This window comes from Nelumbo nucifera, chromosome 1 (genome assembly GCF_055504915.1).
Source record: "Nelumbo nucifera cultivar China Antique chromosome 1, China Antique-T2T, whole genome shotgun sequence".
NCBI lineage: Eukaryota > Viridiplantae > Streptophyta > Magnoliopsida > Proteales > Nelumbonaceae > Nelumbo > Nelumbo nucifera.
The window spans coordinates 88303187-88375275 of NC_142649.1; the positions used below are offsets into that span (position 1 = coordinate 88303187).

The following is a 72089-nucleotide window of genomic DNA, read 5'->3' on the forward strand; positions in this document are numbered from 1 at the left end:
TCATATAAAATAAAATTTTAAGATCTTTTTAATTTTTTATCTATTTTTAATTTATAAAAACAATGCTTAGCTCGGTTCGTGGCTTGATAATAATTATATAATATATCAATATATTTATAATTTTATTTGCAACTGTATACATCAAAATTCATATAAAACAAAAATTTAAGATATTTTTAAAATTTTTGTCTATTTATTTTAATTTATGTTAAATTTTCATTATTTTTTTTTCAAAATTTTTAAAAAACATGGCTTAACCCTTCGTGGCTTAGCCTGGCCTAAGGCTTGGTCCATGGCACAACACTAGCCCATGTGTAGGGCTTTCAAATGGACTGAATTTGGTCCAATCCAATATTGGTCCATTTATAAATGGACTGGACCAAATCTAGTCCAAATCCATACAAACCAAGTCCAATCCGGTCCAAACAAAATGCAAATGAACCAGATTGGGTCCAATCCAATCCAAATTGAATCAAATACCAAAATATCATGAAAAATCTAGAAAAATATATAAAAAACTACAACACCTTGTAGCCCGACCTAGCCAAAGACTTGGCCCACAGATCAGCCCCGCCCATGGCATTGCATGGGCCCGTGCGGACTCAGACTAAAATAAAATTTTAAGATCTTTCACTTTTGTCTATTTTTTAATTTATTTTAAAATTTTCATTATTTTTTTTTCAAAATTTTAAAAAACATGGCTTAGCCCAGTTCGTGGCCCGACCTAGCCTAAGACTTGGCTCGTGGACCAGCTTGGCCTGTGGCACGGCATGGGCCTGTGCGGGCTCGGGCCGTATATTATATACAATAATTATATAATATATTAATATATAATTTTATTTTCAATTTTATAATATTTTTATTGCATATATAAACAATTGTACACATCAAAATTCATATAAAATAAAATTTTAAGATCTTTTTAATTTTTTATCTATGTTTTTAATTTATAAAAACAATGCTTAGCTCGGTTCGTGGCTCGATAATAATTATATAATATATTAATATATTTATAATTTTATTTGCAACTGTATACTTCAAAATTCATATAAAACAAAATTTTAAGATATTTTTAAAATTTTTGTCTATTTATTTTAATTTATGTTAAAAATTTCATTATTTTTTTTTCAAAATTTTTAAAAAACATGGCTTAACCCGGTTCATGGCTTAGCCTAGCCTAAGGCTTGGCCCATGGCACAGCACGGGCCCATGCATAGGGTTGTCAATTGGACTGGATTTGGTCCAATATGGTCCAATCCAATATTGGTCCATTTATAAATGGATTGGATCAAATCTAGTCCAAATCCATACAAACCAAGTCCAATCCGGTCCAAATAAAATGCAAATGGACCAGATTGGGTCCAATCCAATCCAAATTGAATCAAATACCAAAATAACATGAAAAATCTAGAAAAAATATAAAATACTACAACACCTATTGCAATCCAATCTGGTCTAAATAAAATGCAAATGAACCGGATTGGGTCCAATCCAATCCAAATTGAATCCAATACCAAAATAACATGAGAGTCCAGAAAAATATATAAAGAAAACTACAACATCTACTGCAATCCAATTAAAATGCAAATGGACCAGATTGGGTCCAATCCAATCCAAATTGAATCAAACTCCAAATAACATGAGAAATCCAGAAAAATATATAAAAAAACTACAACACCTATTGCAATCTAATACAATCCAATTAAAATGCAAATGGGTCGGATTGGGTCCAATCCAATCCAAATTGAATCAAACACCAAAATAACATGAGAAATCCAAAAATATATATAGAAAAATTACAACACCTATTGCAATTCAATCCAATCCAATTAAAATGCAAATGGACTAGATTGGGTCCAATCCTATCCAAATTGAACTAAACACCAAAGTAACATGAGAAATCCACAAAAAAAACATATAAAAAAACTACAACACCTGCTGCAATCTAATCCAATCCAATTAAAATGCAAATGCATCGGATTGGGTCCAATCCAATCCAAATTGAATCAAACACCAAAATAACATGGGAAATCCAGAAAAATATATAACAAATACAACACTTGTTGCAATTCAATCTAGTCCAATTAAAATGCAAACGAACCAAATTGGGTCCAGTCCAATCCAAATTGAATTAAATACCAAAATAACATGAGAAATCCAGAAAATATATAAAAAACTACAACACCTTTTGGAATCCAATCCAATCCAATTAAATGCAAATGGACCAAACTGGGTCCAATCCAATCCAAATTGAATAAAACACCAAAATAACATGCAGAATCCAGAAAATATATAAAAAACTACAACACCAGTTGCAATCCAATCCAATCCAATTAAATGCAAATGGACCGGATTGGGTCCAATCCAATCCAAATTGAATCAAACACCAAAATAACATGAGAAATCCAGAAAATATATAAAAAACTACAACACCTGTTGCAATCCCATTAAATGCAAATGGATCGGATTTGGTCCAATTCAGTCAAATTGAATGAAACATAAACAAAATTATATAAAATTTTAAAAAATATAAAAAATTATAGAAATATATTAAAACCATGGTTTTCAAACTGTTGCTGACCCAGATGGTTGGACAAGGAAACTTGTACCATGGTTTTCAAACCGTCGTTGACCTGAACAGTCGGATCGTTTGGCCCGGGAACCGTTCATGCAACTAGTTCCGTTTACCCCAAACCTGGTCCTTGGCCAAAAACTGTTGAATCAGTCAACGGCTCGCTGACTGGGTAGTTGAACCATCGACCCGTTCAACGATTTTTGGTCATATTTTTATTTTTAATTTATTTTTAATTTTTGTTGTTAGAACGGGCCATCCGTTCAAATTGGATGGTCAAACCGTTAACCCAGAAACCAGTGGCCAGAATGGTTTCGTTTCTGGGTTGTTTTTTAAAACCATGAGTGGTACTATTTCACCCTTAATTCGTCTTGGCAAAAAATTGTTGACTTGGTCAACAACCCATTGACCCAGGCGGTTGAACTGTCAACCCGTTTAACCTGAACAATGCTTTTTGGTAATTTTTATTTACATTATTTTTTACATTGGAATGGACCATCCAATCAAACCAAATGGTCGAACCGCTGACCCAAAAATTGGTGGCCAAATGATTCCGGTTCTGGTGAGTTTTTAAAACATTGATTAAAATTTTCACAAAATATAAAAATTTATCAAAATAAAAAATAAAAAGATTAAAAGAAAATAAATTTTCGCAAATCACAATAAACCATACTGAAATTCAAAACTTCTACAATAAATTCCTCCTCATAAAACCAGATGCATTGAGGTGGGATTCAATTTTTGTTTCAGTTGAAAAAATTAACAAAAAAAAAGAGAAAAAAGGGAATAATAATTAGTCTTACCAATTTGTTGGATTTCTCTGTAATATGTCGTTCGTGGTTAAAGATGAGATCGTCTAAAAAGACCTCAGACTGGAATCATTGCCAGAGATAAATCCTATGTAACATAGAAAGAGAGATCGTTTCTTTTGAAAACGCTCTCTGAAATACTGTTGGACAGAGAGAAAGAGAGTTTGTAATATGTCATCGGTTAAAGAAGTCTGAAAACGTTGTATATGCCATCGGTTAAAGAAGTCAGAGAACGCTCTCTGAAATACCAACGGAGAGATAGAGAGAAGACACCTCAAACTAAAGGAATCATTGCTAGAGATAACCCTCTCTCTTATGCTTCGACAGAAACAGAGGGAGATAGTGAACAATTGAACGGACCATTGGGTATTTGGACTAATTTGTTTCAGTCCACTAATTTACTGGACAATCAAATTTTGGACTAGTCTAGTCCGATGTAACACTTCGGACCGTCCAAATTGATCCAAATGGTTATGGTTCGGATGGGGTCCAATCCAAACTTAGTCCATTGACACCATTGCCGCCATGCAGGGTCGTACCGTATATTATATACAATAATTATATAATATATAATTTTATTTTTAATTTATTATACTATTTCTTTTTCTTATTGTATATATAAATAACTGTATACATCAAAATTCATATAAAATAAAAATTTAAGATTTTTTTTAATTTTTTATCTATTTTAATTTATATTAACTTTTCATTATTTTTGTCAAAATTTTAAAAAAACATAGATTAGTCTAGTTTGTGGCCTGACCTGGCCTGTGGACCAGCTCGACCTGCGAAACGACATAAGCCTGTGCGGGCTCGGGTCGAGGGTTGTGCTAGGCCGACCCCCTAAAGTATCCTAGGGGAGGGAAGCACAACCCAAATGTAAATAAAATGAGAGATAAAGACAAACTTTAACAAATATGAAAAGGTAAAAATTTAGTGGCATCATTGTAAAAAGTTAGTAATGGTACCATTTTAAATAATTACGTGTTTAGTATCAAATATGAAAGAGGAAAAACAGAAAGAACAAGTTATGATTGGTTTTTTGTTTTATTTAATGGAATCATTGTAAATAATTAAATTTATAATGGTAATGGTTAAAAGCACGAAAAGGGAAGGATTATAAGATTATAAAATTTCATTTAGTTTATATACAAAAAGATTCTATTTGGAAATGCACAACAATTTGCTTCTAGGTTTACATACATGCATACATATATATATATATATATATATATATATATATATATGTGTGTGATTTATGTAGCTATGCATGTTACTTGTACTATGTTATTTGATTAATCTTAATAAAATGCCCCAAACAAAACAGGATTAGACAGTTTGATTTAAGTATGGTTTTTATACTAAAATGGTTTGTTCTGATTTGAGCATTTCTCAAATTATAATTTTTTTTATTTGATCTAATATTTTCTCCCAACCAAACCACACTAGATTGTGGGTAGTTCGATTTTAAAAACCTTGGCTCAACCTCTATTCGATAAAGGTGGCTTTTTTTTGTTGCAAAATTTGGAAAAAAACATAAAAAAACTAGCAATGGTTGAGCCAAGGTTTTTAAAATTGAACCGGACAGGGAAGCATTCTAGGACTGGTTCCTGGATCGAACGGTCCAACCATCTAGTTTGAACGGACGACCCGTTCTGACTGAAAAAAATAAAAAACAGCCAAAAACCGTTGTCCGGGTTGATGGTTCAACTGTTTGACTACTCAGGTCAAAGGCTCGTTGACCAAATCAATGGTTTTTGGCCAAAAAGCGTTTTAGGGTGAAATGGAACTAGTCAAGTGACTGTTCCCAATTTTTCCAATCCTATCCAGTTTTGAAAACCATGGATTAAGCTCATGATATTGGTTCTTGTTGAATTAACAAGAAAGAAGAAAGAAAAAACAAGAAATTGATCAATTTTGGGTTATATGATTTCTTTTTTTTTTTTTTTCAAGTGACAAAGAAAAGAATGACAATGGATTTATGGCTTCTTTTCTACTATACACTTGCACTTAAAAGGAAGGAAAATGAATCATTCTTGAAAATTGTTAATTTCTTTTTCAATGAGCCACTATTTGAGATGGATGAATCATGCATGCAGCCCCTCTATTTAGGAGGCTTAGGATTAAAGCCATGAATGGGCAAACTCTCCATGTATTTTCCAATGGGCCTCAAGTGCACTCTGATCTGCCCCATCTCCAATTCAGTTTGGATCAGGTAAGCGCAACATTATAAACATGTTCAATGAGCACTAAGAAAATTTTTTGACACCTGTCCCTTAAAATACCCCCAGTTTACTCTTGAAAAACATTAAAAACCACTTTGAACATGCTTACTATATTGTGCATACTAGATCTGGTCCCTAGTTGTGGTGATCTCGATTTCAAGCACGTTAGGAGAGGGGAAAATGTCATAGCCTACCATCTGGCTTCTTTGGCTAAGGATAGCCTCTTGGACTTGGTTTTTCCGGCCTTTTCAGTCCATGGCTCAGCTATTTTGCTTGGTTGTGTTTGTCTTGTTGTTTAGTGTTCTTTATGTAGCTATTGTTGTAAAAAATATAGCCCAAGCTTGGGTATAGAGGAGGAATTGGAGATGGGGCAGATCAGGGTGCCCTTGAGGCCCATTGGTCAATACATGGAGAGCTTTCCTATTCACGGCTTTAATCTTGTGCCTCCTAAATAGAGGGGGTGCATGCATGATTCAACCATCTCAACTAGTAGCTCAATAAAAAGGAAATTAACAATTTTCAAGAATGATTCATTTTCCTTTGTTTTAAGTGCAAGTGTACAACAAAAAAGGAGCTATAAATCCATATTCATTCTTTGTTTTGTCACTTGAAAAAAAAGAGAAGTCATTTAGTCCAAAATTGATCAATTTCTTGTTTTTTCTTTTTTTTTTTCCTGTTAATTCAACGAGAACTGATATCAATAGCTCAACCCATGGTTTTCGAAACTGGGTCAGATTAGAAAAAACTGAGAAAGATCACTTGATCGGTTCCATTTCACCCTAAAACCCCTTTTTGACCAAAGGCCAGATCTAGTAGGCACAATATAGTAAGGACGTTCAATGTGCACTTGATAAATATTTTGACAATTGTCAAAAGTGGTAGTGACAAGCAAGGGAGCTGAAAACTATGTCAAATTTTTTATTGTGCCTCTATAATAACTTGTTGGGCATCCAATTTAATAATGTAGTTGCCTCTTCCAATAGCTAACACCATGGAGCAATCTAATTGGACAGCCAAAGTCCACCTCCAAAACGAAGTGGCAATTTATAAGCCTATTTGTGAGGGCTTCATTTTTGACTTTGAGCCACATTGAAGAACCTATTGAAATTAGTTTTACCAAAAAGTCAATTTATTATGGGCCCCCCTTGCAAAGCTAAAAGCCTAGGAATGATCGTTTTCAACCCTACATGACCCAAGCCTGCAAGTTTTAGGGCTAGACAAGGGCATGGGCCTAACACTTTAGGCCTGACATGGGCTTGAAACATAGATTCTTCTAGGCTTACCAATAGGGCCCACCTTGCAAAGCTAGAAACTTAGGCCCTTTTGGCAATGTTCCCATATGTTTCTGTTCCTTTAGAAATTCCTGTTCTAGAACAAGAATTTTATTTTCTTACTCTTCATGAGTAATAGCTATGTTTGGCAAATTGTTCTTCGGGAATGAAGTTTTGTTCTATAGGAACAAAAATAGCGTTTGGATAATGAAACTATTTCTTAATATCAATTTTGCAATGGTTTATAACACATAACAAAGGACAATCTTCATTATATTCAACACATACCAAACGACATAAAAAAACACAACGATGGGATTAGAGAAGAATCCCCACCCATTTGGCATAACATATAATCATCGATGGTATTAGAGAAGAAACTACACCCATTCTACATAACATATAACAAATGTAAACGAAATAATATAAGAAAAACGATTTTAGATTGCATCGGTTATAGATTGTTTAAAACTCATCTTTGCGATGGGAGCAAAAACGAATTTAGGTGAATTTGGCCAGAGAAAGGGTGAGTTTAAAATAGAGCACACAATAGAAAACCAGGTACGATGATGAGACAACATACTTATTGATGCGTTTCTGGCAAAAAATGTCGTCAATGCTTTCTACTATTTGCTCGTTGTCTGGTTGAAGCCAAGGGAGTCCTTTCTACTTCTGAGATTTGTAGTGGCAAGTTGGAGGAGTTCACTGTCGAACGAAAAATGTTTGGTAGGGCTTCTTTCTATCATTTAGTGCAAAATACCCAAAGTACCCCTTCTCTCATGTGGGAGTTGTCAACATGTGTTCGTTAATAGTGGTTAACGTTGTGGGAACCGTGTGTTCCCTGGGAATGTGTTCTTTGTGTTAATTTAAAATGTCTTCAGCCATTGGATAGACTTGGGGAGTTTATCTTGACAAGACTTACACTGATGTGCTATCGAATTGGTGAAGCAGCTTGTCTCAGTTGCTTAGGTTAGAACCCAAACACGACTAGTGGGTGTTTGGAAGAAACATTGAACCTGAACCAATTTCTACTTATGCCCTAGACATTGGAGATAGATGGGCAAAATTGGAATGTTGCATTTAACCCCAAACTTGATTATCATACTACACTATTTTGGACTAAATTGTCTTTGATGTTCTAACTAGTGAGATCCATTAAGGGTCAAATCAATGTTCAAAGTATCAGTACATTTTCTAGGTTTTATTTATTTTTTTTCGAGCTGGTTTAGAGGGGTCAATTTAAGGCCTGACCACCCTCTGAATCAGTGTATGACCCAATACAACCCCTAGAGGGGTGTATCAGGAAGCCATTGGCACGATACATATTGGTCGATATGGGTCGATACATATCGATACTTTGAACCTTGGGTCAAATATCTAGAAATGTGGGGGTAGTTCAGGAAATCTCCCCAATAGGTCATCATAGTGACAAAATCGGACCCTTTGTCAAACAAAGTGAATATTAGGGTTTACATTCTCTCTAATAGAAACCTAAATTATTGATTGTAGATTTCATTTGTATTTGAAATCTAATTTGCAGAAATGTATTTATATGTTATATTACTATTTTATGAAAAATGTTTGAAAAAGGTTTTAATCCTAAGATCCATCCAAGTAGAGAGTGTAACGTTGCATTTTGCGGTCAGGGAAGAGGTCCTTCCCTAGGAGTAGTGTTTTTTATGATTATGGGCTGAGAGATTAGGTGTAAGAGATCATAATGAAGTTGATTATCTAATGGGAATTATCTTACATAAGTCCATTGTCCTTGGGCCTTCATATGGTGGCTAAATCCAATGATCATTTATATGTAAATGTTGGCCCCAACTGAGCCTTAGCCGATTGGGTTAGGGGTTCACTACCCTTGGGTAGTGAATTCGGCCAAACTTCTTCCAAAGGTGGGACCAAATTTTTGTGGACTTGTGTGTGACCTTTGTGGGTCCCACTACATGGCCTTGCAATGCATAGGAAAGTGAGCCATTAAAGAAAATGGACCTAAGGCCTATTACTAATACGATTAGTTAAGTAGGCATGCACATGTTACATGTGACTAGGGAAAATTTGGGTAAAGCATATGGGTATGGAGCACCCATTCTTTTAATAAGATAGAGTTTCTCTTAGGGTTGTCAATGGGTCAGCTCAGACCCAATAGACCTAAACCGATTGGGTCGGTTCTGGTTCCAGGAACTAGAACCGACGGGTCAGTTCTAGGTCCTAATATATTATACTGATTATTATCGCTTCGGAACTAGTTCCACCTAGACCCAAACTGATTCAAACCTGACTCGAGCTATATTCATATAATACATACATACATACATATTAAAAAATTATATATAATGTATAATATTTAATATTTAATATATATTAAACATTTATTTATTTATTATAATCGGGTCCATTGGGTTAGACCCAGTTATCCTAAGAACCGATTGGGTCTAGTTCGGTTCCAGGTCCTCAGCATTTCCTATCAGGTCAGTTCTTGTTCTAGTTGGTCCTGACCCAGATCCGACCTGTTGACAACACTAGTTTATTTGATAAGGATAAACCCTAATTCAAATCTGATTTGAATTCAACTCCTAGTAGGACTAGGAGAGTGCTCTATATAAGGGAAGAGAGGGATGGGTGAACCAAGTTGTTCTAAACTCTCTCTATCACCTCCACTGCTTCCATAAACCCTAGTTCATTCCAGCCCTAGTAGGGATTGATTTCCTTTAGTTCCTAATTGAGTTTTTAGAGAAAAAACAACATTCCTAAGAAGGTTCACACAGCTACATCAATCCCAAGGAACTTGGAGGTTCATTCAGTAAAAGGTTGTATTGATGAATCAACTTCACTTCATTGTTGCACCATCTTCAATGCGAGGCCAATTCGGGTATGACATTGGGCATGAACTACCACTTTGGGAGTTGTGTTTGTGGATTTCGTATCAGGTATAATCAGAAATTAGTTTGAGTTTCAAATTTATTCTGGTTTAGTGCAAAAGATCTTGAAATTTCAGATTTCAAAATTACTGAAAAATCAGTTCTCAAGTTGGGTTAGAAAAAATTTAAAAATTCGGCCAGTCACTAGATCTAGACTATACCCCAATCTTAAAATTTTAAAAATTTTAAACATTTCTGATTCCTAACCCTTCCAACAAATTCAAGTTAGACTATACCCCAATCTTGTTGGACTCTGATTATAAAAAATAATGGAAACCAAGGCCTTTTAGATTTAAATAGGCATGGTGTTCCCACTCAAACAATGGAAATCTAGGCTTTTTATAATGTACAATTTGGTAAGAAAAATAAAAAACTTTGGCCTGGCCATGAAAAAATGAAATAAGGATGCTTTTGGGAATATCATCCAAAATATTCATAAAGTGTAGGATGCCTTAATGGGAGCTCAAAATGATCCCCAAATGAGAGATGATGATTTAAAAATTAGAGCCCTAGAGAAGTGCCTTGATGAAGAATTAGTAAGGAAGAATATCACATAAAATGTTGCAAAGAGAATTCAAGGATGGAATAACCAAACTCTTTTCCTACTAGAATAATATATCTAAGCTGCAAAGAAGGTTCTATTGAGGAGAATTCAAATCAAAGAAAGAAAATTCATTGGATTAATTGGAATACCATGTGTAAGAATAAAATTGCTGGTAGGTTGCAGTTCAGGGATCCATGTGCCTTTAATAAAGCTCTCCTTGCTAGGCAAGCTTAGAAAATCATCAAGAACCAACACTCTCTTCTTAGTAGAGTGCTTAAAGCAAATTACTTTCCTAGAAACTCCTTTTCCACTGCAAAAATCCCTAAGGTTGCATTTGGAAATGATGCAAATGGAGTGTAAATCCCGATTTTTGGTAAATTTGCACTTTGGTTCACTTTTGCTTGTGTTTGGCAACATCGCATTTATGCATTGACAAATGAAAGAAAACACATTTTCCAATGCATATTTACATTGATAATGAGATGTAAAAGTACATCTATAAAAAAGAAGTAAATTTGCACTCAAGTGGGCTTTTGGTAAAAAGAGGCACATGCTTTATTGGAATTTGTGTTTGCATCCATTACAACTAAAAGTTTGTTTGGTAAGAAGGTAAAATTTTCAGTGCAAAACTAACCCAACATCTATGCTAGAAGAGAAGCCCTTAAAAAAGGTTGTGTGGAGAATTGGTGATGGAAAGAGTGTAGATGTGAAGTCTGATCCTTGGGTTCCCTCTATAAGAAATTTTAGAACCCCATGTGAAAGGCTTGAAGGTTGTCAAATCTCTAAAGTTAGTGAACTTATTGACTCTAAGTCTAAATCATGGAAGGTTCAGATGATTAGAAGTCTTTCCTATGCATGTTTCATCTAAAATTCTCAAAATTTATATTTCCTCTCTTAGGGGATGTTTGGAACCGTGGCTGTTTTTCAAAAAAATGGTGCCATGTCGGATCCACATAGACGTTTCAACAAACGACCATGTATCTCATTGTTTGGTTCAGCCGATTATTGAAAAATCGGGCATGCCTCGAAAATCAGGACCCCACCGATGCATGAGATGCCAAATTTGGCGTTTCATGCATTGGTGAACCGTTTCTCCCAATGGTTGACTGATGTGTATGCTATGTGGTGCTTACCTGTCATTACATACATGAAAAACGGTGATGAAAATCACCTTATCAAACAGCATAGTGTTGCTCACTGCCTACGTGGCAGAAGCGTTTTTTTTTTTTTGAAAAATGGGTCTTTTTTCTTGAAAATCGGTCTCAAAAAGCACCCACGCTTTCAAACACCATCTTAGTTGTTAGGATAAACTAAGCTGGTCTCTCATCAATTCAGGTGAGTTCACAATCAACAGTACTTTTTGGAAAGCAAAGTCCTTAACTGAATTGAAGTGGGGAATCAAATTCTCATGACTCAAATCTTTAGAAGCCTGTTTATAAGGCCAAAGTGAACCCAAAAAGTCATTTAGTTGGAAATTAATCAATAATATTATTCTTGTCAAAAGCCCTATTGCTCAAAGAGTTCAAAACTTTGATGATAAGTGCTTATTTTGTCATTCTAATCTTAAATTTATCATTCATATATACTCTCTTGTTTTGCACAACCATTAGTTCCATTTGGTATGCTTCTAGTTTTGGTCTTCAGGTTGAACAAAATTCAGAAATTTCCTTTAAAGATTGGTTGCTATCTTGGGTTTAGAGTAGTCTCTTATCCAAGGATGATTTGCGTTTCTTCTTTTCTAAATTTGTTGTTATCTGTTGGTGTAATTGGTTGAGAAGAAACAATTTGGATTTTGAAAATCAGTTGGAAGATCCTATAATAACCTTATCTCATCTCAACAGGATTGTTCAAAGCTCTAATCATTTACAAGTTTAGCCCCATGCTCAATCATTTATGAGGAAAAGTAGTAGTAAAGCTGTCTAAGGTCCCTGAGCTGCCCACACAAGTTTGCTTATATTTGGACAGATGAAATTAAGTTTCATCCAAGGTTCCTAATGCAAGTTTCAGTGCTCATTTTCGGTTCAAATGGTTGGTTCTTAGCAGTGTTGGCAGAAAGAGATATTTCCCCATTTAGTCTTGTTCTTAAAAGCCATTGCTATGTCCTCCATAGCCTATAGTTAGCTAGGCAGTTGGGGATTACAGATGTTTAGCTATTCGATGATTGCCATTTCCTAGTGCATATGCTGGATCATGGTTTTGATTCTATTACCAATCCTTGTTGCTTTTTAATTTGCTTCAAGAGATTAAGTTAGAGCTAGCAGTTTTAACTCTATGTTTTGGAATTATGTTAGTCACTCAAACAATGCAATAGTGCATCATTTAGCTAGCTATAGTGTTGTCCAAAGGTTGTGTGGCTTCATTCCCCCTATTGTTTTTAAATCCTTGGTGGATCACTTTATTTTATCTTCTTGTAACTCAAAATTGAATTCCTTACTCAACTCAAACTACTAGAAGAGCTTCTATTGGAAAAATTCCTTAATTTGTTCAGGCATTATCCTAATTAGGCCGGAGAAATTGGTAGACCGAGTGTGGAACTTCATCTCTAATGAGGATCCAATTTACAAATCAACAACCAATTACCAACATTAGGAGACAAGTTCTTAACAAATTAGATCCCTTGCAGTATTTACAGACAAGCAATATCGTGAATGGGTGCTACAATCAAGTGGAGGATGATTGGTTAATCAAGCATATCAAAGATGAAATTATGTCAATATTTAATCTTTTTAATATACTATAAATCATATCAGTAGAGCAACACACCTACAATTAATATATAATCTTGATATTATGTAATGAAAGTTCTTCCAGTTTGGCAAAAAAAAAAAAACTCAAACCTCAATTTTATTCATTTAGCACTTGTGTGGAGTTAAAATGGAAAATCAATATCATAGGTTCAAAGAAAAATGTGATGACTGATTGTCTATAAGTTAATATGGCTAGATTTGTTGCCAATGTGCTTGGTCAATTGGTTGGTAAATTTTATACTAGTTGTCCCATAGACTTGGACCAAGTCCCACCTTTACCTCAATAAACACCCAATGGAGAACCTTAGCTTTTAAGGGGTGACCATGGGCTGGGCTGAGCTTAGCACCAATAATAAATGAGATAGCCTAGGCTCTGGCCTGGCCCAACTTTGACCCTACAACTTTAAATAAAAAATAACATATGTTATGGGTAAAAATTGTGGGTCAGGTAGGGCTTAGGCTGACGCTGAGATGGGATGGAAATGATCACTCCTACTTAGTTGGTGTTTTTGATTAGTCTTGTATGGTTAGTCCGGATTAATTCAGTTTAGTATGATGAAATTAAATGTAGTTTGGTTGGAGTCACCCCAGTTTGATTGTGTTACGTAAAATTTGGTGCAAGTATCTGCATTTGGGATTAAAAGAGACCACATCTTTGCCCCACAATGCTTCATAGTACATTCCTGCCATGTATTTGAAATATCTCCCAATGATATATCAGAACTGATGATATTATCATCGGGAAATGCTCTCAATACATGGCGGGGATGTGCTGTGGGGCATTGTGGGGCGAAGATGTGAACTCGGATCAAAATGCCCTATGCTTTCATGAACTGGCAAATATGTTTCAAAGTATTGATATGCTTGATAATAAAAAAATCATATACAGCTCAAATGGGTGATTTGTGTTTCTTTGATAAATAAAAATTTAATATTAAGCAGAGAGGATATAAGGGAAATGTTCCAACTAGATTGACGGGCTATTCCACCGTAACAAGTGTCACTCATATATATATATATTGAGCTAACACATGAGCTTTACTAGTACAAGACCTAAGTTTCTGAACAAAATAATATTGACTGAGAACTATTTGTATGGCCGATTTTCAGTTAAACCATCAAAACCGATATTAGAGCCTATAGAGAAATGATTAAAAAAATCAGATTCTATTTTCCGGTGATTTGGTTGGATTCTAACAAAATATTGGCTGGAAATTGATCTACAGATGATCGTCATCAATTTCCGGTCACTTCCGGTTCCAGCCACTGGTCGGCCTCTAATAGGTTGGAAATGAAGTGGTCTAAAATGAGCCAAAACATTCGGGTTGCGCAAAACCTGATTCAGAAATTTGGACAAAGAAGACGAGTTATTTGAGTCAAATTTTACTCGTTTCCGAAAGACCTATACTGTATACGGTGGGTCATTAACTACCAAGGTATTGTGTCTGACATGGTACCCATGCCGGATCAATTCTGCACAAGTGCACATAATAGGTGGTTTGGACGCAGTCCGACCCTAGCTCTAGACGTCCTAAACCGATTTAAGTCGTTTTGTATGACCTAGACCGGTCTAAAACATATCAAAACAACTTTTTGGACTGGTTTAACATATTTTAGATCAGTTCTTGACTAGTTCAAACCATGATTATATAGAAGATTAACACCCATTTAGACATTTTTGACAATTTTGTTCAAGTTATATCTCATTTTGGCCCTTAATCTTGCATTAAAAATACACGGTTCAGTCTATTATAAGCTTATTTTGCATTTTAGTTGATAATTAGGGGCATTTGATTCCAATTTAATGGATGGAAAAATGATTTTAGGGGTGAGTATATCTTTATTTTCACTATTATGGTCCTAAGTTAAATTGATTATGGCTTGGTATTACCATTAGTTATTTGGCATATTTCTTATTCCATGCTTTAATTTGTATGAAAGTTAAAGACTATGAAATATAAAGCATTTATTTAAGGGAAAATTACCCATAGGTACCCCTGTACTTTAGGCTGTGTCAATTTAATATCCAAACTTTAAAATGCGACAATCTAGTATTCAAACTTTCGAAACACGATAATTTAATATCTAGTTAGTTATGTATATCACGTGACCTCATGTGCGATTTAATATTTTTGAAAATGTCAAAATTACCCTTAAAATAAAACACTTGTTCGTTATCTTCTTTCTCACGAAAATAAAGAATCTTTCTTGAAACAGGCAGGGTTGGGTTGCAGAGTAACAGCTCCTCACAAAGGCAGAATTTCCTTGAATCTTCACATTTTAGACACAAATAAAATGGACTTCTTGTTATTATTCGGATTGATGTATCTCATCACTTTATCCTCTCTGCTTTCTATATCCCTTTTTGCAATCCCGTCGGAATCTCAAAGCGGTCCCCAGCAGCCCATCAAACCGGGTGATTTCTCTGGTACAAACACCGTTCCCACCTTTCCCATCCAAACGCAAGCACAAACATGCCATCTCAACCTCTCCGAAGAGCTTTTCAGCGGCATCAGTGAGGCATGTGAGCGCAACCTCGAATTGTAGCTACTATTGTCCGGTGCTCACCGCCTGGCTCTTTGCTGCGCATGTTAGGTCAGCACTACAGGTACCGTCAACTATGCCCACGTCATCAGATGATCTGATGGTAATGGATGACTCCCAGAAGTGCGTCAACTCACTTCAGAGCTCGCTGCAAAGTCGTAACATAAACATTCCACATCCCAACTCCACATGCGACGCCATTCTCTGTTTCTGTGGCATTCGGCTCCATCAGATTACCTCGCTGAGTTGCCCCGCCGCATTCAACCTTACCTCCCACAGGAATGCAACTCCGATGGCTGCCATCAAGAATTTGGAACGGAATTACCGGAATTCGTCCTACTCCGGCTCAACCAAGTGTCTCGACGCCCTTGAAAAGGTTAGGTTTTTTTTTTTACTATTTCTTATCGTTTATTTCTTCCCATTGGCGCTTTCTTTCTTCATAATTTCCAATCATCTGCCATTACTTGAACAACAACCGAATTGTCAACAAAAATCTGTTGCTTTGTCATCTCTTCTGTATATTTCCTATTGCTAACATGCGCCATACAAGCATACCAAGAACAAATTAACAACCAATTAAATCGAGTTATAACAACCAATTAACACTCCATCTCACCACAAGCAGGATGCTTCATCAAAATTAAATTTGCAAATCACCACTACAAATTCAAATCTGCCCAGAACTCCCAAGACAAAGCAAAAGAATTAAGTCAACTCTTACGGATCGATCCCAGCTAGCAAAACAATCTTCAGTCTCGCTCTAAAAAACAAAGGAGAAAAAAATTAAAGATTATTTGTCTCCGCCACTGATGCGCAGCAACAACAGAAATCGAGATGAACCGTTGTTAATGGCAGGTACTAGTAAGGCTACAACTCTTGTGTTTATTTGAGATATTAAGAGACGTTTATATTGTCATATTACAGATAGGTTGATAAGGAAAATTAAATGATATTTTAATAGGTACCAGGTTGTTATATTTCAAAATTTTGGATACTAGATTGTCGTGATACAGAGTACGTATCGGGAAGCTGCATTTAAGAACAATTTGAAGACCAAACGTCAAAGAAATTGGGCTTAAAATTGGTATTCAATGCTTCTTGATCCAAACTATTGGTTGTCCATTTCATTGCTTAATCGATAAATGACTAATCCAAAGGTTAGTATCATTTATTGTGGTTTAATTGAAGTGAAAGGAAATTGCATGTGTGTATTTATTATTGATTATTTAAACTCAATGGTTTAAGTGATTAATAATTATGTAGATGTAATGATGTATAGTTTGCCTTTTATAATTAAATTCACTTCATTGTTATGGAATCATTCTTGAAGCTAAAGGAGAGAGGATGAGACTATATACAACTTTGTCATTTGATAATCATACTTGATTATTTAGATGCATGATTTGCCATTTGTTTATTTTGCTTTTATAAGTGTAAATTAAAATTGGTATTTATATTTGCATGGCAGTTACACTCAAAACCTTTTTGTTCAATTTCAATTATTCTCCATTGAACTCTGGACCAATAAAGTATTAGGAATTGTTTATTAGTTTCAAGATTTGAAGATGAACCTAAATGAGATTTCTTTGTTTATGCTGTGTTATCTGCTTTGTCCAAGTATTTTGAAACTTTTGTGATTAATTACAATGGGAGGAGACCTACTATAATACAATCAATCAGTAGGTTGTATTTGATATAATTTTAGATAAATAGTTTTGATAACTTTTGTGATTTCAAAGAATTACTTTCAAGTTTGGATTTAACCAAATATGTTGCTTCGTTCTCATATTTTATCGATCCACACAACCATACCCCACAACTAAAATACCCATAACAATATAGCTTTATAAAAAAAAAAAACTCATAATAAATTCTATCTTATCCAATGAAAATTAAACCTAATAATAGTGCGAATCTTATTTTCGTTGTCCTATAAATAATCAGGACAAGGAAAACATATTTCCTTGCTTGATTTTTGTGAGATGCTTCACCACAACATAACATACAAAGCTGGATTGATGAGACTAAAGAGTTGGAAAGTGGACATATGTACAACTTGGGTGATGGGACAACACATTCTGAAATCTGTACGCGTAAACATAACCACTGAAGCCCCCTGAGTTAACAATTTCATGGTATTCTATTTTTTAACCGCAAGATCAGGGGCTCACATTTACCCAATTTGGACCTCTATTAGAGAAACGCATTATAGCAGTAAGAGTCTCTAATTTATCCATATAGAACACTGATTGATCTGTTAGCACTTAGCAGTGAAAGCTCTTGTGAATGAAAGTATAGCATCTCTGGCCCTTTTCAGCGGTAAAACTTACTGAATCACGGACTCTAGGTGCTATTATGATCCTCCACTGGTTCTTAGGGGACTTCTTATGATGCATTGGTTAATGATTAAAGACCAAGACAAACAGAATTAACTGAAGGATGCATGTCATGTAGAGAATAAGCTGATTGCTAATTTACTCTTTTACCCTATTTTCAATGACATGACATTTAAATAAAAATCATAAAAAGGGAAATTATGTTAAATCACCGTGAGTTTTCAATATTTTTCAATAAAAATCAAAACGTTTAGGGAAACCCATGTCAGTAACTAGATGTTAAACAGGCTAATGTGTGTTAGTAGATTATCAATTTAGCCTTTTGTTATATTCGACCCATTTTTTAATATTTCAGAAATATTTCTGTTATTATTCAATCCAAAACCTATTTTTCAGCTTTTTCTTGGAATACTTTCAAGCAGCACAATGAGAGCAAAATGTCTCTTCACAAATAGAAATTTTATATAGAAGGCACTTGGGTGCTCAAGCGCATTTTAATTATAAGAATATGTTTAATAAGGCTAAAACCATTCAGGGGTAGTTTGATTATAAAAATTTCATTTATACTGATATGGACAACTTCTGTCAATGAACACTAGAATTTACATTTGTGCCCCACAGTATATCCCAACCGTGTATTGAGAACATCTCCTAATGGCAAGTACAAGAGATGTTCCCAATGCATGCTGAGATATGCTATGGGACATTCCTATGTGGGAAGCAGATATGAACTCTGAACAGTAACAGTACTCTACCAGATGGTGAGTTTTGGAAGGCAAAGATCACTGACATGAGGTTCCCTAGACGTTTTGAAAAGTTGCAATGAATTTAAGATAAAACTGGTGAATTTTAGACAATTACCCTAAACAAATATAACTTTTTTACCAAAATGCCTCTAATGTATTGTGCTTTTTCTTAACCCTCTCAAGTAGCACTATCCCTGGCATTCTGCAATCCAACACTCAGCATCTAATAACGATGGAACCCTATACTTATTATCCTCTTGTTATTGTTAAACCACTTTTTTGCTATTTGCACTTTCTTCTCAATAATCAAGTCGAGGGGGAGTAGTAAGAGAAAAAAAGTGAAGGAACAATAATATAATCTTAGATTAATAAAGAGGAAAATCCTAAAACCTATCTTTAGGTTCTAAGGAATATTGAAACAATAAAACCTCTCATCAATTTTATCTCAACCCTTAAACATCCCTTTTCAAAAGATTCTACTATTAACCTTGACAAAATGAGAGAGATATAGGTGAATCACTTGGTTTTTGATATGTCTAAATCAATGGCTCTGTGAGTCAATCTGTCAGTCATATGGGACAATAGAATTTGCACAAATAGATAATTTTTATTTATTCATATTTCATAAGATATATTTAATTTAAGGTGCCAAAAAATTTTTCAACAATGCAAATATAATAAATTTATTCAATCATGCATTTGCTCATCTAAACATCCAACGTAACACATATATAATGTGATGTGAGAACTAGGCCTTGAAAAAATACACGATCAAATACCTACACTTCAATTGAAAGCCCTACAGACCCGCCTAATCTCTCCACGAGAGTCCGTCTTCACACCGATCTGGCCCATTTTCACTATTGAATCAACAAAATCAGTCTCAAAAGATGGTCCAGAAATAGGGCTGAGCATACCGAGATAGGAGTCGACGATGCGCTTGGTCACTTCATCTTGGTAAAGCTTTGCGTCGGACTCCAACACGGCGAACCCATCTCTGATGTTGCGCAATATATTGGCATCAAATGTTAGAGGGCTCCCACGATCAAGAGCTAACCGAACGTTGACGTCTCCATTCTGCGGGCACTGGGATTTTAGCTCCATTAGGGACAGAAAGTTAATTGATGGGTCGGAGCCACCCTTGGGGGAGAAATTGTAGAGCCGCTTTTTCATGAAGAAGCATGCAGCGGTTCCCATGGTATGTGCAGCTGCAATTGACATCAAACCATCCATCACTGAATTAACGAAACATATATGGAATCGGCCTTTTTCTTCTGGCCCTCAAAACACAAGTTCCATGTTTCAATTAAAACACACACTTTTAGTGAGGTTACCTAAATGACCAACAACCTTAAAATCAAATTTGTTTGGAGCTCAAATGGCTCAAGCTTCTTCTACCCACCATCTATTTGTTAAAATAATTGACCCAAAATATCTTGTTATAGGTGAAATAAAACTTTTTATAGTAAATTCCCGATAATTGCTTTGGTTTCAATGCAAGTCATAAAAATTAAATCAGAGTTTAGTTAACCATCTAGCTTCTTAATTTAATTTACTCGTGTATAATACAGATTTGTTCCAAGAAATGCTTCCAAAACACTGTCCCAGCAAGCCATTACAAAGTGTACGAAGGACATGCTTCCAATGTGCAGTTGCAGTGGCACGTTGGGACAGTGTTGGTGAAAGCATTTTGTTGGGACCTATCATTCGTCAAGTTGGGAGGGTATTGGAATGCATTTTGTTTTGTTGGCTGATGATTCAGACTCGACTGATAGGCTGCTAATGGCCGGATTGGCTGTTGGGTGTTATGTGCCGGTTTGGAAAAAAATGACAACTATAGAGTTCTAGAGTGACTGACTGATTCATTCAAGTATCCTCCTATATGGAGTTTTTTCTTGGTGAGTATTCTCACATGGAGTTTGGTCATTAATTTGTACTAGCTAAAAGGAAATGAGTTGCACCAGAAAAACAAGGATTTGTGTGGGTATGCAGCATGTGTTTGGAGAGTAGCTAGGAAGTTAGTTATGTACAACTGAGAAGCACAAGGTCTTTTACTGAAAGCCCCTTCTGCATGAACTTGGCTTTAAGTTGCTCAATGGAGTCACTGACATCCGGCATGTTATCGGCGAGCGCTAAGTTTGATATCCGACCATCCCGGCGACCAGTTGGAACTTCATAGGATGGCCCATTGCTCTGAACCATGCATCAAACACAAAACTCTAACATCAGTTCTTATTTATGTTAAAATATATAGAAAGATAAGAAAAGATTGATATATAAAATATATATATGATCACTATCAGCTAGTTCTGTACCAGAGCTATAGCGTCTCGAGCGGCCAAGGCCACGATGTCTGCACAGGAGACCACGCCGCCGCACACTGCTTCTAATTGAGCCTTTGCTTTCTCTATCACTTCATAGCCTCCAACACCTTGGTGACTGAATGCATGTTTCTCTGACGCTTGGTCATTGTCTATCAGTATGGACCCATCACAGCCCTGAGCATTTACAAGAATTAATTAGTATCAGAGAGAGAGAGAGAGGGAGGGGGAGGGAGGGAGAGACCTCAACAAAGCAGTCATGGAAATGGAGCCTAAGCAAGATGGCTGCCATTCTAGGATCAGAAAAAACAGCTTCTCGAACTACAGAACTGACGATTTCTTCAGCGTTGGGGCATGTTTGGGAGTAGAAACCAACTCTGAGTTGCCCTTTTGTCAACCCCAAAAAACAACTGAGAATTAGAGCTAAAACCAGAGCCATATTTTTGAACGAATGACGAACAGTGAGAAGTTCATCAGGTTAATTATTTATAGCTGTTATGATTTAAGTGAACGTGTCAAGAAAGTTACAGGTGTTTTGTTTTTTTAAGAAATTATTTTTTTTTGTCATTTCCATTGATAAAAATGTTTCGAGTTCGAACAGCTCATGACACAATTATTGCATATATGGAAATAAAAATCTATTCTTTATTTTCTGCAGATATCTTATATTTATCTCAACTGGTATTTAGGACCGGTAGCAGTGCTCATTGCTCAAGTTAAACGGCTTAGGTCTCGATCGTTTGGTTCACTTACCCGGCCTCGTATTAATTCCCATTCTTGCAAGACTTGGGATGAGTACAACGAGGTTCACTGCTGGCTTAGAAATATAGAGATCCCTTGTTGAAGATAAGGCTTAATTTATTTCAGGTAGTTGTCAATATTTTTGGAAGCTAATGAATCATCTCGTACTGGGAAAAACAAGTTTGGTTATATATCATGCAAAACATAGGCAAGTAAAGTAAATGCTTTACTTTAATTCATTTCTGTTTCAGTAATTCAAATGACTTTCATTAGTTTAATTCATTTTTGTTGTTCCTTGTTCCTTATCAATCTTCATTATTAGGAAAGAATTGAGAAGATGAAAATTGCTAATATGGAATCAAAATGGGGCCTTAATAGACCTGGCAATTGGGTTGGGTAGGTTGGGTTATGACACTTCGGGTTGAATTTTGGGTTGGGTCGGCAAATGTTAGACCCTATTCTTAAATGTTCGGGTTAGGGTTGACCCATATATCAATTGGGTCATACAAAAAATAACTGAAATTTTAAAAATAACAAAATTAAAGGACTTAAACTTAAAATTCTAAAAATAAAATAAAAAGTTAAGCATTTAACAATTCAAGAAATAAACACTAAATAGTAAAGATTAAAGAGTGGAAACTGTGCTTGCTGTCCCAGCGTTTGTATCATTGCAAAAATCTAGTTGCCTGGAATTGTGCAGGGTCGACCGTGGCTTGTTGTTGAGTTTCCCAGGGTGGAGAGTTGCGGTGAGAACAAGATCCCTGAGATGGGGATTGGGCTGCAGAGCGATTGGATGTGTTTCTTGGCATGCTTCTTGATTGCGCATGAGAAAACTTGGGAATGACTTTTTGTATGTATCCCATACAAGTCGCCAATCTGATGTTGTCCTATCCGAGGTACTCCGAATCAAGATCGCAGTCAAATAGTCCTGCCAACTGATAAAGCCGAGGTGGAAGGACGAAACTGCATAACAAGATCAAGATCTGAAACCAAGAAAGAGAATCAGAGGCCCAATGAGTTGTTCCCCAGGTAGGCACTTCGACACTTAAGTTAGTGATAAGAGAGATGGGTGGTCAGGCTGAGCTGTTGAGAATAATGTCAGTCTGAGCAAAAGAAGCAGAATAGCAATATGAAAGTCTGAAGAGTCAAAAGTCTCTTACCTTGAGTGGGGGTTACCTATTTATAGCCGAAGATCCGTGTCCTATCTGGATGAGACTTCCGAGATTGTCGGGATGAGGTGAGGTCTTCAGGATAAGTCCTCTTCCCCGACGAAATTGTCCTTCTTATCCGTATGGCACTCCTCTTCTTGGTCGCACTTGTCTATCTTATGTGGTACTGACGTAGCTGATAAGATAAAATGGCCACGGAGGCCGCCACTTAGCACGCGGGACTAGGTCAACTATAAGCCAAACAATAATATAGTCTCTTAATTTACTAAAAAAATGTAACCAATTACATTATGCATATATTATTACCAATGCGTTTGACACGGAACATGTAATAGAAGCTTGTCACAAACCCAATGAAAGTGCATGAACGAATTCCCTTAGGTGGTCTTCTGAAACTTTGAATTAATCTCTAAATTCTAGAAATTTTGCATTATAAGGATCATGATTCAAGCATCCGAGCAAACATCTGAATTATGAAAGAATTCTCAAACTTGATCTCCTTTCTAAATACATTCAACACTAGGAAAGCTTTCAAAGAGTGACAACCATGAATGTGACCAGTGCATATATATGATGCATAGAGAATATCTCCATATGAATTTAATATATAAATATATTAGATATTCTTGATGTGCAATTGGATGTTGTACTCTTAGGGTGTGTATGACTTTTGCTCTCAAGAGATTGGACTTGGCATATAATACTTTTCATCTTGAGAGAGGTCTTTTTCTAGTCAACAAAGTCTAAATAAATGGTTCTCTTTGGAAAATGAAAATTACACAAGGCATGTAACGAAACATCTACCAAGTCAAATAATCCTTACCCTTAAAAAGGCTATGTTTGTAGAGGTTTCCCTACTTTTTCCTAAACATAGCTTAAAAGTGGATGGGCTTCACCAAACCTTTGCTTATACCTACCAAACAACATATTTTTTAAAGAATTGATGTTGACATTAATTTCAAAGGTCTGTGAAACACCAAGGCAATTCTGTTTCATTATATTAAGGGCTTGTTTAGTTTGCTGGAATAGGGGTTTAGAATTGGAATTGGAATGGGCCATTTTGATTTCAACTGTTTGGTTGGGAAGAATTGGAATCCCATTTCCATTCCTATTGGAATGACAGTCCACCATTTGAGAGAATAATCATCCCACCTCCCTTGCAAATGAAATCCGATTCTATCTTATTCCAATTCCAAGTTATTTTGATTCTAATTCCGATTCAAATTACAACTATGAACCAAATGGACCCTAAGATATCCAAAGGAGATTAAGGGTTCGTTCTATTTGTAGTTGGAATCAGAACAAAATCCCTTGGAAAATAGTTAGAATGGAATTTCATTCCCATAATCCGTTTGATTCACATGGGGATGGCCATTCCCTTAAATGGGAGAATGTCCTTCCAGTAGGAATGGGTAATGGGATTGAAATCGGAATCTGATTCCGGTCCCTATTCTCGCGAACCAAATAGGCTCTAGATATTCATCTTTTTTTTTTTTTATTTCCCATTGTTTTAATCCACTTGCCACTCTTGCCTCCACCTTTGGCCTTATGTGATTTATGCTTATCTTAAGGTTGAATTTGGTTGTAGTGTAAATTTGAATCAAATACAAATTTTGCATCCCGTTCAACTATCATTTGTTTGTTTCTAACTATGTTTTGCACTCTAGATGAGATAAAATTTGTACTTTTTGTTTCATTTTCACTCACTAGTGGTATAAAATTTAGGCTCATTATGGAAGGAGTACAAATACAAATAAAATTTAGGCTCATTTTGGAAGGTGTACAAATACAAATATGTTGAAGGCAAAACCTTATATTTCCTACCTCACTCCCAAATAAATAACCCTCCTACTACCTCCATTCTCTTGTATATAAGGTGGGACCACACCATTTACTTTTCACAAGCAAACAAAACCAGAATTTACATTCAACAATTTTTTTTGTCAAACCCTAAGTTTTAGGAAAATTGAACCTAAAATCGTGACTGGGTGAGGGTTTGATCATTTCGACCATCCAGGTCAATAGTGGGTTGAAACCATTGGTCTAGGTTAGATATTTGTTAATAAAAGGACTCCCTTCGACAATACAACCACACGGAGATAATACAATTCAGCATATCTTCACAAATTAGCTAGGTCCTATCTATCTTTGGTGGTATAACTAAGTAGGTTCTACTACCCATACATGGAGATGATATAGTTCATCACATCTTCACTTATTAGGGTCCTGTCTTAGGTGGTGTAACTAAGTGCTACTACCCTCACCCTTTGACAAGTACTTAAAGGAACTGATTGATATCAATATAGAAATTGATTCTCCAAAATACAAGGTGGTGTTTGGAAATTTGAAGTCATTTAAAATATTATTAGTATGAGAGTTTGTTTTTATGTTTAAGGTTTCATTTGATTCACAGGTATAGGGGTTTAGAATCGGAATCGGAATGGACTATTCTGATTCCAACTGTTTGGTTGGGCATAATCAGAACCCCATGACTATTCCTACTAGAATGACATTCTCCCATTTGAGGGAATGGTCATTCCCTACTCCTCCCTTGGGAATGAAATCTCATTCCTGCTTATTCCAATTCTTATTCTCATTCCTGTCTGAACCAAACAGACTATGTGAATAGACCATTCCGATTCTAAAGAATTCTCATTCCGATTCCAACTACGAACCAAACAGACCCTAAATTCCAAATTTCCAATTATAATCTTGATTTCTAAACCCAAAGAAGACTATTGACCTTCCACAAAAGAAACCCATAGGATCTTAGCAAAAAGAAACAAAAGAAACTAAACTCAGTTTATGATAAAGGGATACGTGTTCCTCGATTTATGATAGACCTCTTCTTTCAAGTCTCTCAAGGGAGAGAAGCTCCATATATTATGTTCCCTTTTTTCATGGGGGAATCTCACTAAAACCCACCACACAAATTTTACTTTCACTATGGCTCCGTTTGTTTGTGATACAAATGCCGAACTGGGGTATTTATGTACCGCGGTTTGCGTTTGTGAACATTTGTTTGATATGTAAAAATAGTAATGATTATCAGATCAAAAATATATTTTCTGACACTTTTGTACTTTAAGAAGTAAGCATTACTCTGCCTATTTTTTGGATACAATTTTGTGTTCTTTTGATAATTAACTTTTTGACCAAAGTTAAAGCATTGAAGCATAAGATAGTTGGAGCATTTCAAGCAAACAAGATAAGTGCAAAAATGGGTTAAAATGTGAACCGTGTTTGCATTCATGAACCAAAAAAAGGGTAAATATGCAATGTACATATTTGCATTTGCATTACAACCAAACACAGCCTATATATTCACATCAATTTAAAACTTCCAACACCCCCACCTATGACACTATACCCCCTCCTTGTATTGGTATCAATACCCCCATTGTCACTGTTTCCAACTATACGGTGAAGTAAAAATTTGTGAGGTGGGAGTGAATGACGATCTCCCTTCTTTCATTCCATTGGCTAGGATTAATCTACAAGCAATACTAGCAAAAGCTTAATTGCATGGACAATATGCTAGAGACAAGGTGTGGGCCTACATAAAGTGTTTTGGAGTTTTTATAGTTCATTCCACCCCAGAAATCTGAGCCCCACCGTACAGGTGGGATGAATCTTGACTGTGGATTAATGCCAAATCCACGGGGTAGGATGTAGTTTATAGGGGGGGGGGAGGCTACTAGTAGACTAGGAGGGGGCTGTAATTTCCGATTTCTGAGGTGGTGCTGTCTATTTATCCTAAGTGTTTTCTTATTGAGTCTATTTTGTCCCTAGTCCTCTTTTGAATGTGCATATGATATGCAGATTAAGGTTTCTCTTAATTTATATAACAATGAACAAATGACCTGAGCCACATAGATACAAGTTATATATAGTTTTTGTTGAATTATAAGAGAAAGAATATAGTGGGGATAATGGGAAGGTTAGAATGCAAGATGATTATTAAGTGCCTAACAAGATAAAAACAAAAGGAAAAGAAAAGTTGTTGAGAGTGTAAAATATCAAGAAATATAGTAATAGTTAGTGCCTATTTTGGAGGGCTGAGTTTGAGAATCACCTATTTTAAAGCAACGAGGTAAGCTATTCAAAGGGGCTAAAGTAGATAACCTTTGGAATGATTGATTGATAATCGATTTAGGTTGTTTGGATTTTTCACCAAAATACCAAATATGATTTATAGTCTGTTCATGTGGGCTCACATTGGAAAGCCAGGAGTTGCTGCACTTCAACCCTCCTAAACAAATACCTAGTTTCTTGTAAATTGTAAGTAGTATGTTCATAAAACTTAAAAAGAAATATTACTTGGGTTCAATAAAGACAGGTCTTAGTCGTTTTTCATGTTGTTCAACTTAGTTCTTTTTCTACTTTTAATTTAGATCTCACACATTGGGAATATCTTCCTATGAATTTAATATACGTGTAGATATTCCCAGTGTGTGGATTGATACTGTGTGAGTAGAGTTTTTGCTTGTAGGTGATTTGGGCTCCTAAAATATCAAATCATATTTCACTATCAGTAGTTGTGATTAAGCTATATATATTTGGCCTTTGTTTTGTGAATGCTTTACTACTTTGTATGCTTCTAAAATATGTTTCATTTATTACTATTTCTTGAAAAAGAATTGATGCATCCTAAGAACACTAAAAGTGGGGAGCCCAACCTAAAAAATTAAAAAGTTCAAGGTTTTGGGCCCAGCTCTAGCCTAAGGACCAAAAGTTCAAGCCTAATGCATGAAAAAATGTAGGTTAGGTCAATTTGAGCTTCTGTTATATCATGTGTATCGTATTGATATTGATATTGAAAGTCACCAATACTCAAAATATGAAAACTTTGGGGGTTTGGAATGTTTCAGATGTTAGATGTCTTATTGGCCTATTTGTTAATTATCAAGCTGAAAAAGTTAAAAAGATGTAAGTATCCACTATTCGAAATGCATCATGCGCATTTTTTTTTTTTTTGTATTGGGCATGTTGATATTTTCAGGAGAAGGTAAAGTATTGCATTAATAAACAAAGATCAATATATAAGAAGCAACTTGCACATGAATATATAGTAATCTCCAAGTATTTCCATATCCCCAACCCCTGAATTTATAATATGGTTATCATATACAAAAAAAGGGAATTAAAGCCCATATCTTTAAACAAATTATGAATGGCTAGCTAAGAAAATATTTTCTCTATAATTTCGTTGAATATGGAATCACTAGAGTTGTTCATATTTTTAAATATCCTAGCATTTCTTTCTTGCCATATGCACCAAAAAAATCACTATTGGAACCAAGTTCTAGGCCATCTTTCCTCTTTTGGGCAAACCTCTCACCCTCCACCCCTCAACAAAATCCACATAGGTCCAAGACAACAACTCTTCAGTTCAAACAATTACCAGATTTTAAACCAAATCTCATAAGAAAATCTGTATATAATATAGTAAAAGATGATTTACTGTCTCTATGTGATATACACATAGCACACGGTATAATCTAAACCCAACATCAAACCCTTCTTCAACAAATTCTTTCATGTAGGTAGTCTATACAAAAAGGCTATCTTCGAAGGGACATTCTTACACTAAATAATATTTATAGCAGTTGTTGGGTCCTCAAATCTTGTGATGTAATTGCATAAGGGTTTTACAGAGAATTTGCTTGATTTCTCCCATACCCAAACTTGTCTATCAACTCTTCCCACCTCCACTTGGGTGCTATAGTATGTAGCATTTTCTCCCTGTGACCTACCTCCCAATCATTCAAGTTTCTTTTAAATTGTGGACTCCATACTATATTTTCATCCTATAACTACATGCAGTTAGCCACTTGAACCTCCTTATTTCGTAGTGTCAACTCAAAATGTCTAAGGAATGTTTTCATCAAAATTTTGTTCCTACACCATCCATTCTTCCAAAGCTTCCCTTCATAGCCATCCCCTATCTTAAACCTCATCCCTTTTGAGAATAAAGAAGCATAATCCTTCTCAATAAATTTCTAATTTATTTGATTAGCCATTTGATTCATTAGAGGCCCATGAGTCCTAAGCCAAATTCCTGTATCCATATTTTGCAATAATTACCCTCCTCCATAACCCTCCTTGATGTTTTCCAAACCTGCAGTACCATTTTCTAAGCATGGCAATATTCATATCATTCATCCTTCTCACCCCTAAACCTCTTTGAACTTTAAATTTACATACCTTGTTCCAATTGACTAGATGATATTTTTGTCCTCTTTCCACTCCCCTTTAAAGATCTCTCATCTTTTTCTCTATGGACCCAACCATTTTTGCATGTTGATATTTAAACCTCGCATATCTATAGTTAAGCTAACAATAATAATAGTGAAAATGATTACTATTCTTTTGTTCAATTCCTATAATTGAATCCCCTAAACAAGTCTGAACTCCCTACTACTACCTTAGCCAAAAGTATTAGCCGATCTAGGAACCTAGTGAAAACCTCTTTATGTTATTTTTGGTGCTAGCTATGATTTATAACTTATTTTTGGTGTTAATGATGATTTATATACGTATGTATATAAAACAAAAGTTATGGCTATTCTCTCTATTATCAATCTTTGACCTTGAGTTTTTATTGAATAAGCCTAAGTAGATAAATTAGAACCCTATTACTTGCTTGTAATCTAGATCATGTTTCTTGAAATTTGATAATGATAAGCCACATGGAACCAATTGTATTTTTTTTTATGAAGCCCTCAGGCAAATCAATTAAGTATTAATAGGTAGGAATTACAAAACATCGATTCCTCATAAATTAAACTATCAATACAATGGGTAGGGGTCTAGAGCCAACTCAAACAAGGAGAGTTATAAAACGATAAATGAGTGAGTGAATGAGCTACACAATTGGCATCCTTCCATACATGAGTGATTAAGAATGGATGGAAATTTTGAAGGAGCTTCAATCCTACAACTAGTTAGAGTGTATCTGATGCAACAGGGAGGGGATGGAACCATTACCAATAGGGAATGTATTGTGATTAATGAGTCACCTTCAAGAATTATGTGATCCAACTTCAAAAGAGCTACTAGCTGAATACCTTCTTTGAAAGCTAACACTTCAGATTCAATAGGAGAGTAAGGGGGAATAGTCTTGTATATATTGGCTACATGATACCCCTTGGAATCTCTGATAATGATCCCCAGTCCAACTTTGCCAAGGGAGTAGACCCCTTCAACATTTATCTTGAAATTGCATTTGGGTGGAGTAGTCCAAATCACCATCGGCGCCTTTGGAGTGGATTCAATAGGAGGAGACTTGCAGAGAGGAACTCATAGACATACATGAGTAGTCATTGAAAATTGACTTAGCCTGAAGCCACATTCTCCTTATTAGATCAGGGGAAACATTCTCAAATACAAGATTATTCTAGGCTTATCTTTCTAGATCAACCATAAATAGATTAATATATCATACAATAGAGGCCTACCATCACTTCGGGAGTGGTTAACTAACCACCAGGTTACCTAATCTACCACAAAGCAAGAAACCTCTTCCGATCTAATGGCCAAAGTAGAACCATAGGTTAAGAACAGGTGCTTAATCATACAATAGTCCACTATATATGTATTTTAATTTTGAGATATCCCACTCTATCTTAGAATGATAAAATAAGTCAGCTACTTTAAGAAAGGTATGCTGAGTGTAAGTCGACTCTAAACAAAATTTGGGTAAATATGCTATCCAAGGATCAAGCTAGATATTGATTGTCCTCTCATCACCCATTGCCCTACAAGCACCCTTGTGAAAGGACTTCTCTAGTAGACAAAATTACTTTCCAAATTCTGGAAGCATTTGTTGGTGTCTTCACATGCCAAAAGCACTACTAATTCATATATCTTTTGTATCTAACGTGTAGCTCGGCAACCAATTTTGATTGAGAAATGATTGACCACACTTTCAAATAAATATGCTTAATGTCTTCTTTGAAGGTCTCTTTGAAACTAAACTAGAGTTAATTTGGAAGATGCAAACCTTGCCTCGTGGGGAACCAAACCATAGTATTAAGGGTGCAAGTTGGTCAGGTTGGGCTAGGTTTATGGTCAACCTATGCCCAACCATGCCATCCACTAATGCTTTGAGGTTTATGCCAAGTTATTCAACCTTGTGTCTCTAACTAGGAGTGGATTTGAGTTGAGCTGAGTCAAATATCTGGCTATTCGAGCTTGGCTCACTAAAAAATTATGAGACTCGAACCCGAGCTTGAGCTTGATTTCAGTTAAAGAGTTGAACTTGAATTCAACTTAACTCAAAAGCTCATAAGTTACGTTTGACCTTGAATCGGTTCAAGCTTGACTATGATCCAAACTTCCTATAAAAATAAAAAAAGTTATATATAAAAATATTAATTTTTTTTATTTTACATATATAAAATTAAGAATTATAAAAACTAGTTAATATTATACATATAAAATATTATATATGTATACATATATGATATTTTTATTTTTATTTATATATTTGTGTATATAGCTCATGAAAAGCTGGATTCTTGTCAACCCCTATCTCTAATGACCAACTTGCCAACCAATTTTGATGGAAAAATGACTAATCCACACTTTCAAATAGATATACATAGCGTCTTCTTTGAAGGTTTCTTCGAAAGTAAATAAGAGTTAATTTGGAAGATGCAAACCTTGCCTCATTGGGAACCAAACCATAGTATTAGGAGTCCAAGTTGAGTGGCCTAGGTTGGGTTTATGGTCATCCTAGGCCCAACCCTAAGATTTGGGCCTAAGGTCCAAGCCTGAGGTGAAGCCTGATCTTCTCAACCGAGCCTAGCATGCACTGTAATTTGATGCATTCGGGTTGGGCTCAGGCTCGAGCTGGAATAAGGTTGGTTAATGAACCCATTCTAAAATTACACATGTATGTATGTATGTATGTATGTATACATGCATGCATGTAGCCAGGCTTGGGTTGGGACAAGATTGGACCAAGATTGGACCAAGCTTGGGCCAAGTTCAAACTACCTAAGGGCTAAGCTCTAGCCGAGCCTGAAAAATAAAAAAAACCTGAAGTTTTCGGCCCAAGCCCAACCCAAGGACTAAAAATCTAAGCCTACCTTATGTAAAGTTTTGGGCTGTCAGTCTAGGTGTGGGTTGGACTCGCTCAAGTTGCATCCCTACATAGTATTAGGATTTAGGTTAGTAGTTTCTTAGTTTAACCTTAACTCAAAACAAACTCCAAGTGTATTGGTTGTATCAAAATATTTGGTATTTCTTTTAATATTATTAACTATAATATAAAATGTTTTCTTTTTTAGCCCATATGTCCACTAAAACGGCCTTTTGAAGCCTCTATACATCGTTTAAGTTTAGGCAAACACTCCGGTTGATAATTATAATGAAGCTAGTGTACCAAGGGAAAGCAAACCAACCTATCGTAGTTCAACAGAAAATTATACATTTTCATTATTTTACTTCTCATAATACTATTGTAAAACAATAATTTTGGTTTGTGTTTGAACAAGTGCTTCTAGTCCTTGCATGCCAATTCCTGTTAACCAACCTATGACACCAAATTCTCATTAGGATTCATGTTCGTGAGAGTTTGGCAGAGGTTTTAGTACTAGTTGTCAATTCTTTTCCTTTATCTGTTTGCGACCAACATAAATTCACACTGATGAAGTTATGAATTGAAATATAAGGCTTGGTTTATAAATGAAAAATGGGACAGACAAAGATGGTGCTTGGTTTCACTGCGGTTAATTAGAAAACCGGTGCTAGTTTAGGCCTTAGTGCCAAATAGGCATTCTTCAAAATGCAATTTTAAATTTTGTTTGATTAAGCCGTTTATCAATAAATTGTTTTTTCTTGTTGTGTTATAAGAGCCATTATTGGAGCAAATGCCATTTTTTATGTTTCCCCAAATGGTAACCATTTTTTCATTAATCTGCATGTGGCGCTAAGCCGCTAACTGCCCAAAAAAAAAAAAAAAACTTTTTATCCCATCTCATGGTTTTTAAAACTGATCTGGAGACCAAATGCTTAGTCCATTTTGACAAAAAAAAAAAAAATAAAATAAAAAAATGGTCAAAACCGTTTGGACGATTAACTGCCCGGTTCAGCACTTCGCTGACCAAAATCAATGATTTTGGGGAAAAATCCGATTTTGGGGGACAACGGATGACCGATTCCAGGTTTTTTCGGTCCAATCATCCGGTCCGGTCTGGTTTTGAAAACCCATGTCCCATCTTCAAAGGAAAATTCATAAAATAACATTTTTCAATGAGTGATAATCAAATTATACAGCATGATTTTTAAAACCGACCTGGTGATCGAACCGGTTAAGGGTCCGGTTACCAGTTCAAACGGTCCAACTGTTCAACCTGAACGGTCGGTCTGTTATAACAAAAAAATAAAAAAACGGTCAAAACCGTTCGAATGATTAACCAGCCGATTCAACGGTTTGCTAACCAAAATCAATAGTTTTGGGGAAAAACAAAACCGGTCAGATGATCGATTTCTAATTTTTCCAGTCCAACCGTCCGGTCCGGTCCAATTTTGAAAACCCTGCTATACAGCTCCTAAAGACTCTGTGATTGGTGAATGGTCGATAACTCGATATTGATCTCATCAACTCTCTACGCGACTAGTAAAGGGCAAGAAAAAATCAAATATCAAGTCAACCCTTTGTGGAATTCACATCTCTGCCCCCCACAAACGCTCCATATTCCAACCGTGTATTGAAAACATCTCCCACTAACTATTTTGGGAGATTTCCCGATGCAGAGATTTGAATGTAGAGCGTTTGTAGAATGCAGATTTGATCTCCTCTGCACGTGGTTAGTAAAGGGCAAAAGAAAATCAACTATCAAATTGGGAGTAGTGGTCTAGGAGGAGATCACATTAGCGCCCCCAACGTGATCACTACAAAGTTCAAATTAAATTTGAGGTAGGGCCACATCATTGCATCCAGAGCGGTAAATTCACGGTTTTGGCGGAGCGCTACTCCATCAGCTGATTTTTGAATGTAAGGCTGTGTTTGGTTCCAATGCAAATTCTCATTTAATTTTATTTTAGATTTTATTTTATTCTGTTTCATGTCTTAATTTATTTCATCCGTACTGAAATCAAACAAAATGATAAAATTTAAAACAAAAATTGATCGGAATTTATACTCAAATCATTTGCATTTGCACTGTTATAATTTTGTATCAATACAAATTTATTTGCATTACAACCAAACACAGCTACAGGGGTAAATCTCTGAGCCGATTTTTGAGAACTAGGACAAGGAGCTATCAGTGAGCAGTGAACAGTCATTGCTCATTAGTCATCGGTGGGATGCCTATTTGCCGGGAGTAAATAAGAAGTCTGTAACTGTAACTAACATTCCCGGGAAAATTACCAATGTGCGCGACTGCGCCACAGCGTTGGGCAGATCGCCAGTGAATTCTGTGACTGTCTCCATTTACCGCAGATACTTGTGTTAGTAGTGACAGCACCTATGCTTCGGAATCGAATTCTCAAACCCTAACACAGGGACAATGTCAATCGCCGCTCAAAATCTCTCAACGAATTCGAGCCATCATATCTGCTTCTTCTGTTCGACCAACGTGATTCATGGCGTTAATACTCTGAAACACCTTTACGCCTTAACACTCCCAATCTACTCCAGGCGTGATGGGAGGTCGAACTCCCTGCATTTCGAAGTTCTTGGGCAGAGAGACTCTTGGCAGCGTAAACAACTCCAGCCCTTCGAGGCTGGTAGACAATGGCGTTCCAGAGCCTTTGAACCCGAGGGGACCTTGCAAGGAGAGAGGCTCGATGGTAAGCTTAATTTGGACGCTTTCCTTTCGATTGCCGAGGTGTTGTGTCTTGTACCATCGACTATTTTAACGGTCGGGTATGCTGTGAATTGGATCTATTTAAGTTCCTCGCAGAAGGCGATTCAAGTGCCCTTGGTGAACGGGGTTTTTGTCTGGCAATATGTTTTGCTGGTGATTGCTGTTGCAGTCGGGACTTTGATTAGAAGAAGGCAGTGGAGGAGGATCTGTAGGGAATCGTTCAAGTCAGGTGGTAGGTCGAGTTTAAATCTTGTTGAGAGAATTGAGAAACTCGAGGAGGATCTTCGGAACTCCGCTACTATTGTAAGGGTGCTGTCGAGGCAGCTTGAAAAGTTAGGGATTAGATTTAGGATTACAAGGAAGGCATTGAAAGAACCTACTACCCAGGTAAGCTCATTGTTCCTAGATTTCTAATTTTTTTCCTGCATTTTTTCTGACTTCTGAGGCCTTGCGTAAAGAATCTTTGTAGATGAGAGTGGGATAGGATGAACAAATAAACCAAATCTCGAGATCGGTCTCGTGTTTTCCCAAAATTATGGTAGAAAAGAATGCTTTGAACCCTGAAATGTTGGATTCTTGAACTAAGATCAAATATCTTGAGTCGAAGAGCTTGAGTTGTGTACTTGTGTTGTTACCAGGAGAAACGTAATTGCATGTATAAAATAAATTTGTTTTGCGATAGCTTAAGTGATTAATTACCAACGTTCCATAACAGATGAAAAAAATGATGGCTGTCACATTGACCTATAGTTTGTATTTGTGTTCGCACTTTGCAGACTACAGCTTTGGTTCAGAAGAATTCTGAGGTGACTCGAGCTTTGGCAGCACGAGAAGATAATCTTGAAAAGGAGCTTGGTGAAATTCAAAAGGTTTTGTTGGCAATGCAGGTGTGCTTCATATTACCATTTGACCATATAAGTAGATATCCTAATATATTCAAGCTCCGTTAAAAATACTATGACATTATGATGGTTAAAAGTTTCAAAGACAAGCCTTGGTAGAAGGGAAGGTCATTGAAAATTTGAAATGTGAACATATAAAAGTTTCAAAGACAAGCCTTGTTGGCAATGAAGGTGTGCTTCATCATTGTTGTTTTGATGATTCTTGGTTTCCTCCCATGACCTATTTAGATTTCTTATCATTTATATGATAATTTGCATTTATTAAAATTGTTGTTTCTGTCACTTAGCGGTAAAAACACTTGTTCTATAATGGCTTATACATGCCGAAACCAGGAGCCTTTTGTTATGGGCCCGGGGGTAGGATCGCGTCACGGGTCGGTCCACGAGGAGAACCTCCTGTTTTCCCTTGTTCCTCCCTTTCCTTGAGGAACCTATCTTGGCGCCCTAAGGGTGATTTGTCCAAGAGATCACCCTAACTCTCCTTACTCCTTTCTTGACCGAAAATTTGATGCCTTTATTCTTTAATTCCAGCTCCTTAAATAGGAGATTACAAGAGGTAGGGATACTTCTTATTGGATTCGACTTCTTACAGATAAGATTCCTATCTTGGGAAGGATAAGACTCCCTAGATAAATCAAACTTCTACTATAAGACTCCCTACTAAACCTTATCGGACTAGATAAATGAGAAAAACAAATAAGATAACTGTGAAAGATAAGATGAAATAAGCTGCGGCCTAATCCTACGTGGACTTCTGTGTGGACACCTCATTACTGTTGTTGCTGCTGCCTGCGGCGGTATTTCTTCCCAACGAATACATCCGCAACATTACACCCCTCCGGGACTACGAGCTTGTCCTCAAGCTCGGGATATGTGTCCCGTAGTTCAGTGAAGGGCATCCAGGTGGCTTTGACTGATGGTAAGTTGTCCCATTCCACAAGGACCTCGAGGACACCCCGATTGATTCTGGAGCGGACGAGGGCCCGGGGTTGGAGGATGAGCTTGTCGTCTTTGAGGGGCGGCAGAGCGGGTACCTGATCCGGTGGATCTCCTGTGAATGGCTTGAGCAAGGAAACGTGAAAGATATCATGGATTATGCTGTTCGTCGGTAGCTCGAGCTGGTATGCAACTGGGCCGATCCGCCGTAAAACCTTGAACGGTCCATGGAATTTAGGAGCCAGTTTGGGAGCAGCCCACTGTCTCAAGAATCGTTGTCGATAGGGCTGGAGCTTCAACCACACAAACTGACCCGGTTCAAACGTTAGCTCCCATCGATGCTGGTCATAGGTGTGCTTCATGCGTAACTGCGCTTGTTGCAGGCAGAGAGACTTCAGCCAGGAGGGCATCACGTTCCTGGAGGGAACGGTCAATCTCGTTCAGTCGAGTCGATCCAGGCTCGTATGATAGCAAGCGAGGAGGATCTGGGCCGTAGACTACTCGGAAGGGTGTCATGCCCAGGGACGAGTGATAGGCTGTGTTGTAACAATATTCGGCCCAGGGAAGCCAATCCACCCACTGTCGCGGTCGGCCCCCTACAAAACAACGGAGGTACATTTCGATCGTGCGGTTGACTACTTCCGTTTGGCCGTCTGTCTGAGGATGATAGGCGGAGGAGAAGGTTAAGGTCGTACCATGTAATCGGAACAGTTCCTTCCAGAAGGTACTGGTAAAAACGGGGTCCCTGTCGCTGACGATGGATTCCGGTTATCCATGTAGATGGAAAATATGTGTAAAGAAAATGTGGACGACTGAAATGGCACTGTATGGGTGTGCCATAGGGATGAAGTGAGCATATTTAGAGAAACGATCCACCACAACGAACAAAACCGACTTCCCTCTCACCTTGGGTAGTCCCTCAATGAAATCCATGGATATATTCGCCCAAATCTGCGTAGGAATTGAGAGGGGCTGAAGAAGGCCGGCTGGATGTAGGTTCTCCCATTTATGTTGTTGGCACGTGGAGCAGTTGTTGATGAAGTCCCGAATAGAAGTTTTCATTCCTGGCCAATGGAAATCCGCTCGGATACGATGCAGTGTCTTTTGAATGCCCTCGTGAGTGGAGTTATGTATACCGGAGATGACTGTGGGGATGGAGGAAGAATCAGCCGGAAGGTATATACGTCCTTTGTAAAGTACTAGCCCGTCGTGAATGGACCAATTGGAGTCGGTTGTCCCGAACTGTATCTTCTGAACAAGGTCTCTCCATTCCGGTGATTGTGGCAGCGTGTGCCGAATGTCTTCCAGTAGGGTGACTTGGGGTTGTGAAATCGCATGAAGGAGCATATTGTCTTCTTCTCGGCGAGACAAGGCATCTGCGGCACGGTTTAAGGATCCCGCCTTGTAGTCCACCCGAAAATCAAAACCAAGCAGTTTGCTGACCCAATGCTGTTGTGGCGAAGTGGTAAGCCGTTGTTCCAACAAATATTTGAGGCTGTAGTGGTCCGTCTTGACGACGAAGGACCTTCCCCATAAGTATGGCCGCCAGTGTTGTACTACCTTGGCCAACCCAATCAGTTCGCGTTCGTAGGCGGGTAATTTAAGATGGTGGTCCGCCAGTTTGCGACTGAAGAAGGCGACCGGGTGCCCTTGTTGCTGTAGAATGGCGCCTATGCCGGAGCCGGATGTATCACATTCAATTGTGAGCTCGAGGTCAAAGTTTGGCAACTACAGGACTGGTGTGGAGGAGAGGGCTTCTCTTAAACTCGCAAAGGCTGCATCGGCTGCCTTATCCCAATGGAAGGCATTTTTCTTGAGCAGATTGGTTAGTTGGGCCACCAAAAGTCCGTAATTTTGTACAAACTTGCGGTAGTAACCCGTCAACCCTAGGAACCTACGGAGAGCCTTGGCGGACTATGGTTTGGGCCATTCTTTGATAGCCTGAATCTTGGAGTCATCCACCTTGACCCCTTGCCCGCTGATCACATGTCCTAAGTAAAGGACCCGGCGTTCCCCAAAGGAGCATTTGGATCGCTTAAGGAAGAGTTTGTGCTGGTGCAGGAGTTCAAAAACGGTCCGCAGATGTTGTACGTGTTCTACCCACGACTTGTTGTAAACTAGGATGTCGTCAAAAAATACTAAGACAAATCTGCGGAGGTGGGATTGAAATACCTTGTTCATCAGAGACTGGAACGTGGAAGGAGCGTTGGTGAGGCCGAATGGCATGACTAGGAATTCAAAATGGCCATGATGTGTTCTGAAGGCCGTTTTCTCCACGTCTTTGGAAGTCATCCGGACCTGAAAGTAACCCGACCGGAGGTCTAATTTTGAGAAGTATTGGGCTCATGGAGTTCGTCCAATAGCTCATCTACGATGGGGATGGAAATTTATCCTTGACTGTCCGGTTGTTAAGCTCTCTATAGTCCACACAAAATCTCCAAGTTCCATCTTGCTTGGGTACCAACAGAACCGGCGAGGAGAAGGGGGAGGGGCTAGGACGAATGATTCCCTGCTACATCATATCCGTACACTGCCTTTCTATTTCATCCTTCTGTCGGTGTGGGTAGCGATAGGGCCGGACGACGACGGGATCCGATCCGGCTATTAGAGGGATCCAATGATCGCAAGCTCTGGAGGGTGGAAGCCCCTTGGGTTCTTGGAATACAACAGAGAAATCCGTGAGGAGCCTCTCCATATCTGTTGTGCGCATATTCTCGCCCTAAAGTGTATGCAACTGCGTTTTTGCCCTTATCCTGGTTCCCTGCCAGGTAACTGGGTTTCCATTCAGGTGGAATGTCATTGTTAGGGCGCTGAAATCCCATAAGATTGGCCCTAGAGTGATCAGCCACTTGACTCCTAGGACGATGTCGAACTCATCTAAGGATAGCACAAATAGATCAGCAAAGAAGGATTCCGATTCGACCTGAATGTTCTTGCAGATTTTGGGGCTGTGAACTCTTTCCCCGTTTGCCACAGCTACCTGTAGTTGTGGCCTGATTTCCATAGGTAACTCTAACTGGCTGCCTGCTCACTGACAAAGTTGTGCGTGCTTCCTGAGTCAACGAGGATGCGTACTGGTTTTCCTGCTACCTGCGCCCTCAGTTGCATGGTCTGTGAGGTTTTTATCCCTGTAATTGCGTGAAGGGAGATCTCGGGTTCTGATGCTACGGGTTCATCCTCGTCCTCTTCCTGTTCGTCTACCATAAGACAAAATAGCCTCTTGCATCTGTGCCCGACGGAATACAGATCATCGCAGTTAAAGCACTGCCCCCTTGCGCGACGCTCTGCCATCTCGGCTCGGGACAACCGTCTAATGGGTGGTGCTGTCATGCTGCTCCCCATGCTTGATGCCGTCCTGGAAGCGTTACCGGCAGGTGACCTCTGTTCCCTGCTGGCTGTCGAAGAAAGGGACACTCCGGTTGTCTTCGAAGGTGCCCAGGTCGTTGCCGGCCAACCTACACTGAAGGTCCCGCGGGTGAGTTGTAGTTTGCACTCGAAGGCGCGTGCTAGGTTCATGACTGTGACCAGGTTGGGAGGGTGTTGCATCTCCACGTCCACCCTTAGGGGTTCTGCTAACCCCGCGGTGAACATATCTACTTGCTGGTCTAGTCGTACCGAGGCTGCCCTGGCGAGAAGGGTTTGGAACTGTCGCTGGTATTCAGTCACGATTCCGGTTTGCTTGAGGTTAATTAATTCGCCCAGCGGGTTGCTCGTCAACGGGGGTCCAAACCTGAGGAGGCAATAAGATTTAAACAGTCCCCAACTAAGCCCGGGTTCTTCCTGTTCCAGACGGTAGAACCAGAGCTGTGCCTCTTCCGTTAGGTGGAAGGCGGCCAAACTGACCTTGTCTTTGTCATCTGTGCACTGGTTGCGAAAGAACTGTTTGCAGTGATATAACCATCCCAGCGGATCTCCGGTGCCGTTGTAAGACGGAAATTCTAGCCGGCTATACTTGGGAACAACCGTGGCTGCCGGGGCGGCGGTCTGTTGTTCGTCGGACGTCTCTGCCCAGTCTGGTCGGCGGCTGTTGGTGGTGGCGGTTCCCTCGGAGTTCCTTTCCTTGTTCGAGAAATACGATTCCAGCAAGCGTCGCAGCTCCCGGACATCGTCTTTGACCTCACAAACCTCCACGCTGGTTTCCACGAGCCTATGCTCCAGTTCGTGGACCCTGGATGATAGCTGCTCCAGATCTCCCATGACAGTAGGCTCTGATACCAAGATGTTATGGGCCCGGGCGTAGGATCGCGTCACGGGTCGGTCTACGGGGAGAACCTCCTGTTTTCCCTTGTTCCTCCCTTTCCTTGAGGAACCTATCTTGGCGCCCTAAGGGTGATTTGTCCAAGAGATCACCCTAACTTTCCTTACTCCTTTCTTGACCGAAAATTTGATGCCTTTATTCTTTAATTCCAGCTCCTTAAATAGGAGATTACAAGAGGCAGGGATACTCCTTATTGGATTCGACTTCTTACAGATAGGATTCCTATCTTGGGAAGGATAAGACTCCCTAGATAAATCAAACTCCTACTATAAGACTCCCTACTAAACCTTATCGGACTAGATAAATGAGAAAAACAAATAAGATAACTGTGAAAGATAAGATGAAATAAGCTGCGGCCTAATCCTACGTAGACTCCTGTGTGGACACCTCGTTACTGCTGTTGCTGCTGCCTGCGGCGGTATTTCTTCCCAACGAATGCATCCGCAACACCTTTCCTCTTGCTGGCTTGAGCAACAGCCTCAAGTATTCCTTAACATTTGGTTCAATGCTTCAATCTAAATAAATAATGTGATGTCAGTTGCCACAGATGGTGTTCACCAATATGTATGATTTTGTTTTTGAAAACAAAACAAACTGCTATATCAGCAAAAAGAAATATGATTTTTCTTATATGGCAGTTTTTTTTTCTTGTTTTGAAAAACAAAATCATACATGTTTGAGAAAGCCCCCTGAAAGGTCCATGTCTTGGTGGAACAACTCCCATATTATCTTAGTCTAGGAGAGACTCACTGACTCAGAAGTGACTGTCAAACATAATTATATCATGTTGGAGGGACAGTGTGGTTATTATAGCATCTTCAAGTTCCTTCTTTATGGGTTGGCCATCTTTATTGATCTATTGAATGGTTATTCTGTGCATTAACTTTATTTCACTCATACATGAAATCTTCAACCACCAGACTTGAAACTGTTGTTTTAATATTTTTTTCTTTGGATTTGAAATGGTAACTTTCATTCATTGGTTAATAAGCAAGGACAAATGTTAAGAACCCAACTTAATGGGTGCTAACCCCACATAAGAATCCACAATTACAATGCAGCCCAAAAAAGTTCTCTAAATGTCCCTTGTTTGGCTATAGTGTCAGCCAAACCATTGACCTTCTGATCCATCCAAAATTTACACCAATCTCCCTTTTTAGACAGCTGATTTTCCTCATGGGCTGTCTGTGGGTTCAGATTCCTAAACTATTTACTTGCATCCATCCTATCATCAACTTGGAGTCCCCCTCCAGTGAGTCTCCCATTCCTATTGGCCCCAATCTGAATCCTCAAAGGAGGGCTGACACTTCAGCTCTTAGTGAGTCTCCCATTTCTATTGGTCCCAATTGTAAAGCCAAGACTCTTCCTTCTCCATCCCTTAAACACTGTTTTCAAAGCTGAACCAGGTATCAACCTGGAAAGGTGGTCAGGTAATGGATTTGGCAGTTCCATCAGGAAGTTAGCTTGTTGAACTGTTCAAAAACTCAAAATCCTGAGACCTGGACAACTGTCTGGGTTACTGTTCATAAGAAGGAAATGATGCAATCAATAAATCCGAGCAAGAACATACATCTTAATTTTTTATGATAAATTGAAAAATCTTCAAACTGCTTGAAGACTAGAGATTCTACTTCTCTAAGTATAACAAACTTAATTTGGATGTTTTATCAAGAGTTGAATATAAATGCTTCTGAGATGTTGTTTTCCTTAGCATTTTTTTTATAGATGATCTTGCTGCTCAGTAACAAAGGCAATTCAAGTGCTTGTTATCATTTGTTTTGATCAATAACAGAAACTTTTATTAAAGAATTAATAGAAAGATACAGAGGAAGCAAGGGGAGAGATAAAATCTTTTAACCCTCCCCGAGAAATACATAAAGCGGAGTTACAATAGAGCCCAGAACATTTGATCTCTTTCCACCCCTTGTTTAGCAAGAGCATCTGCAAAAAGAGTTAGCATTTCTCTTGACCCATTGCAGCTGAATCTCTTCATTCTGAGATAGCCAATTGAACATTCTTTTTTCGTTTGCAAACTTCCATAATTCATTTTCCTCCTTTTTGCAACCAGCCTATAACCAATTTTGAATCTCCTACAATTAACATTTTGATATTCAGTTATTTAGCCTTCTTTAACCCTTCCATTATCATGATGGCAGATTTTTGTTTTTTTGATTGTTCATTTTCTTATCAATGATAATTAACTGATTTAGAGAAGGGAAGCTAGAGGTACAGGCATGCAGCCCTTAAGGTAGTGAAAGGATGCGCAACAGCCAAAATTAAGAGGCTACATCAATAAGATAAAAGTTTAAAAAGCCAAAAAAGAGAGAAGATACTCTGACATAGATTTCCCATACAAGACTCATCCAATTGGAATTAATCTGAATTAGGTATTAAATAAGGACACCAAGGCAAGGCTTTAACTTCCTTGGTAAAGTGACCAGGGTCCATGATGCAGTAGGGCTGGAACAAACTAACACAAGACAGAAAGAGAGAGGAAGAGAGAGTAGAAAGGGTAGAGAAAGAGAAAAGAGAGAGGATTCCCAAGGAATCACTCCAAGGGGTCCTAGAATCACTCTAGGGTTTGTAGGAATCACTCCATACAGCAAGAGAGCTCTTAGAAATCTTCATTCATTCATTAACCTCAAAAGGAAGAGAATACATCTATTTATAGAGTGACTTGTGTGGCCCGGAACACTGTTCACCACAATTACAAAAAGTGCCACTCTTTGTCTTATGCATCAAGAAACACAATAACTTTCTATCTATTAATGCAAATAAACTGAAAATTGAAAGACAAGCACTACTAAGCTATAGGAACAAGATGCTATAGTCCAAGTCCACATTGGGCTGGTCAAAATGACTAAAATACCCCTGACCAGATCAGTCCAAATCCCAAGAGTCTTCTCCGTGCTAAATCAGAACCTGTTTGTTGTTCTTCTTCTTACGAGAATAGGTCTTATAATGCATGGACCGATCCCCATCATCTCTCCCCAGCTTGAAAGAACTCGACCCTGGTGAGTTAAAGGCATGATATTGCTCATAAAGTTCTGGATTAAGATGATACAAATCTTCAGCTGTAATCCATGATCATTCTGAAAGAGGTAGATTCTTCTACTTTACAAGAAACTTTTGATAACCCCCACTTGCTGTAGAAATCAACTTCTCATCAAGGGTGTCTTAAGGCACATTAGTAGGTGGAACCAAAAGTAGCTTAGGCAATGGGACTATGGGACAATCACTATGGCCATGATATGCACTTAGGTCTTCAACATTGAATATTGGGCTAATTCCCATTTCGCTTGGCAGCTCTAGGACATAAGCATTAGAACTGATTTCTTAGTGATCTTATATGGACCTGCACTCTTGGAGTGAAGCTTCTTATAAAAGCCCTTAGGAAAGTGTTCAGGACGTATACGCACCATAACCATATCACCCTCCTGAAAATCAGCTAGGCACCTATGTAAATCAGCTTTGGCTCTGTTTGCATCATTGCTAAGAGCAATCTTGCGCCTAACTTCATCGTGGATTTCTCTCATGTGGCGAGCAAAGCCTTCAGCCTCTATGCTAGTCCTGGCTTCTTGTGGCAAAGACACTAAATCAATAGGCCTCTTATGCTGAATTCCAGTAACTATCTCAAAGGGACTTCTTCCAGTTGACCTATTAACTTAACTGTTTTAAGGAAATTCAGCCATAGGTAGGATGAGATCCCACCTGGAAGTATGGTCACCAACTAAGCAACGTAGCAAATCATCGAGGCTCCTATTAACTACCTCAGTTTGGCCATCAGTTTGAGGATGGAAAGAAGATGAGAACTTCAGCTTTGTATTGAGGAGTTTCCAAAGTGTCTTCCAAAAGTAACTCATAAACTTAGCATCACGATCAGAAACAATAGTAATAGGAACACCATGTAAACAGACAATTTCCCTAAAGAATAGGCTTGCCACTTGTGAGGCATCTGATGTCTTACTGCAAGGAATAAAGTTGACCATTTTTGAGAACCTATCTACCACAACATAAATTGAATCATGATACCTTTATTGTCTTGGGAAGACCTAGGACAAAATCCATAGAGAGATCTTGCCAAGGCTCATGTGGAATTGTTTGAGGGGTGTACAACCCTGTATTTTTCTTTCTCCCTTTTGCCAATTGACAAATTCTGCACTGTTTGATCACACGATCAACATCAACCTTAAGGCTAGGCCAGTAGAAGCGATCTTCTACCATAGCAATGGTCTTGTCCCGACCAGAATGCCCAGCAATTCCACCTGCATGTAACTCCCATATAACATAATCACATAGTGAGGTGTTAAGAACACACAAGCAAGTTCCCTTGAACAAATAACCATCATGGATAGAAAAGCCAGGATATTCAGATTGTTGTCCAGCTTGTAGAGAACCATAAATGATGCTGAAATCCTTGCAACCATCATAATCTTGCTTCAAATGATTGAACCCCACAACCTGTACAGACATAAAATGAAGTATATATACCACTCGGCTCAATGCATCGGCTACTTGGTTCTCGGCACTAGCTGTATGCTTAATCACAAAGTTATATTCTGCTAAAAATTCAGCCCATTTCTGATGTTGACTACTAAGATGTTTCTGAGATTTGAGATATTTGAGTGCTTCATGATCTGAATACAAAACAAACTCTTGGGAAATTAAATAATGACGCCAATGTCGAAGACATTGTACCACAACATAGAATTCTTTGTCATATGTGGAGTACTTTTGTCTAGCTTCATTAAGCTTTTCACTGTGAAAAGCTATAGGATGTCCTTCATGCATAAGCACACCACTATTCCAACTTGGGAAGCATTACAAAACACCTCAAAGATTTTTGAAAAGTTGGGCAAATGTAACACTGGGGTCTCAGTCATCCTTTGCTTGATGGTCTCAAAGGCTTTAGTTGCAGCCTTAGACCAAACAAATTCCCCCTTTTTCATAGCTTCTGTAATTGGTGCCATAATAATGCTGAAATTCCTTATGAAACACCTATAAAAAGTAGCCAATCCATGAAAGCTTCTCACTTCATGGATGTTAGTGGGAGTGGGCCAATCAAGTATAGGTTTTACCATGTCCAGGATCAGCCTTGACACCTTCAGAGGATATAACAAATCCTAAAAAGATAACAGTAGGTGTCATAAAAGAGCACTTCTTTAAGTTGATGTAGAGCTTTTCCTGGCGTAAAACTCTCATCACTTGACATAAATGGTCAAGATGATCATTAGGAGTATGACTGTATATAAGAATGTCATTGAAGTAAACAACCAGCCACTCTCATGAAAGTGCTAAGAGCATTAGTTAAGCCAAAAGGCATAACCAGCCACTCATAGAGGCCATCCTTTTGTCTTAAAAGCGGTTTTCCATTCATCTCCAAGTCGAATCCTAATTTGGTGATATCTGCTTCTAAGATCAATTTTAGAGAAAATTGTAGCTCTGTTCATCATATCCAGCATGTCATCTAAGTGTGGAATAGGGAATTGGTACTTGATTGTAATCTTGTTGATTGCTCTACTATCAAAGCACATCCTCCATGAGCCATCCTTCTTGGGAGTGAGTAGAGCCGGTACAGCACATGGGCTGAGACTCTCTAATGAAGTCCTTCAATAGATCATCCACTTGCCTCTTCAACTCAGCATGTTCTATGGGATTCATCCGGTGTGCAGGCAAATTAGGTAATCGAGACCTGGGAATCAAGTCTATTGCATGTTGGACATCACGTAGAGGTGGTAATTCATTAGGCAACTCTTTTGGGATCAAATCTGAAAAATCAGCCAACAAGTCTTCAACCTCTTTTGGCATCTTTGAAATAGGGGCATGTGCTGGTTTGTTCACTTCTTTTACTATTAGGGCATAAACAAGGCTGATTCTTTGCTTTCCTCCTCAAATTACTTCTTGAACAGCAAGAGAGGTTGCTTCTTTTGTTCAACTACTTGTTTCTGGGCTGGAGCTGCCTTTTGAGGGGTCTTAGTTCGCTTCTTGATCTCATTAGGTGACATAGGTTTCATAACAATTTCTTTCCATTAAATAGAAAGTAATATGTATTCTCTTTCCTAGAATGGTATACATTCCTATCGTAAAGCCATGGTTGGCCTAATAGAATATGTATAACATTCATAGGAACAATATCACACCAAATATCATCAACATAAGACCCATAGGAAATAGAAACAAGAGCTCTCTGTTTTACCTGAAGTGTCATCTTGTTTAACCAAGCAGTCTTGTATGGTTGAGGATGAGGTTGTGTAAATAGATTGAGCCTTTCAACAGTTGCTACAGAAACCACATTCATGCTGCTACCACCATCAATTATTAGCTTGCAAAGTTTGTTTCCGCTCAAGACAAAGGTGAGGAAGATCGCTGTACGAAGCCAATCTTCTTTCTTTTCTTCTTTAGAGGATGCTAAAATGCGTCTAACAACTCCAACAAGATTGCTGTCATCTTCTTCATGTTCAGATCCAGTGTACTCCTCTTCACCAAGGCCTCCATCATCTTCCACTTGTCCTTCCTTCTCACACCCTATGTGTAGATTTTTATTAGGGCATTGAAATGCATAGTGGCCCTTTCCACCACACTTGAAACAAGTGTTTTCTGTTGTTCCCCTTTTATTAGCATCAATCATGATGTTCTTCCCCTTGTTATCAGCTCCCTGATACTTGGAACCATTAGACCTTACTAGAACCGCATTATGAGATGTAGGTCTAGTGACTCTACCCTCATCTAAACTCTTACGTGTTGCTGCCTCCCTAGCTTGAATACCAAACCTCCTACTATTCACTTGCTTCAAGCTCTTCTCAATTTTTAGAGCCATCTAAACAGCATCATCTATATCATAAACTCGTGCAGTCATCATTAAATCGGGCTAATTTTTGCTTCTCACTTTCTGTAGACTGACATCTAATAGTAAGTTCATCAAACTTCTGCATGTACTCAGACACAGATAAGCTACCTTTGTCTCAATGTCATCATCTCATCATAAAGAGCATCTTGGAAGTCATTAGGCAAATATTTCTCCTCCAAGTAATGCTTCATATCTTCCCAACGGGTGATAGGATGCTTACCCAAATTCTGTAATCTATTCTCCACACTCCACCATACTTTTGCATGGTCTACAAGTTTAAGTTTAGCAAATCTAACCTGTCTTTCATCTGACATATTGAACCAATTCAAGTATTCCTCTAGTTCTGCCAACCAATTGGAGAAAACTCGTGGATTGATATCACTTCTAAAACCGGGAACTTCTATCTTCACTTTACTAGTAATGTCATCCCAATAGTCATCTATATTAGTCTTAGAATGCTCCACCAACTCATCATATAAATCATTTAAAGTACCTTGAGTTTGTAGAGTTTGAGACCTTAGGGGCTTGATGGCAGTCCTTAGTGGGTGGTTCACATGTGGACTAGTAGGGTTATTGGTGTTAGAACCCTCAGCTTCAACTCCTCCATGTGGAACACCGGTGCTGTTTTTCTCTTCTTGTTCTTCCATCAACACTTTGACTTGAGCTTCTAGGATGTCCACTCGATTAATAAGTGCAAGCAACAACTTTTCTTTAGCTTGGTCACTTAATCTTCCTCTCATGTTTCTACCATGGTAATGGGCCATTTGAAACCTGATGCTCTGATACCAAAACTGATGCAGTAGGACTGGAACAAACTAACACAAAACAAAAAGAGAGAGGAAGAGAGAGAGAGAAATCCCATGGAATCACTCCAAGGGGTCCTAGAGTCACTCTAGGGTTTGTAGGAATCACTCCATACAGCAAGAGAGCTCTTAAGAAATCTTCATTCATTCATTAGCCTCAAAAGGAAGAGAATACATCTATTTATAATGACTTGTGTGGCCCGGAACACTGTTCACCACAATTACAAGAAGTGCCACTCTGTCTTGTGCATCAAGAAACACAATAACTTTCTATCTACTAATGCAAATAAACTGAAAATTGAAAGACAAGCACTACTAAGCTATGGGAACAAGATGCTATAGCCCAAGTCCACATTGGGCTGGTCAAAATGACGAAAATACCCCTGACCAGATCAGTCCAAGTCCCAAGAGTCTTCTCCATGCCAAATCAGAACCTGTTTGTTGGCCTTCTTCTTACGAGAATAGGTCTTATAATGCATGGACTGATCCCCATCAGTCCATGAGCTGGTTGATCCATCTAGCATCATAAAAAATCCTAGCAAGAAAATCAGTTTGGCTTATGGTAATGCAAATTATCTTCCACTTGATAAAATTACCTCATCAGTCAGGTGAATGATCTTTCCTCTCATGCCACCAGATACATCCCTTTCTATAATGGAGGGTGTCAATCCTGAATCGTCCATGTCTCAGAATAGAAGATTTGGCCCTTATACCACTGAGCCTACTGAAATACTGTTTTCATTCAAAATCATGATCATATAGAGCTGGAAAGAAGAAGAGAGAAAGGGAAGAGAGAAGGGAAGAAAGAATCCCCACTGTGTTTATATTAGGGTGATTAAAATTAAAACAACTGTAAATACAGTTCTGTCCTTGGCAGCCCACTATATTAAACAGACAAAATACAAAAGAAAAGAACATGCTGACATCATTGTTACTCTGATAACAGGTTGACAACACTCCCCCTCAAGTTGGGCTGTATATGTCAATCATGCCCAACTTGTCACAAAGTTCATTGTGCCGCAAATAATGAAGACCTTTTGTGAGAACATCAGCTAGCTGCTCCTTAGAGTTAACATAGGGAGTGCGGATTTCCCCCTTATCAAGATTCTCTCTTATGAAATGCTTATTTACCTCAATGTGCTTTGTCCTATTGTGGAGAATAGGATTTGTTGCATTGTTTATAGCTACTTTGTTATCACAATAAAGGGACATAAGACTGTCAACATTGAACCTAAGCTCTCCAAGCTGATTCTTCAACCAAAGCACCTTATCCACCCCATGTGCCATAGCTCTATTACTCAGCTTCGGCACTTGACCTTGCAACCACACTTTGTTTTTTTACTTTTCATGTCACCAGATTTCCACCCACAAAAGTATAATACCTACTCGTGGATTTTCTGTCATCCATAGCACTTGCCTAATCAGCATCTGTATAAGCTTGCACCTTCAAATGGCTATGTTTGCTGAATAGTAAACCAGTTTCTAGATATTTCTTTAAATACCTAAGGATTCTCTTGGTAGCCTTCAAGTGTGGAACCTTAGGTGAATGCATGAACTAGCTTAGAACCCCAACAACATAAGCAATGTCGAGGCATCTCATAGACAAATATAACAATCTTCTCACTAACCTTTGGAAGTGTTTTACATCCTTCAGAGGTTCACCACCACAATCACCCAATTTATGGTAACATTCATAGGAGCATCTGCTGGCTTTGCACCAAGTTTGCCTGTATCTTGTAAAAGATTGAGGATGTACTTCCTTTGAGAGATGAAGGTACCCTTTAGGGAGCGGGCAACCTCAATCCCAAGAAAATATTTTAGAGGTCCTAGATCTTTCACTTCAAATTGTGAGGATAAGAATTGCTTCAACTTGTATATCTTAGAGTCCCAGTTCCTTATAATGATGATATCGTCTGCATACACTATCAACGCGACAACTTTCTCCTGACATCTTTTAACAAAGAGAGTATGATTAGATTGGTATTGTTTGAACCCTACTTGCTAAACTACCATATGAAACTTACTGAACCATGCTCTAGGGGATTGCTTTAAGCCATACAGAGATTTTCTCAACTTGCACATCTTATTTTCACTTCCTTTTGCACAGAATCTCGGTGGCTGAACCATATACACCTCCTCTTCCAGACCACTATTTAAGAAAGCATTTTTTTACATCAAGTTGCTATAACTCCCAACCAATATTTGTTGCCAATGATAGAAGCACCCTATTCAAATGATTTTTGTCACTGGAGCAAATGTTTCATTATAATCAACACCATACACTAGTATATCCCTTTGCTACTAGCCTTGCTTTGTACCTTTCTACTATCCCATCTGCCTTATGTTTCACTATAAACACCCATCTACACCCCACTTGTTTTATCCCTTTTGGAAGATCCACCATTCTCAAGTATGGTTCTTATGGAGAGCATTAATTTCCTCTTTCATAGCATTTGTTCATTCAGGAATGGGGTATTTGGGTATGGGAATACTATCAATGACAAACAAAAAGGCATGATAAGAAGGAGAAACATTGTCATAGGACACATAATGGTTAATGGGGTGTTTGGTAGTGCATGACCTGTCCCTTTTTCTTTGGGCATGGGAAGGTCAAGATCATCCACAATTGAAATGGGAACAAGGGAATCAATACAAACAAGGGTACTTGGCTCAATTGGACTTACCTCTTGGGAGTTTGAAGGTGTCAGTCGCTCGGTATCTGGTAGCTCCACATCTTGAGGACACTGCTGATCTCTATAACGCTTACATAGGAATACACAGAAAGAAGAAAGATCCAAAATAGAAGGAAGAAAGACCGATTGGTGGACCTATTTCTCCTCCTTTGTACTATTCTCCCCCAAGGAGAAATAGGGTAGAATGGTTCTGACTCAAGAAAGGAAACATCCATAAAGACAAAGTACTTACGACCAATGGGATCAAAGTACCGGTAACCCTTTTGAGAAGAGGGTACCCAAGGAAGATACATGAGATAGACTAAGAATCCAACTTACCATGGGAAGGGGGCAAGTCATGAACAAAGGCATATCAACCAAACACTCGCATTCGATTGATGACATATGCAACGGTAAGTACATCATCTATCCAAACCTGCTTAGGTACATTCATATGTAACATCATCTCTTGTGCTACTTCAAGAAGGTGTCTATTCTTTCATTTTACAACACCATTTTGTTGTGGTGTTTTTGCACATGAACTCAGATGAAGTGATCCATGGGAAGTAAAGAATTCAATGAGATCACCATGGAACTATTATTTTGTATTATCTGATTGAAATATTTGGATGTCAACATGAAATTGTGTAAATACCATTCTCTGGAAATCCCTTATAATCATTGGAACTTTGTCTTTGGCCCACATGGGAAATACCCTTGTATAGCGAGAAAGTCATCAATCAATGTAATAAAATACTTATAACCTCCCTCGGAAGGTATAGTGGTAGGTCCCATACATCTAAACACAATGTGAAAAGGAAAGTTTGATCTTTTATTACTTGAATGAAAAACAGTTCTACATTGCTTACTCAACTGACACATTTGACACTAAAAATCTAACACTGAACATGACTTAAATAAAAAGGAAACAAAGACTTCAATATTACGAAGGACACATGACCCAAATGATTATGCCATAACTATACTCAACTCTTATTTGATTGACTCAGCTAAGTATGTGACTCCGAAGTTGACGTCGAGAAACTAGCCTTGTTGTTAGAAGTGTAAAGGGCATCTACTAAGTTTTCTTTAAAAATCGTCCTCCCAGAAGTTAGGTCCTGAAAAACACATGAACTAGGAAAAATGTTACACTACAATTTAAGGAGCTTGTGATACTACTAATTGAAAGTAAACTGATAGGAAGCTTAGGAACATGCAATACATTACTAAGGTTCAGACCATGGAAAAGAGATATTGATTTGTAGCATGCAATGGAAGAGAAATCTCTGAAGAAATAGTTGGTTAGCCACGAGTGTGGGGTTCCATACCCACACTCAGGCTCTAGTGTCTGTGGTCAGCACTAGAAACCCTCACAACACATCTCACGAATAATATTTTCAGTTCTGCAACATATAAAAGAAACTTGCTACATACCAAAACTTAGTTCGAAGATCATGTACCTGTCGAGAAGAGGGTACCAAGTCTGCATTGTCACCATCACAAAACCAGCCCTCTTCGAATTGCGAGTAGAGGGTTTTCTACCAACCACAAAACCACAACGACTGCACTCATTGGAGGCATGGAAACCCCCAAAAGGAGAAAACGACCAGTCCTTTTCTTTCTTTCTGGAAAACACTCTAAATATCAATGAGAATTCTGCAAAACCCTAGAGAGGAATGCACAGAACAGAGAGAAAAGGAGGCAACTGATCTGAACCGATTATCGTGGCTCTGATACCATGATAAAACTCAGATTAGATGTTCGTATATGTTCAGATCAGAGGAAAGAGAAGGAAAAGAGAGAGAGAAGGAGAAGAAGAAAGAGAAGAAAAAGAAGGAGAAAAGGTCACAGCCGAACTAGAGAGAAAAAAATCAAATCCCTCTAGTTGGCCCTTCTTTTATTTATACTCTTCTAAGATATACAAGGATTACCATTGTGCCCTCACTTAAGTGAGAGCCACATCAGCTGAGCAGTACATATATAACTAAACATAAAAGGACTGTACTACCCTTGTACAGCCGACTCTAACAGTGGAGATACTTGAGCAGACTCATCTGATTGATCCAGGCTACAGAGCGATTTCAGAATCAAACATCCCTATTCGTAGATAAGGAAGAATTTTGCCAATCTTCACTTTCATCTCTTGTCAAAATCCTAACCTGCATTTAGGGAGATTTTCTGCCTCTCATTCTTCTGTTTTTAACCTTCAACCTCCTGTTACTTCTTCTGTCTCTCATCATCTTTTATCTCCATCTCTTTTTTCAGGTTCAAATGAATTGTCATCCCATCCAAAGCAGAAAGTTCCACCTCAGACAACTGCTCCATCAAGCATTGGTAGGAAGGTGGCGGAGAATTTGGGAATTGTTAACATAGCTGGTGCATTGGGAATTGAAAGAAGAGATGAAGAAGATGAAAAACAGAGAACTTTTGAGAAAGAGAAGATCAAATCTGGAAAGATTCAAGAGAAAAGTAGAAAAAAGGTCCCAAATGAAGGGGAATTCTGTTAGAGTGACCCAATGAAGGTTTTTAGCTGGAATGTCAGGGGTTTGGGAGGTCAGCTTAAAAGAAGCTTAGTGAAAGAAACATTGAAGAGAGAAAACCCAGACATAATTATTCTTCAGGGATCAAAAAAGGAAGTTATTGACAGAAAACTTGTGAAAGCCATTTGGGGAATAAGGGGTAGGAAATGGACTGCTGTTCCAGTGGTGGGATCCGCTGGTGGAATCATCCTAGCATGGAAGGAAGATGAAATTTCAGGTTTGGAGATTGACAAAGGTGAATTCTTAGTCTCGGTTTTGTTCACAGATATTAAAGATGGGTTCAGCTGGATTCTTACCGGAGTGTAAGCCCCAACTCTCCTGATAGAGAGATTTTGGGACGAATTGGATTCCCTGCATGTGGAGGAGGATATCCCGTGCCCCCGTGGTGTTTAGCTGGAGACTTCAACGTCACCAGATTCAGCCTGGAACACTCCAATGGTAGAGCCCCAACCAGAAGTATAAGGAACTTTCTCTAATTTTATTTCTAGACACAACTTGTGTGACCTCTCCCTTACTAATGGGATCTTCACCTGGTCAAATATGCAAGAAAATGTCATAAGTTGCAGACTTGACAGATTTCTGATTTCTCAGGACTGGCTGGAGAGATTCCCTAACCTTTGCCAAGAACTTCACCCAAAGATTCTGGTTATCTCACAAAGATTTCAGCAAAAAGATTGCAGCATGGTGGGAAGATTGCAAAGTAGAGGGTTGGGCTGGTTTCAGGCTATTACAGAAATTAAAAGCTCTGAAGAAAAACCTTAAAGCTTGGGGGAGTGAGGAATTTAAAGCTGTTGAAGAAGAGAAGAAAGAATTCTCACGGAGTTTAGAGAACAAAATGGGACCCTTGATGCTTTAAACAGAAGTAGAAGAGCAGATTTGAGAAAGGAATGGGAACTAGTCAAAAGAGAAGAAATTTACTGGAGACAAAGATCAAGAGTGAGATGGCTGAAAGAAGGAGACAATAATTCCGGATTCTTTCACACTTATGCCTTGGGAAGGAGTAGGAAGAATTTCATCTCTAAGCTGAAACTGAACCAGAGGGAAGTGGAGAATCCTGAGGAAATTAACGAAGCCTTCCTTTCCTTCTTTAAAAACCTTTTCTCCAAGGATAGTAATAACCAATTTACATTGAACAGATGGGAATGCCTAACTCTATCAGCTGAAAAGAGGGTTTGGTTGGAAAGAAGCTTTGAAGAGGAAGAAAAAATGGCTGTCTTCAGCATGGATGGAGATAGGGCTCTAGGGCCGGATGGTTTCCCCATTTTTTTTTCCAGCAGTGTTGGGAAATAGTAAAGTCAGATCTCATGGATTTTTTTCAGGGACTTCCACTCTTCTGCCATTGTTAACAAAGGCCTAAATTCAACCTTTGCCTCATCGCAAGGAAAGGGGGAGTCTTGGAAGTTAAAGACTTTAGACCAATAAGTTTGATAGGGAGCATCTATAAAATTTTAGCTAAGGTTTTGGCCAAAAGACTTAAAGAAGTCCTAGAAGATCTAATTTCCCCAAACCAATTTGCTTTTGTAAAAGGGAGACAAATTGTGGACAGCATTCTAATTGCAAATGGGTGTGTGGAAGACAGAAAATCTTCTGGGAACCCAGGGGTTCTCGTGAAACTAGATCTGGAAAAGACGTATGATAAAGTGGATTGGGATTGTATTTTAGATTGCTTAAAGATGCTTTGGTAGAAAATGGATCAGGTGGATTAAAGGTTGTATTGGTTCTTCTTGGTTTTCAGTGTTGATAAATGGTGAAGCGAAATGCTACTTCAAGGCTAGTAGGGGTCTCAGACAAGGTTGCCCACTTTCCCCCTTTCTATTCACTTTGGTGATAGACATCTTTAACTATCTCTTTGATAAGGCTATTCTCCTTAACTTGGTGAAAGGATTTGAAGTGGGAAGGTACAAGATTCACATTTCACATTTACAGTTTGCTGATGACATAATTTTGTTCTTGGATGCCTCCATAACCAACATCACAAACACTAAAAGGATAATTGAAGGTTTCGAACTTATCACTGGTTTGAGGGTTAACTTTTGCAAAAGTAGTATAGTAGCTCTTTAACTCAGTGGAAGTGGAACTTCTAGAAAGATTGAAATCTTTGTTGGGGTGCAAAGAGGAGAATCTCCCTATTTCATATCTTGGGATGCCTCTTAGAGGGAATCCAAAATCTCTCAACTTTTGGAGACCAATGGTGGAGAAATGTGAGAAGAAACTATCATCTTGGAAGAGGTGTTATCTCTCAGAAGGGGGGAAGGCTTACTCTCTTGAAGGTCTCCTTAGCAAATTTGCCAGTTTACTTCCTTTTAGTCTTCCAGATTCCAACCAAAGTCAGAAATCAGATTGAGAAGCTTCAAAGGAACTTTCTTTGGGAAGGGGGTGGGGAAAAGAGAAGCCATTTAGTCAATTGGAAACAAGTATGCAAGCCTAAAGAGGAAGGTGGTTTGGGAATTGGGCACTTAAAAGAGAAAAAATCTTCTCTCTTAGGCAAATGGCTATGGAGGTTCCCTAAAGAATCCAATGCTCTTTGGACAGCTGTCATCTCAAGCAAATATGGAACAAATGTAAATGGGTGGGATAGCAATCTCCATTTGAACATGATAAAGTCCAAAAATCCTTGGAAAGGTATCATCTCCACCCATACTTCTTTCTTTCCTTTCATAAGATATAAAATGGGAAATGGATCTAAAATAAAATTCTGGAAAGACCTTTGGTGGGGGGAATCTACCCTTGCAACTTCTTTTCCTAGACTTTTTAACCTTACCCTTGACCAAGAAGCCACCATTTCTTCCTGCCTTCCAGACCAAACTGTTGACAACACCCTAAACCTTCGACTTAGAAGACCCCTAAGGGATTTGGAGATTTCTGAATTAATAGACTTAATTGAGACCCTTAAATAAGCCTACATCTCCCCCTCCTATTCTGACACCCGAATCTGGACCCTACACCCTACTGGTGAATTCTCTTCTAAGTCTATGTTCAGGGTTTTGATTGCTGATGAACAACATTCCTCCTTGTAAGAAGATCTAGTGTAGCCACATCCCTTCAAGAGTTTGTTTCTTTGTCTTGGAAGCTTGTCTCCAGAAATTAAATACTTATGATCTCTTGCAGAAAAAGTTTTTGGGAAGACTGTCAATCTCTCCTCATGTTTGCATTTTATGCTTCAGTGAAGGTGAATCAGCAGATCACATTTTTCTTCACTGCAAATTCCCCCAAAAGATTTGGTTCCATTTCTTGAAAATGGCAGGTTACAGCTGGGTTATTCCAAAGCACATTATGGACTCTTTGCATCAATGGCAAGGAACAGGGTTAACTAAAAGGGGTAAAGTTTATTGGCAATCAGTGCTACATGCAATGTTGTGGGGAGTTTGGGACGAAAGAAACAAACGCCTCTTTGACAACAAATTCAGGCCCTTGGAGGAGTTAATTTCGGATATTACTTACCTTTGCAACCTCTGGACGGTGAACTCAGATCTGTTCAAAGAACTCTCAGTTAATGATCTCAATAGAGATGCTTACCCCTTTCTGTTTCTCTATCACCTCCATCAAACATCCTTGAGGCTTCCTGACCCCATCAATGAAGGAGTGATGACCCTTAACTTCGATGGAAGTGCCTCAGGTAACCCTGGCTTAGCTGGTATTGGAGGTACAGTAAAGGATGAAAGGGGCAACATATGTTGGACTTTTAGCAGTCCAATTGGTTTGGCTGATTCCACAAAGGCTGAAGTGATGGCTGCTCTCACAGGAATCAGAGATTCAGAATAATAAAAAATTTGGGAATCCAGAATTTAGTCATTGCAGGTGATTCAGCAAATAATGGTTTAGAGACAAAGAGGGGGGACCTTGGAGATTGAGTCACTATTTGGAAGAGGCTAGGGATTCTTTGGACTGTTTAAATGTAAAATTAGTTTGGATTCCTAGGGAGCACAATCATACTGCGGATGGTTTGGCCAAATGTGGTGTGTATTTGGAGCATTTGTATAGCGACAAGCTTCCTCTGTAATTTGTTGGGGTTCTTCCCCTGCTTTGTACATCTTCTCTTGTACCTCTTCTTCATTTAATGAATCCTGGTTAAATTTTCTCAAAAAAAAAAAATCTGGACTTGCTTCTCTCTGAAAATATGCAATTCCAGGCTTCTAGAAAATTGTTGGATTGGCACTCCGCAGCATAATCCTTGGTCTCACCTGGTTTGTTTTTTGTTTCTTTTTCCTGGTTAATTATAGTTTGTTGGGTTTCATGGCCAGACATAACATGTTAGCCACGAGTTTCCCAAGATGAATTCAACCAATTTCAGACAAGCACTTTCTTTCCTGGAAACACCTTAAGAAAAATGAAGATAAGTAGGGTTATCCATGCTATCAATAAAAAAAATGGTAGGGTTATCCATGCATGCTGAAGTTGGGGTGTAGAGATACAGGATTTGTCTGTGGGATTGGGACCCTATAACTTGCCACCTGTCCCATGTTTTGAGGATTGGGACAGACAATTGGATGGATCATACCTGTTTGGTCCACTTGCTGGAGTAATTAGTCACACAATATTATTCCAATTTCCGATTTGGTTTTTGATACATAAAATCAGAATCATCTGTTTCTAGCACAGCCAGTGTTTTAGTTGAATGCATTCATAGGTGGTTTATGGGTCTTGTGCTCCAAAATCCAAGATGCTACCCTTCATGCATTTCTTTTATTGGCTCGCTGCATTCTTACTCCTAAGGGTTTATTTTAGTAGTATCAACATGGTTTTGGTTCTGTTTCCTTGTTCTCCCCGACTCATTTTTCCTTTATTTGGTTCTTTTTGCTCTTTAAAATTATGCAACCTTTCCATGTTTGGAGTACATCTAGTTTTGACCTTATTCCCTTTCCTACTGGAAAAGACCCTTATATGTAATTTCTACTCTTATGTTCTCTTGCTATAGCTTTAGCTTATCTATCTCTGAGTCATGACTCTTCTCCTGTTGAACTTACCCAACCTGAGTTGGTTAGGAACACTGGTTTGCTTCAACCAGTGTAGATTTAATTCAGGACAGTTTTGCTGCTGCTTTGTTTATTTACTTTTTTCTTTGTTTTTAAGCCAAGCCCCCCTCCTTTTTTCTCCCTTTCACTACCTAGGTAGGTAAAGCTCAATTTTGAATCAAGAAACTCTCCCTGCTCACCTTCCAAATACCAAGAGCTCCGAGGTAAAGAATAGCCATGCTGTTAGATATGGATGCCTTCTTGTTTTGGAGGTACAAACCTGCAGACCTGACTCTTAATGCAGCTTATTGACCTTATTCCATTTTGTAATGTATCAATCAAGAACTTTAGTAGTTGGAAAATGGAAACAAAATGTTTTTCAGATTCATTTTGTAATATTTGAGTTTAGAACCATGAAATTAGACTTGTTAAGGTCTGCAAGGTATTTGCCATTTCTGCTGCTTCTTACTGGAAAGGGTTTTTGAAATCTTTGTTCCAATTTTAACTGTTCTTGAGATGATGAAAGATGTGATTGTGATATGACTTGAATCTTTCTGTACAAATTTTAAAGTATACCACCATGTAGAGGGAATTGTTCAGTGAATAAAAAGATGTTAAACTATCATCTGCAGTTTGATATATAGTATCAATGGCCTGTAGCTCCAAGATGCATCCTGGTATGTTTTAGTGTCTAATTTCTTCTTAATGTGTTTAACTAGAATTTGTTACTCCTACGTTTGGATTTCCAACTTAAAGTTCTTGACTTTGTTTCTTCATATTGTTGCTTTTATAGGAACAACAACAAAAGCAGCTTGAGCTGATTCTTGCAATTTGCAAGGTTGGGAAGCTGAGGGAAAGCAAGCGGAACACTGTCATTGAAGGGGAGACAATTGAACCAAGCAATTCGAATTGTGAGGAGAATTTACAACAAATGGAAACCGAGACTCAAAACCAAGGAGGAATCAGTTACAAGGGAACCAAAACTAACAGAATTTAGAACTTGGGAACAACAAATTCCAAATGGGATGACCTTTATTTCATGCAGCCACCTAAAGTCAAAATCATTCTTTGATATCTGGTTGATGTTGATGAATGCTCTCTGTGAACAAGCTTAGCCAAGTTGGTCTAACCATTTCCTTCAACAAGAAAGCTTCCAGATTTGGTGAATGTGCCTGTTTGTCCTTCCCAACGAGGGAAGTAGTTATCCATGGCTATGTTTAGCCCAGAATTTTAGGCTTATTCGACACTGTATTCTTAATCATCATATTCATCTTGTAATGTCTGGCATGCTTTCATGTCAATAGACGATTGCATCTATGTAAAGGAGTGCTTCATTGGTTACAAGTTTTTTCTCTCTCTCTCTCTCTCTCTCTCTCTCTCTCTCTCTTTCTAATTAATAGACTGTATGCATCACAATCTCAGTCTACAAAGTGCATGCGGTGGAAGTGTGGAGGTGCAACTTCCATTTCTCGACCAGTCTCCCATCTTCCGATCCTACAGCAGCTGCAATAGTACGCATAACAAAACCAAAACAATCAACCAATCAATATTGTTACTGTGCAATTCAGGCATTCCTAGCTGGCTGTTGACTGGCTCGTATCTGGCAACGGACGGCACCTGAGAAGAAGACGGTGAAGAATTCCCGGGGGACTTGCCCGATGGGAATATTCCGATGCTTAAATTAGAACGCCGAGGAAAATAGAAAGAGTGTAAAGAGGCTAAGAGTGTAGGTCGCACTAGATCACTAAGTGCTCTAGATCAGCTCGAGAGCAAACTTGAGTAAGGCAAGATGATTCAAGATCCAAAATCAGATCCCCTCCCCTTCGATTACGGGGCTCTTATATAGGCGTTCCTGTCAAATCGGGTGTAACCGCCATTGGGCTTCTGTCGCAGTCGTTATCTGTCAGGGCTGCGCAGGTAATCGTTGCAGAGTACTACCCAATCGGGTGATTGACACGTCCCGGGAAGACAGTTACGCCACCATCTATCGAGAGACGTGGGTGCAATCTGTTGACGTGGATGCTTCTTGAAAGCATCGCGTCGCTTAGTTGCGAGCTACCTTGTAGCGAGCTATCCTGTCGCGTAGCGAGCTCCTAGGGGTGCTTCGAGGGGACCCTCTCAAGGTTGCCTTTGGGGCAGTTTTTCTGCCTAAGTGTTGGAGCGAGCTGATTACCCTAGCCGCGAGCTGGGATAGACTCGGAGTATTCCATTTCAGTAGATCAGAGGTCCTCGAGCTCGCATTGTAGCGAGCTCCCCCTATAGCGAGCTATCCTGCGGGCTCGTTACTTAGCCGCGGTCAGGCTGTGGTGCTGAGCTGTTGTTCATGCTGAGTCATGTCCACGTGTCATCGTCTCAAGGGGTCGGGTCAAATCACCCTCCATCAATTGCCCCCCATTCCTCGGGCTAAGAGTGCTACCTTAGCGTGAGGAGTTCATGAAGTGTGACGGGTGGATTTGACCGAAGTTCAAACTTGATTGACTGCTCGCAATTTTTTGGCAGCCATCATGTTTGGTGTTGACGCACGTCGCCTTCTGTCTAGAAACCAGAAGCACAAGGCCAAGAGGTCGCGTCCTGACCAGGCCTCCACTTCTGGGGGAGCTGAGTTCGAGTCTGCTGACCCGGCCTTCGCTTCTCCACCACCTGAGGTTCCACCTGTCCCATTCGAGGGAGTCGCCACGGAAGGTGGCGTAGAAGGGCCCGAGCTCCCGGCGCAAGGGTAGTTTCCTTCGTTTGGGCCATCCCGCTCCTCTTCCCCTTCCCGTAGTTCCCTACTGGGAATTGGGAGGGTGTTAATGACTACATCGTGGCTGCACGAAAGAGCCGAAGGGCGATCTGCCACAAGGAGGTCGCTAGTTGGGGAGAGATGGACCCCAAGGAGCTCGCTAGGTTTGCCTCCGCCCACTGCATGGTGGTAAGTGTCCTTCTTTACTTCCTGTTGAATTCTTCCCGAGCTGTTTAGCTCTTTTTTTTTATGAAATAGTAATGGATTTTTTCTTTTTCTGCTAAGTATGGTGTGCTCTTTTATTTTTTGCCAAAGCGATCTCGTCACTCGAGTTGTTAGAGCTACATACCCGAGGTAGGATTTTTCGGTAATTGTTACCCCGAGCTATCCCTCAGTGTTTGAGGTATTTTTATAGTATACCCCGAAGTGATTACCATGTATGCCCGAACTGTATATTTGTAGGTTGTTCCTTGTCAGGTTCAGCCAATATATTGAGACGAGCTATGCTTCATAGGGTTCGGACCCGAGCTGCCTACGCCTCTGATACTTAATACTTCGGTGAAGCGGCTAAGTCTTCCATCGTGCCGAGGTCTTAGTTAGCTCGGTGTTTTAGCCCTTAAGCTGAGGGAGTGACTTATAGTCCACTCTTGGAGTTCACCCATGCCATGGAGGCGACTGGGTCTCATTGCACCGAGGTTGTGTTAGGTCGGCATTTTGGCCCTTAGGCTCTGAGAGTGACTCATGGTCTACTCAATAGTTCGCCCATGCCATAGAGGCAACTGGGTCTTATCACGCCGAGGTCTTTGTTAGCTCGGCATTTTGGCCCTTAGGCTCTGAGAGTGACTCGTGGTCTACTCAATAGTTCGCCCATGCCATAGAGGCGACTGAGTCTTATTGCGCCGAGGTCGTGCTAGCTCGGCATTTTGGCCCTTAGGCTCTGAGAGTGACTCATGGTCTACTCAGTAGTTACAGATAGTACTACCTTAAGTTGACAATATTCCATGCCCGAGGTACTTGTTTCCCTTCAAGGGTTTCGAGTTCGTATGTTCTTTCCTCGAGCACTCATTTCACTTGGTAGGGTCCTTCCCAATTTGGTCCGAGCTTGCCAACGCCGGGCTCAGGTACCATAACTTTACGAAGAACCAGGTCACCGACGCGGAGATTCCACTTCTTGACCCTGGCGTTATAGTACCGAGCTACTCTTTGTTGATAGGCTGCGGTCCTGGTATATGCGAGGTCCCTTACTTCGTCGAGTAGGTCGAGGTTGGTACGTAGCTCGTCTTCATTTGCCTTGTCATCATATGCTTCCAATCGTAGCGAGGGAACCTCGATCTCAGTTGGGATGACTGCTTCGGTGCTGTAGGTGAGGTTGAAGGGGGTCTCTCCTGTGGTGGTCTTCTCTGTGGTTCGGTAAGCCCATAGAACACTGGGTAGCTCGTCTGCCCATAGTCCATTAGCTCGGTCTAACCGAGCCTTTAGTCCGCGGAGGATAGCTTTGTTCGTGACCTTTGCTTGACCGTTTGCTTGAGAGTGTGCGACTGAAGTGAAGTTCTATTGGATCCCCATGTCTTGGCACCAGTTTTGGAATTTAATGTCCTCGAACTGCTTACCGTTATCAGAAATCAGTACTCGAGGTAACCCGAAGCGGCACACTATGTTCTTCCAAAAGAAGTTTTGGACGTTTCGAGCTGTGATTGTCATGAGAGGTTCAACTTCTACCCACTTGGTGAAATAATCCACTGCTACCACTAGGAACTTCCTCTGGCCTGACGCTGGTGGAAACGGTCCAAGTATATCGATGCCCCATTGTGCGAAAGGCCATGGGCTGGTGAGATACTTGAGGTCAGCAGTGGGTTGATGGTGGATATTGGCGTGCTTCTAGCACTTGTCATACTTTTTGATGAACTCAATAGCATCTTCTTTCATTATTGGCCAGTAGTACCCCTGTCATTGCGCTTTTTGGGCGAGGGCCCTACCCCCCAAGTGTCCGCCACACAGGCCCTCATGAGTGTCGCGGAGTACGAGCTCGGCTTCGGAAGGTCGCAAGCAGCATAGGTAGGGGAGCGCGTAGGATTTTCGGTACAGCCGTTCGTCTATCATGACGTATTTGGCCGCCTGACGCTCTACCCTTTTGGCGGCATTGTGATCTACAGGGAGGGTCCCGTGTAGCAGGAAGCTCATGAGCGGGTCAATCCAGCTCGACTCTGCTTGACTGACAGGAACGACCTCCTCTGCCCCACCCCCCTCGAGAATGCTAGGCCGAGGCAGGTTCTCTATGTACACGGTTCTCATGGTGTTATCACTGGTGCTGGTTAACCGGGATAAGACATCGGCCTCAGCGTTCTCTGACCTCGGGACTTGTCTGATGAAGTGTAACTGGAAGTTGAGCAGAGCCTCTCTTACTTTGGCTAAGTAGGCTATCATAGTCGGTTCGCGAGCTTCGTATTCGCCTATGATTTGATTGACCACGAGCTGGGAATCGCTGCAGATAATGATATGCTTGGCTTTCACTTATTTGGATAGAGCTAGCATGACTATCAACGCTTCGTACTCCGCTTCATTGTTGGATGCCGCGAACTCGAAGCGTAGTGCGTACTCTAGTTTTGTGCCACTTGGGCCATGCAGAACTATTCCGGCTCCGCTGCCCTGCTGGTTTGAGGAGCCATCTACGTGAAGGATCCAGGGCTCCTTATCCCAGTTCGCGCTTGGCTTAACTAGGAGAGATGCCACACTGGTTACTACCTCACGGTGCTCGAACTCAATCGGCCTGGGAGCTCCGAGCTCGCCCGAACTAGGGGCCTCGTGGTCAATTGGCCTGGGGACTTCGGAGCTGAAAGTGCACTCCGTGACGAAGTCTGCTAAGGCTTGGGCCTTGATAGTAGTTCGCGGCTTGTACTGGAGGTCGTAATCGTTGAGCTCAATGGCCCACTTCGTCAGTCGACCAGAGACATTGGGCTTGATTAGGAATTGCCTCAGTGGTTTGTTGGTGAGGACGATAACAGTATGAGCTTGAAAGTACGGATGGAGCTTTCGGGCTGCAATAACCAGTGCATAGGCCAATTTTTCTATCTCTAGATATCTTGTCTCTGCTCCCTGCAACACTTTACTAACATAGTAGATAGGTCGTTGGACCCGATTTACTTCTTTTACTAGTACCGAGCTGACCATTTCGTCACTTGCCGAGAGGTACAACTCTAAAACATCGCCCTCTTCAGGCCGGGTTAAGACCGGCATGCTAGTACTTTTTGAGCTTGTCAAACGCGAGCTGACAATCTTGGGTCCATTCAAACCCTTTGCTTTTAATTGCCTTGAAGAAAGGTAGGCAGCGATCTGCCGACTTGGACATGAAGCGGCTCAGAGCAGCTATTCTGCCATTCAACCTCTGAACCTCCTTCATTTTCCGGGGTGGCCTCATGTCTAGGATGACCTTTATTTTGTCCGGGTTGGCCTCAATGCCGCGCCGGTTTACAATGTATCCCAAGAATTTATCGAGGTGACGCCAAAGACACACTTATTCGGGTTCAACTTCATATTAAATCTACGCAGAATTTCAAAGACTAAATGCAAGTCTTGTACTAAGTCGCATGAAAACTGGGTTTTGACGACCATGTCGTCTACATAACATTCTACTTTTTGGCCAATCAATGGCTCAAACAGTTTCTTTACAAGTCTTTGAAAGGTTGCCCCGACACTTTTTAGCCCAAAGGGCATGACGTTGTAGCAGTATAGGCCAAGCTCAGTTATGAAGGCAGTCTTTTCTTCATCTACTGGGTCCATCCTGATCTGGTTGTAGCCCGAGTAGGCTTCTAGAAAGCTCAGCAACTCGTGCCCCGAGGTCGCGTCTACTAGACGGTCGATCTTGCGAAGTGGGAAGCAGTCCTTTGGGCAAGCTCGGTTCAGGTCAGTGTAGTCGACGCACATGCGCCATTTACCGTTTGCCTTTTTCACCAGAACGGGGTTGGCCACCCAGCTCGGGTAATGGACTTCCCTGATAAAATCGGCTGCAAGGAGCTTCCCGACCTCCTCGTCGACTGCCCTCCTTCGCTCTGGGGCTAGGTTGCATTTCTTCTGTCTAACGGGCCTAACTGTAGGATTAGTATTAAGCTTATGAGTTATAATGCTATGGTCTATGCCGGGCATTTCTGCAGCTGACCATGTAAAAACATCTAAATTTTCAAGTAAAAAGCATACCAGTTTAGATCGCAGAGGCTCCTCAAGGGAAGCACCGATCTGAAGCGTTCGGGCTGGGTCCTCCATCGAGGCTGAGATGGAGGTCTCCTCTGTGGGCGTTGCTCGCTCCTCGCTCTGCTCCGTAGGTCGCTCCAACTCGAGGTCATCGGCCACCTTGGGTTTTCCTTTGAGGGCAGCGATGCAGCACTTGCGAGACTCCAGCTGGTCACCTCGCGCTATCCCGATTCTGAAGTCCATGGGGAACTTCATGGCCAAATAGTAAGTGGACACCACAGCCCGTAAGGCATGGGTAATCGGCCGACCTACTATGGTGTTATACGGGAAGGGGGTTGCGACCACTAAGAAATGGGGGTAGTGGACCCCGCGTGCATCGTCTTCTGTGAAGAAGATGGGGTCTTCCATCCTCGGCCGCTTTGGGGGCTTCTGCTCTTCTCTGGCGGCCTCGCGAGCTGATGCGCGAGCTACAGCTGAGGTGCAGCCCGCCACAATCGAACCTCCGACTATGACGTGGATGGTCGCCCAAACTAGTCTCTCTCCGGGGGGCTGCTTCTGCGGCTGTTCCGCTTGCCTGCTGGACTCGGGAGCATCTCTACTCTGCTCCCCTTGCCGACCTGGTTTATTATTATTATTATTATTATTGTTATTTTGTACAAAATTTCTCAGATATCCGCGTTGGATGAGTTCCTCTATCTCGTCGTGGAGGTTTTTACAGTTCTCGGTACTGTGATCTTGATCTTTATGAAAACTACATTACAGATTTTTATTTCTAGCATTGGGGTCGGCCTTTAGCCGAGGTGGCCACTTCACATACGGGGCGTCCTTGATTGCCATGAGGATCTCGGCCCGCTTTGTGTTGAGGGGTGTGTAGTCCCTTTCCGCTGCTGGAGCTCGGAAAGGCTGATTTGGCTTTGCCCCCCGGGCTTGGTCCTTCTTCTTCTTGCTATCGCCCTGAGCTGGGGGCTCTAGTTCCCTCTTTCTTTTCTCAAGGGCTTGCTCGCCCTTCTGGTGGATCTCTTCCTCCGTCCCTATGAACCGATCCGCGAGCTTGAGGAACTCGGTCACGGTTTTGGGTTGATTGACAACTACGTGCCACTTGAACTCTTTGTGGGTGATACCTTGCTTAGCTGCGGTGAGGCGAACTGCGGGATCCAGGTCGGGTATTTGCAAACAAGCGTCGTTGAACTGCTTGATGTAACTCCGAATGGACTCTCCTTCCTTTTGAACTATGCCGAGGAGGCTTTCCTGAGTTCTCGGGCATCTTTTCCTGGTGACGAAGTGGGAGGTGAAAACTTGCACGAACTGCGCCCAGCTTCTTATCGAACCGGGCGCGAGGTTTTGGTACCAGGTGCGGGCTACCCCTTTGAAGGTGGTGGAAAAGGTCACGAACATGCAGGACTCGCTGGCTCTTGCCAGGTGCATCTGGGACTAAAAGGCGTCCACATGATCATTCGGATCGAATGATCCATCATACTTGTCCACTGGAGGGAGCTTGAAGTCCCTTGGCATGGGGACAACAAGGAGTTCTAGAGACAATGGGGAAGAAACTGGGAGGAGAGGGGTAGCTTTCACTTCACTTGAGCTTACCTCCTCTTTTCCTCTGAGCTCGAGAGAGACCCAGGTAGTAGTTCGACGAGCTCGTCGGTGTCCTCGCTGCTGCTTTGCTGGCTCGATGTTGGTGCTCGATGCTTCAGTGTCACCGAGCTCGATGGGCTCGGACTGCTGGTGGTGGCTCTGAACTGAAGGGCCCTGCTTGTAGTCTGTGGCTAGGACCTCAAACAGGTTCTCTGCGAGCGGGAGCTCGAACTGCGAACGCTGGGGCGAGGCAGACTTGATTGGCTGGGAGGCCCCCGACTTGCCCACAGGCTGCGAAGCGGGGGTGGCTGGCCTCTCCTTCCTACCATGGGAAGAGGCTTGGCTCTTGGCGGGATTCTGGGCCTAGGAGGCCTCTCCCCGGCGGGAGGGTTTGGTCTGCTGCTGGTACTGGTACTGGGAGACCTGGTGCAACACTTGTTGTTGGTAAAGTTGGAACTACTAGAACTGTTGCATTTGATCTTGCATGGCTCGCATGCATTGCATTAAGTCTTCCAACTAGTTCGGGTTGGCCACTGGGGCACAATCGAAGGTTCAACAAAGATTGCTCCCATCGTGGAAGGGAGTGGAGCGACCACAGGTGCCATTGTGAGAGGCACGTTTAGACTGGAAATCCCGTCCACGGAGAGGGGGACGGTGAACTGCCCAATACAGACAGTGGGAAGTTGGGGTTGCTCCCCAGAAGTGTTCTGGCTGGCACCATGTCCGGCGTTGCTGGAGGAGGCCATGAATGCTGAGTTTTCGAAAGGAAACTGTAGAAGCTTAGAGGAAGGCTTTTTGAAGCGTTTCCCACAGACGACACCAAACGATGCTGTGCAATCCGGGCACTCCTAGCTGGCTGCTGACTGGCTCCTAGTTGGCAACGGACGGCACATGAGAAGACGACGGTGAAGAATTCCTGGGGGACTTGCCCGATGGGAATACTCCGATGCTTAAGTTAGAAAGCTGGGGAAAATAGTAAAGAGTGTAAAGAGGCTAAGAGTGTAGGTCGCGCTAGATCACTAAGTGCTCCAGATCAGCTCGAGGGCAAGCTTGAGTAAGGTAAGATGATTCAAGATCCAAAATCAGATCCCCTCCCCTTCGACTAAGGGGCTCTTGTACAGGCATAATTGCCAAATCGGGTGTAACCGCCATTGGGCTTCTGTCGCAGCCGTTATCTGCTAGGGCTGCGCAGGTAACCGTTGCAGGGTACTACCCAATCGGGTGAGTGACACGTCCTGGGAAGAAAGGCACGCTACCATCTGTCGAGAGACGTGGGTGCAGTCTGTTGAATTGGCAGGGACTGACAGGTACGATCTTGTCAGATAGAAGCTTCCTGAAATCATCGCGTCGCGTAGTCACGAGCTACCTTGTAGCGAGCTATCCTGTCGCGTAGCGAGCTCCTAGGGGTGCTTCGAGGTGACCCCTCTCAAGGTTGCCTTTGGGACAATTTTTCTGCTTAAGTGTTGGAGCGAGTTAGGATAGACTTGGAGTATTCCCTTTCAGTAGATCAGAGGTCATCGAGCTCGCATTGTAGCGAGCTCCCTCTATAGCAAGCTCTGACGTAGTGAGCTATCCTGTGGGCTCGTTACTTAGCCACGGTCAGGTTGTGGTACTGAGCTGTTATTTGTACTGAGTCATGTCCACATGTCATCGTCTCAAGGAGTCGGATGAAATCACCCTCATCAAATATATTAAACAAGTAGATCAAAGACCTCTGCCATTGAGTTTGCAAAGAAAGAAAAGATAGACTAAACAAACTTTGCGTGATTCGAAAGCTTCTGCATGCTACGTGTTCGACAGTTGTCCATCAAGAATCTGTTCTTCTTCTGCCGTTCTGCGCTATGCTTTTTTCAGGGAAGTTTGCTTACTCTCTATTTCAATTCGTATTAGGATTTGATTGGTGTAATAATCATCTCCTCTCTGGCTTTTCTTTCAAGGTGTGGTATAGCATCTGTTGCCCTGTTATAAGGATTCTATTAGACTTATTAGACGTTGACTTCTTATTGTTGTTGTTGCCGTTGATTCTATCTTTGTATTCTTGGTTGCGTGTGTTTTTCCTTTTACTAGGTTTGGATTGCATTAGCCGTTGTTGTGAGTGCTAGCTCCTGGTTTCTAATGCTCATAAACAATTAAACATCAATTTATCAAGAAGGGTGAAATGGGAAAGAATTCAAAGGCCCAAGCTCCCCAAATCGATGGGAGAATGAAAAATAAAGATATGAACATGAAAGGCTAATCAGATTTACACAGCGGTAAAACCCGATTGGTCTATTGTTCTCGACTAAGTTGACAAAAAACCAGGGGCAGAACTGCAGAAGGATCAAACCATTCCAAAGTTTGATACAGAAATCCCCCCCCCAACAAGAAAAAAAGGCCATAGAAAATTTAATGGCGCAAATGCAGCTACGACAGGAAAAAGCGAAGAACCGCAAGAGCCAAAATTGGAGTTATTTTAAGGTAGATAAGATAACTAATACAAATTCAAAACATGGAATAAAGACATGCCAATTAGGAAAAAAGATGAAGTGGACTCAACAATTGAAGGAGAAAAGAAAACATGATAAAATGTAATGGAAGAACTGATCGGATTGAGGAATATACTATGATGGGTAATGGACCCAGATACAAACTATGAACTCATAGGTGTCATGATGAGGCAGAGGAATTTTGTCAAAGAAATACTGAGAAAGATGTTCAATAAAAAATTAAGAAGCAAAATGATAACCAATAATTAATGGAAGATTTAAAGGACGAACATTCAAATTTAGTAACCATTGGGCTCTTTGGTACGCAATTTCAGTCAAGACATTTATTGCCACAAGAAATAATAAGAAGTGGGAGAACAAATAGAAAAGCGAGGAGCAAAGAAATAAACAAGAAGACCCAGCTAGAGTTGTAGAGAATGCTATAAGAACTGTAATTGACTATCTAGAAACAAATGAAGCCATTGATAACGAAGAGGAAAATGTTGAAAAATGGAACACCCCAGATGAATAAAAAATGTATACATGGATGCATAGCAAGAGAACACAAGGGTAGAAGCTCGATTACCTTTAAATTAAATAAGCCAAGGAATCAATGCATCCCACTTCATAGGCTCAATGTCTCAATGAAGCTCAAATTTGGCATCACTAATTTAAATATTTATTTTTATGAACCTAATAACTAAATCCACTAAGATTGTGTTTGGTTTGAAGGAAAAAGTAGGGAAAGGTAGGAAAATCTTTACAAACCTTGTATAGGTTTTTCTACCTTTCCGTACTTTTTCCTTCAAACCAAACATAGCCTAAGAAGAAGAGAAAATACACAAAAAAGGTTCCACCCACCCTGGAGGAGCTGCACACCATATACAAGCAATCTCAATTTTGTAAAACTTCTTAATGTTGTCAAGAAGTTTGAAATTTCTTGAAAATTAAGAAGTTTACAAAGTTAATATTCACAAGAAATCCTGATTATCTTTAAATCTATCAAGGCACTTGTACATGAGAATTTGGTTGTGGAGCTTGATTCATTTTCTTGTTTCTTTTGTATTGTCCATAAAAGTATGATGTGAAGCCCAAAGAGATAGAACTAGAGCTATTCTCTTCTCAGCCTTGAATTTCTCCTGATAGAAAATAACGGCTAAGATCTCTAACACTGGGAGTAACACAGCACTTGTTATACCACTGACCAGAGAAGAGGTGACAAAGACAACTCCAATAGCTCCCAAGTAATAGAACTGCCAAAAGATTGCACACCAAACAAGCAGCACATAATACTTCACTGTCCCAAGCTCATATTCTCTCGCTTCCTTTGAGATGGCCTACCACATAAATGGGCAAACAAAACATACAATCCTTTTAAGTTATGTTTGGTTTGAAGGAAAAGGTAGGAAATCCTATACAAGGTTTGTAATGGTTTCCCCACCTTTCCTTTGCTTTCCCTACCTTTTCCTTCAAACAAACACAACCTTAGGGTTTAAGCTAGCAAATCTATCAACTGTTAGACATAAACACATAATTAGAAGAATCAACCCCTAGTTTAACCAAACAGAGAATAAAAAAATGCCTAGTTAGGATATTAGTCCCCACTCTTTTCTCCTTGTTCTTTAATTTTTAAAACTTTTTACTTTTCAAGAAATCTCAAATTTCCTTTGGGTATATGACATCACAATCGCTAGAATCAGGGTGGAAATTATTTGTAAAGAATTTCAAAATTTTGCTGAAACTCTGATGTATTTTGATTAACATGATTATCTAAATGTTAATGTAAAGAATCTCAATTTTCCACGTTCGGAGCACGATAGTGTTCTGCATTATGACCAGGTGAAATCCCTGGCTAGAAGGCACTACATCCCTCAGTCCTATAGACTTAGGGTCCCCGACACTGGTGATCGACTGTGGATGCCGGAGGAGGGGGAGATTTGTGTTTACCAACATTTTCTGAAGTTTGGCCTCAGATTTCCTCTCCATCCTCTGATCTCCAAGCTGTTAAAGTGGTATGAGGTTACACTTAGCCAACTAGTCCCCAATGCCCTTAGGACTATTATAAGCATGCTCGTGGTGACTCGGCTTTGGGACGTGAACTTGATGTCGAAGTTGTTTTGCGCCATGTTCATGTCGAGGTCACACCCTACCGAGGGCGGTGTATACTACTTCCAACCTCAGAGGGGTCGATCCGTAGACAACCCTTCGTTCGTCCACAATTGGAAGAGCAAATTCTTCTTTGTTTCCTATCTCGAGGGTTGGTCATTTAAATCAGGCTGGGGGAGATGCACCTGATCGCCGAGAAGTCCATGCCTTTACTCTGGGATGATGAAGCCGCCGCGGTATCCCATCTACTTTTGTTGAGGATGCTTCGGGCCAAGCCCATAGTGGAGGTGGTGCTTCCCTTAGTCTTTGTAGGGCTCAGTTCCACTTCCCTTGGTAGGAGAAATCTTGTTGCCGG

At 39.9% G+C, this 72089-nt stretch overlaps 2 protein-coding genes and 1 pseudogene across 6 annotated transcripts; 2 read left to right on the top strand and 1 right to left on the bottom strand.

Annotated features, from left to right (window-relative positions):
• Positions 1-15225: 15225 nt before the first annotated feature.
• On the top strand, positions 15226-19221 carry LOC148803527 (putative GPI-anchored protein At4g28100; annotated as a pseudogene). The gene is made up of 2 exons (XR_016081304.1): positions 15226-16009; positions 16259-19221. The product of XR_016081304.1 is annotated as a putative GPI-anchored protein At4g28100 (transcript).
• Positions 19222-19371: 150 nt separating this feature from the next.
• Positions 19372-21507, bottom strand: LOC104599594 (peroxidase 43-like). The gene is made up of 4 exons (XM_010262208.3): positions 21281-21507; positions 21031-21213; positions 20746-20908; positions 19372-19923 (listed from the first exon to the last, which is right to left on the bottom strand). The coding sequence occupies exons 1-4, from the start codon at positions 21473-21475 to the stop codon at positions 19502-19504; spliced, it is 963 nt and encodes a 320-aa protein (XP_010260510.1). The 5' UTR covers positions 21476-21507; the 3' UTR covers positions 19372-19501.
• Positions 21508-34226: 12719 nt separating this feature from the next.
• Positions 34227-60019, top strand: LOC104599595 (uncharacterized). Of its 4 annotated transcripts, none has more exons than XR_735546.3 (4): positions 34227-35155; positions 35545-35655; positions 53452-56348; positions 59472-60019. XR_735546.3 is itself a non-coding variant. In XM_088887948.1 (4 exons), the coding sequence occupies exons 1-3, from the start codon at positions 34469-34471 to the stop codon at positions 59320-59322; spliced, it is 810 nt and encodes a 269-aa protein (XP_088744074.1). In that variant the 5' UTR covers positions 34233-34468; the 3' UTR covers positions 59323-59355; positions 59472-60019. The 4 variants fall into 4 exon arrangements, 2 of the variants coding, with proteins under 2 accessions (XP_088744074.1, XP_010260511.1); XR_016076318.1 differs by lacking the exon at positions 59472-60019 and adding an exon at positions 56835-59304; XM_088887948.1 differs by lacking the exon at positions 53452-56348 and adding an exon at positions 59311-59355 and having other exon boundaries at positions 34233-35155.
• Positions 60020-72089: the final 12070 nt, after the last annotated feature.

Excerpts from the sequence above, each read along its gene's own strand:
- LOC104599594 (XM_010262208.3), bottom strand. The coding sequence starts at position 21,475 with ATGGCTCTGGTTTTAGCTCTAATTCTCAGTTGTTTTTTGGGGTTGACA. Across the intron at positions 21,214-21,280 it reads TCCATGACTGCTTTGTTGAG|GGCTGTGATGGGTCCATACT; the intron begins GTCTCTCCCTCC and ends GTAAATGCTCAG. Across the intron at positions 20,909-21,030 it reads CTCGAGACGCTATAGCTCTG|AGCAATGGGCCATCCTATGA; the intron begins GTACAGAACTAG and ends TGCATGGTTCAG.
- LOC104599595 (XM_010262209.3), top strand. The coding sequence starts at position 34,469 with ATGTCAATCGCCGCTCAAAATCTCTCAACGAATTCGAGCCATCATATC. Across the intron at positions 35,156-35,544 it reads TGAAAGAACCTACTACCCAG|ACTACAGCTTTGGTTCAGAA; the intron begins GTAAGCTCATTG and ends CGCACTTTGCAG. Across the intron at positions 35,656-59,471 it reads AGGTTTTGTTGGCAATGCAG|GAACAACAACAAAAGCAGCT; the intron begins GTGTGCTTCATA and ends TTGCTTTTATAG.